Raw genomic sequence first — 59,496 nt, 5'->3', positions numbered from 1 at the left:
TTTTATAGGACTCTGAAACTGAAGTCTTCTCTAGATCATCGAGAGGTGGAGTTGATGAACCTGAGAGACGCTAAGAAAAGCGGGGATTAAACTACAACACCTGACTTGAATGAACCTAACAAATAAATTGGAGCTAAAGCGGTTTCATTAAAGGTAATTGAAGTTCACGCAATCCGACTAATTTGTTCCAGGTTTATCTAGTCTGGATAATTGCGTGTGCATGCTTTTCTTAAACCTACACTCAAAAAAATGATGTGTTGGCTTTATTTAACTTTTTGATGTAAACAGGTTCCACTGGTTCCACATAACTGGGTTTCGTTAAATAAACATAATTTGTCCATGTAACTTCAACATCATGGAAGTTTTAAGCGATCCAATTAAACTCTGAGCTGAGTGTTAAATGAACACTGAAGCAGTGTTAAAGTTAATGAGATAATTAAGTGAATAATTGAGTGATGATTGACCGTTATTGAAGATACCTGATGTTAACAAGCAGAATTACTGAAGGAGAAAACCGGAATTTCAGGTCACCATTATGGAGATGAGTGTTTGTTTTAGTTGGGCGCTTGACCCCCATATTATTAGCTTTAGATAATGTTTGGGTGCTGTACATGAGTTATAACAGCCAGATGATCACATAGAAAATGTGATCTGATGATCATGGTTGTGTTTTAAACATAATCATTGTATCACAATCAATTGACCTGAATTACTGAACTCATATAGAACTCAATTCTGAGTTAAGTTTACCTCATGGATTATAGCAGCACTGCCGTTGTAGAGCATACCATTTTTAGCCTTTTCAATGGAATACAAATGATCAAATCAATAAAAAAAGGAACTTTAAAAAAAAAATAGTTTATTTAGGCACACACAGATATCACGAATAAGCCTGTGAATCTCAACAATGGTGACAATTATAAAGCATGTTGCAGTGCATTCGGGGTGCCACCAATCAAAACTCATTCATGGCTCCCATCATGCATTGCTACATGAATAAATAATGAGCTTATGTTCAGAGGTGATCTGTTTGTCACCATTGCTGAGATTCATACGCTAAATAAGTCAGTGTGTGCCTGCATGCAAAAGTTTTTTTGAAGAAGTTTTTTTTTTTATTTGATCTGATCATTTGGATTTCTTTGAAAAGGCTAAAAAAATTGTATGCTCTACAACGGCAGTGCTGCTATAATCCATAAGGTAAACTTAACTCAGAATTTGGCTTCTGTATGAGTTCAGTGATTCAGGTCAAATGATTGTGATATAATGATTATGTTAAAATACAACCAACATCTACAGATCACATGTTCTATTTGATCTGGCTGTTATAACTCATGTACAGCAGCCAGACAAAATATAAATTTAATAATGTGGGGGTCAAGAGCCCAACTAAAACAAACACTAATCACCATAATGGTGACCTGAAATTCCGGTTTTCTCCTTCAGTGATTCTGCTTGTTAACATCAGGTGTCTTCAATAATGCTCAATCATCACTCAATTGTTCACTTAATTATCTCATTAACTTTAACACTGCTTCAGTCTTCATTTAACCCTTAGCTCAGAGTTTAATTGGATTGCTTAAAATGACTTCCATGATGTTGAAGTTACATGAACAAATTATGTTTGTTTAACGAAACCCAGTTATGTGGAACCAGTGGAACCTGTTTACATAAAAAAGTTAAGTGAAGCCAACACATCATTTTTTTGAGTGAGAGGTTTATGAATCAATTCGATCCACCACAGAAACACCATTTATTTTATGCGTTTTAGGTGTTTTTCTCACTGCAAAACTTACATTTCACAGGTATATAGCTTACTCCATCTGTAAATGCTAGAAAGTCGTGCAAATATTTCCATTTCGGTACTAAACTTGAACGAGAGCTGCTGCCACATGCGAGCGCAAATAAGAGCGCGATAATTCTTGGAAAATTTGGAAAAACTTGGAAAATTTATATGCGATATTTTACATAAGAAAATGTATCATCTTCAACCTACAAGCATTTATCTTCAGGATGTTGGATAAGTTGCGGTGAACTTAAAGCTAATTACACTCATATTTTTATAGGTAGGCTAACGGAAGTAATTCAGGAAAGAATTTAAGAAACCAAATATAATAAAGATACAAATTTGGGTATAGGACCTGTCCTACTTAATAAAGATGAGTTATACTTATTTAGAACACTGAGAATTGCAGCTTTTAAAGCAATGCAACATTTTGGAGAAAGCAAGAATCACCTGTTTTAAATAATTGGTTAGATTTAGTTTATAAAGTAGGCCACACTATGGAGAGGATAACATGAAATGAAGAGCAAAAGCATAGGTTACGTTTTGAAAAGATATGGGCAACTCTAAAATCATAGAATATTCTGTAAAATAAAGGAATACTTATTAGGCTACATTAAAGGAACACTCCACCATTTTTTGAAATGGGGCTTATTCCCCGTCTCCCCCTACATTAAGATATGTGGGCAAAAGCATTTTTGTCTCAGTGCATGCATTGTCTTAGTTTGGCAGCCCAGACGCTAGCTTAGCTTAGCATAATGAATGGAATCCTATGTTGTCAGGTAGCATGTCATGAGTTAAAGCGAGAAATTTATAAATAAATAAATAAAAACAAATTACTTCTTGTGGCCTGCGTATTCGCAACGAGTACAACTAGCAATGCAGATTAAGACTAGGTGATTTCCTAGGCAGATATTGACTTGGGACTATATTGGGGGGAAGCACAGGCGAAGCATGCTACTTGGGCGCAGAGATATCACCCAACACCTGAAATCAGTCAACATACCGGCGTGACCTGCACAGAGTATCTTCGCTTTTGGATTGTGTGGAAATTTGAGAAGTTACAGCTACAGTTACAGCAAGCATGGTAATTGCCTGCATAGCAAAAGGTTGTGAGAACAAGCAAAGGACATACACTCACACCACCAGTTCATGTTGGCTCTCATCCTCACATCCTCTTGTCTGTTGAGCGATCGCAACCTCCTCCTGTCGTTCTATATCCAAAGCATGCAGCTCCTCTTCTGAAATTCTCGTAAGGGTATGGTTCTTGATCTTGACTGTCTGAGAAGTCACCCTTTTCATCTCTCGCAAAATCCGCCATGTTCATCGCCATTCACTATGTCTACTGTAGGAAAAATAGCTAGCTACTATTCACGCCGGTATGTTGACGGAAGTTGGGGGATTTCCATAGGGAATTTCAGTATGAATTCTGAAAATATAATGTCAGTGTCCCTACAATAACAGACCAGCGTGCATCTATAAATTATTCATTCAAGAGCGTTGTGCAAGTTTACTGCAACAATGGAGCCGCGAACTTCACAGACTTTTGAAAATCCAGCGTTCTTTGTCACAGTTGTAAACACGGCTTTCTTCTTCCACGAGGTGTTTTGGCGTCCGTCATTTATTTCCAGGCGGACTGTTAAAAAACACGACACGCATGTCTCCAGGACATCCTGTAGAATTTAACCAATCAGATCACGACTTCGAAACTCCTGAAGTGTTTCCAGAAAAGTGTGCCAAATGCATCAGATGTTCAGCCAACGGTGGGCGTTACGTCTGAGGCACAGACTATACAACGGGTAACGCCTCCGTCCGGTTGCCTAGCGAGTTGTTTGTGACGGAGAAGTTATTGTTAGAGTTAGAGTTATTGTTCTAGCGTCGCTTGTCATCCAGGGGTAAATCGAACCATGTTTTTAATCAAGCACCGATTCTGCTGGCAATCTATGGCTCTTGACATTCTGAGTTTTGTTTTGCCCTGCTCTGTTTGTGCGAGTTGTAAGACTTCCAACCGACCTCCAGTATCTTTAACATAAATGCCATTAAATAAAATAAAATTTAAATCCAAGCTTTGGGTGCGTTTTTGATTACCCGTCTATGGGCCTGTTAACATATATCGTCTTTAACGCACTCAAGTTCGTTATTTCAAATGTAGGCGCGCGGTATGCGCGCTCATAATGGAAGGGAGGCGGTCGCGGTGCGACGCACTCGTTTTTTCCAAGCGCGTCCGCGCCGCATCGAGATAAAAACATCTCAACTTTTCAGAATGCCACAAGCATGTCATAAGTAGGTCACGGGACAAGAACGGTTTGCTGTAACGGAGAGCGCAGCTGATGGTTGCTTAGCAACGACAGACTCCTCCAGAGCGCAACCGCCCTAGCGTTTTGGAAAAAGGAGAATGCGACGCGCCTAGCGTTTTTAGGCCCTATATGTGAATGGCGCCATATCACGGTCATCTCCCTCCGCCTCAGCCATCTTTATTGTTGTTATTATGCCCCCGGAAGTAATTGAAACTTCAAAACTTTATGGTCCAAGGCCGGAAAATAAACAGTGACATAATCGATTATGGCACTTTGCCATAATCGATGCTGAATCGTACATTTTTAATTACATTTTAATTATAAAGGGTTATGAGATCGTTCACTGGAACTCTGGATTGTCCTATCAGCATCCAGGACCACAACTATCAGTTTCATAATAGTGAGCATTTGTGCTGTTTGATATCAAATGACCAGGACAAAACCTTATTTGTAACCATGATTTATTAATTATTTGGAACTGAAGCAAAGTATTACAATATTTTAATCATAGTTGTAGCCTAAATCAGTCTGTTATTGTTGATTTTATTATAAAAGTTTCAGTAAGTAAGAATGACAACTAGTGTTCGAAATAGGTACTGCTGTATAATTCAAAATATCAGAGATCGTGGTTTCTCCCGCCTCCTGCTCCTCAGACTGGACGGCGCCAACTCGGGTTGCTAGTTGGACAATGGACATTGAAAACTGGCAAATTGGCAACGTGCAGTACCACAGACCAAAACAACAAAAAAAGCATTCCTGTCTGGAAACACACATTTCAAAGTAAAATAACTGGCTGTAGAAGTGTTTTTCAGAGAAACAAGTATGTGAACTCAGCATGTTTCCCAAATATCTGCAAACATATTATGGTATTTTTATGCTTTAGTAGCGGAAAAAGTTACACACAGCACCTTAAATGATCAGCTGTTTATATGTACAGACTGAAACATGCAAAAACTATTTAACATTAAACAGAAAAAAAAAAACATATAATGATTGGCCTATTGCTCCGTCCACGTGTTTTCATGCACATTTCACATGCATCAAAAGTGTCAACATTAAGTGTAACTGGAATTTATATTAAACCAAACAGTGAGGACTTTGCCGCCTTGTTTCAGAACGCTGCACACCACTGATATTTATCATTCATTATTTGTGCATTTTTATCGCCTGACGAATCTCCTCCAGCAGATTGTCTTTGTTGTTTGTGATGTTTTTTCCAGCGACCTCCATAAGATCAGTGATCATCTCAGCGCTGTAAGGACCTTGAAAAGTGGTATATTTTTTCCTCCATTCCTCAATTTTATCTGATGAAACATTAACACACTTAAATCAGAACACAGTTGATATTTCAGTTTTATTCAGAACTATTGTAAGATCATAACTTGCCTCCACAGTTGCCCACATTAAAGAGAGGGATGTGTATCACGGTTGGAGTGTTTTTGCCTTTGAACACATAGAAGTCCTTCGGTTTCTTTACGTCCTCATCAGGAATGTTGACCTCAGGGAAAGGGATGTTTCGTGTCTTGCACGTCTCAGCAGCGTCCCTCACTGTCTGTGGTAGAAAAGCAGCACATTATTGTTTAATTAAAAGGGTTAGACAGACATTTCAAGTTTAAATTTAAAGTATTCACCAAAATCTTCAGGATGAGGAACCGCTGAGATAAATGAGAATGCTAACAGACAGCACTCTCTAGGTATTATTAATAAATTAGATGAAAACCCATGCTTTTATTTTTAAATGGTTTTCTTTCTTGTTTTTTGAAATACAGCATTTGAAATTATCTGTTAATGTGTTTATTTTAGATCAGTCTGAACTCTGTCACTATGAATGCCATGAGGAAAAAAGCAGCAAGATTATTTTTTAAAAATCTCTTGTTGTTCTAGGGAAGAAACAAGTCACGGGTTTAAAACGACATGAGAGGGAGTTAATGATGATTTCTAGGGGATTTATTCTCCTTTAGAATGAACTTATATGAGTGAATTCTCTGTGAATATAATACCATGAAAGGATCACCATCACTGAAATCCAGTGAAATGATGAGGTCGATGTTTCTCTCTTCTCTCAGCACTGAGAAATAGGGCGAGTTCAGCAACAGTCCAGCGTCTATATAGTCTCTCGTCGCGTGCACTGCTTTATCTGATGGATCACAACATTATTATATTATTCACAATGAATTTCCAGTTCATCTGTCTGAGTTTCTGTTCTCACCTTTCATGTTGTAAAGAAAGTCATATTTCCTGCCCCAGATCCAGTCACCCATGCAATCAAAAATACTCTTCAAAAGATCTGTAAAACAAATACAGTGGTTCTGAAATTCAGTAAATATTCTGATATTGTTTTATATTATGTTTTAGTTGACTATATGGTTCTTTGGAGACATGTTTCATGATAGATTCTTCAGCTTTAAAGTACATAATTGGATGTCTAAAGGTTTTGCTGTGGCATCATCTGTTAAAACCATTTTTGTTGCCCAAGTTAAAAAAAAACCTGTACCAAAATATATTTAAAATACATATTTAAAATACATTTATTTCATACTAAGGATACTTTAAATCCATTAACATGTTCATTGACACATCTTATGTATAAAGTATAACTTAATACTTAATGGTATAAAATATAATTCAACTTTATTTGGAGTATTTCTTTATTTCTCACTGCACATTTCTTAATATTATGCCTAAAATGTGTTTTAATATCATTATTAATATGGATTTTATGATTGCTGTATAATATCAGTTTTTAAATGCATGACATTTAAAGTGTACTTAAAGTATACTTGCAATTGTTCCACTTTAGCAAATATAAAAATAAAATATTTAAGTATATCTTCAGCTGGACCTCAGCACGATTTCCTCACAATTAAAGTGTATTAAGTACGAAATTAGTTGTTCCAGTTTAGCAGACTTTATATACCAGTTTAATACTCCAAAAGTACAATTGCAGCGTATCTTTATTAAGCAAATAAATATATGAATGTATTTGTAGTATACTTATGGAATCTTAGAGTAAAGCACATTTCGGTTTATGCATTAATCTGGCTAGAAAATCAAAAATGAAGTACATTATACAAATCAACACATTGTAAAGACAGTTCAACCTACCAACATGCCCGAAACTGCGACCACTCCACTTTTTAAACACATCCACGGTGTATTGTTTCATGTACTGTTTTGCATTATCTATCATAGGGAGTTGCCCCAGAGGTACGCCTCCAGACATCTCTGTGAAAAGAGGAGAACATGATTGAGTTATTTTAATCTATTTTAATCTGTATCTTGTGTTAATTAGAGTTTTTGTTGGCAAGAACTGATATTTTTGCATATTACTGTTTCATCAATAAGTTTGTAGTTTATTTTACTGTTGATGAGGTCAATGTTTCTCTCTTCTCTCAGCACTGAGGAATAGGATGAGTTGATAAGCAGTCCAGCATCTTCATAGTCTCTCATCTCCCTTTTCAGAAGACCAGCGGGCACTGCTTTCTCTGAGGGATGCAGCATTATTATATTATTCACAATGAATTGTTGCTGAATGTTGCTGTAAATGTTGCTGAAAGGCCATTAAAGATACATTTTCTAGCACACTTTAGTGTATTCTTACCGGTCATCTCTGTTCTGATGCATTTACCTTGATCGGGCGGATCCTTGCCTTTCAAAGCCGAGAGATTCATGTCCACGAGATCCATGAGATCCTGGTAACATTTGTCTATAGGAGGGGAGTCTGAATCTCCTGAAGAAAAAACACACCTTGAACAAACATGAACACAGGGCAAATTGTCTTGAATATCAAGTGCTTTCGATCCCCAAATTTATGACAGATCGCTGTACAAGAAGATACCAAAAACACAGCGTTAAGCATTAGCATCACATAGTACATTTACATCTACAATACAGTAATAAAACAGCAGAAAACACTAAACAGAGGAGGGTTGGAAATACTGTAAGAAAAGATAGGTCTTTAGTTGAGTGTATAGTAGAAGTGTAACAGAGTTAGAGGAAGACAATTCCAGAGTTTCGGAACCACAGCCCTGAATGATCTAGCACACACAAAAGATAAATCAACTTGTCAATAAATAAAAGCTGTAATAAATGCTTTACCTCCACGGAGGCCCGAACACATCACCATTCCTGTTTGTAGTTTAAATTTAGGTTTTAAATGGTATAAGACCTCTGGGGGGGAAATCAAATAGAATTAAGGTTCACATGATAATGAAATGACTCTCAGCTTTAGAAGGAATTAATCTTCAGAACAAATGAAGTTGCACCTTTTATTTTTTCCCAGAGGAATTTACGGATCTCTTCTTCATCGGCTAAAGCGCTGCCACACAGAGCTGCAGAAAACACATTTAAATTTAAAAGTGTTCACAATAAACAAAAACGTATCATTTTTAAAATAAAATGTGTAATACAAACAGTCTGATTTAAACTCTTATTGTTGAGCAAAATTGATCTTTCCTTTAAATCACTGTGTACTGAGAAGGGTTATGTTGAAAAACAGCACCTCAGTGTGTTGGTGAAATTGCCTTTTTAATGATTTTTCAGCAATTCAATGTACTTAAATATAAAAGCTTAAAATATATATAGTTATACTTAAAAACTTAAGTATAAAAGCAAGTTATTAAAGCTAAGAACGTCTCGGTTACGTATGTAACCCTAGTTCCCTGATAGGGAACGAGACGCTGCGTCAAACGCTGTGGAAACGCCCCTGCGTTGTGCGTCATGAAGCACGTATGGAATCAGCCCAATGGAGAGATGGAACGTCATAGGCGGGTGACGTCATCGACCAGGAAACTATAAAGCACCCCATAAACACAAGCGCAACAGCTTCTGATAGGCCTGAAGGAAGCGCTAGCGGGAATGCCGGGAGTATGGTGGAATGACGCAGCGTTTCGTTCCCTATCAGAGAACTAGGGTTACATACGTAACCGAGACGTTCCCTTTCAAGGGAACTCGAGCTGCGTCAAACGCTGTGGGAACGCTAATACCCACATTGCCATAGGACCAAGTGACCGCCATGTGAGAACTAGCGCACAGAGGACGAGAGCAGCTGTGCCCCAGGGGTAGAACTTAAGTCTGGGTCGTAGAACTTAATGAAAGTATGCGGTGAAGACCATCCAGCCGCATCACAAACGTCACTGAGGGAAACTCCTGACAGTAAGGCTTTAGAAGCTGCCATACTCCTGGTAGAGTGGGCTCGTACAGCCAAAGGTGAAGGCTGACCAGCCGACTCATAGGCAAGTGAGATAGCCTCGACCACCCACTTGCTCATTCTCTGTTTAGACGCGGGACACCCCTTCTTGGGTGGCCCAAAGCACACAAATAGTTGTTCTGACTTCCTCCACAGGGCAGTTCTGTGGACATAGGCGTCAAACGCCCTAACAGGGCAGAGTAAATTAAGTTTCTCCTGGTCAGACGACAGAAATGGAGGAGGACTAAAGGCCTGCAGAACTGTAGGTCTAACAACATTAGTAGGGACCTTGGGAACGTAACCTGGTCTAGGATGCAGAAAAGCCTTAACCATGCCAGGCGAAAATTCCAGGCACGAGGGTGAAACAGACAGAGCCTGCAAATCTCCGATTCTCTTTAGTGAGGAGATAGCAAGAAGAAAGATAGTCTTAAACATGAGAAACTTCTCAGGAACTTCTTCGATAGGTTCAAGAGGAGCTAGGGAACGACCTTCTAATACGATGGCCAGATCCCAGGCCGGCACCCTCGTACGAACTGCTGGCCTCAGCCTCAGTGTGCCACCAAGGAAACGAGTTATAAGCGGGTGTCTCCCAAGAGAAACTCCACTGAAAGGGACGTGGTAAGCAGCCAGTGCCGCCACATACACCTTTAGTGTGGAGGGGGATAGCCCTGTGGAGAAGCGCTCCTGCAGGAATTCCAGCACTGCACCCTCTGGGCAGTTAACTGGGTCCTGCAGGTGCTCTCCACACCAAGAAGTGAAGAGTTTCCACTTCAAGGCATAAAGCTTCCTCGTGGATGGAGCTCTGGAGTGAAGAATGGTCTCAACAACCTCGGTTGAGAGACCAGAGTTCATGAGCTGGGCCCCCTCAGAGGCCAAGCCCACAATACTGGGCGGGGGTGAAATATCATGCTGCCCGCCTGAGAGAGTAGATCCCTCCTGACCAAGGGAGAGCCGTCCAGGAGAGAAATCAGGTCCGCAAACCATACTCGGGCCGGCCAGAACGGGGCTACTAATAGTAGGCTGACCCCGTCCCGGCGAACCCTCTCCAGAACTCCAGGTAGCAGAGCAATCGGGGGAAAGGCGAACAGAGGGGCTGGATGGCTGATGGAAAACCACAGATGACAATGCGTGGTCTCGTTGGAAGCGAATAGGTCCAGCTCGGTGCGACCGAAACTCAACCAAAGGAGCTCCACCACCTCGGGATGGAAACTCCAATCCCCCGGCCTCGGCCCCTGTCTCGACAGGGAGTCTGCTACCACATTCAAATACCCAGGAAGATACATTTCTCTCAGAAATAGTAACCTCCCTTGGGACCACAGGAGGATCTGACGGGCCAACTTGTAAAGCCGGCGAAACCGCAGGCCCCCCTGATGATTTATATAAGAGACCACCGACGTGTTGTCTGACTGAACTAACACATGATGACCTCTCAGGTCTGCTAGGAAGTGTTTCAGAGCCTGGAACACCACCAATATCTCTAGACAATTTATAAGCCGTGATAGATGATGGTCCTGCGACAGCCCTTGGGCTGGACGACCACTCGTGACCGCCCCCCACCCTGTGAGGGAAGCATCCGTCGTTAGCGTTACGTGACGACAAAGAGCCCCCAACACAGGCCCTTTGAATAGGAACCAAGTTTCTTTCCACATGACTAGAGCATGAAGGCAGCGCCGCGTGACTTTGACCGTGCGGCGCGGATTTCCCCTCGGGGAGAATCCCTTGGTCCTGAGCCACCACTGTAGCGATCTCATGTACAACAGGCCGCAAGGTATAACGTCGGACGCTGCTGCCATCACACCCGACAGTCTCTAAAACTGTTTTACAGTAAGTAGCTGGCCTAGCTTTAATTGTTTCACAGCTGAGAGAATCGAAACGATGCGGGTCGGAGCGAGTCGCGCCTGCATCGAAACCCAAACGACACCCAGAAAAGTGGTCTTCTGAGGAGATAATACACTTTTCTTTGCGTTCAGCCTCAACCCCAACTTCCTGATATGAACGAGAACGACATCTCAATGTCGAACCGCAATCTGCTCTGTCTGAGCTAAAATCAACCAATCGTTGATGTAATTGAGGACACAAACACCCTGAAGCCTCAGGGGCACTAGTGCTGCGTCCAAGCATTTCGTGAAAGTGCGGGGAGATAAAGCTAGGCCAAATGGAAGAACCCTGTGCTGGTACACGCCCCCGAAGGCGAACCTCAGGAACTTCCTGTGTTGTGGAAGGATGGAAATGTGGAAGTACGCGTCCCTTAGATCTATCGTGACAGACCAGTGCTTGATAGTGAGCATCTTGAATTTTGGTTTCCCTACCGAGCGATTCAATAGGCGCAGGTCTAAAATTGGACGCAACCCCCCATCCCATTTTGGAACGATGAAATATCGGCCTGACTCCACACTGGGAGGAGGAACCCGTTCTATAGCTTCCTTTTGAAGGAGTGCTTTCACCTCTTGTTCCATAACCAGAGCCTGCTCGTGGCCCACCACTGTAGGCAGAACCCCTTTGAATCTTGGTGGACGACACCTGAATTGGATAGCATAATCCCTTTCTATTGTCTGCAGGACCCAATGAGATATTTTTGGAAGGCTTTCTCACTCTGCCAGAAATTCTACTAAGGGTACCAGTCTCTCGAGACTGGCCTCTGGTGTAACTTGAGCAGCAAACGCAGCGCCCTGTAACGGCACACCGGCAGGGAACAACTGGTCTAACCGCTCTGAAACCCTCCTCAGAGGGAGCGAGCATCCCTCGGGAAATCGCTCGCTGGGACCGTCTGCGCCCCGGCATGAAGGCGGGGTTGGCAGAACGGGCCCCTGAGGGCACAGAGGAAGAATGGGCACCGTAGAAAGAGGTGAACACCTTTCCGCCTCGGTGGGGACCACCCTCAGTGTCCTGCGCGCCGTGGCGCCAGGACTTCTTCTTAGCCGAAGCCTTCTTAGCTAATATAACTGTCTTCAGATCAGTTCTATTACTGGGAGATTTCGGCTGAGAGTGCCGCAGCTGAGCCCACTGTCCAGCAGGGGGAGCACGAGACGCGACACTCTGCTTCAGCGCCCTATATGATGAGCTCGCAGACGGCCGGGGCTGCTCCCGCCCAGCAGCCCCAGGGACATGAATTTTTAAAGGGAGAAATTTCTTAAAAGCTGTTGTTTGCTTTTCCTTCTCCTGGAATTTATCGATGACAGAATTTACAGCATCGGCAAATAAACTCAGGGGAGGGGGGGGGGGGGGGGAGAGGAGTGTCTAAAAGGAAAGCTTTTTCTTTTTCTTTTATATTTGTCTGATTTAACCACAGATGTCTTTCTGCGGCCACCAGAGCTGCCATAGATCGACCCTCTAGCTTGGCCGACTCTCTGGTTGCGCGCAGGGATAAATCAGAAATTCGCGAACCACGTCAGCACTGACCTCCTCACTCTCACTCACGTCCCTCAGCAGGTCAGCCTAGTATGCCTGCATAATAGACATAGTATGCAGACATGACGCAGCCTGACCCGCCGCCGAATACGCTTTACCCACAAAAACCGAAATATTTCTAAGAGGCTTGGTGGGTAATGCCGGTGCCTTAACAGATGACGCAGCCTCGAGGGAGAGAAAACTTGCAAGCGTCTCTTCCACGCTAGGCATAGCCGAATAACCATATGATTATGCCCCCACAATATTAGAATATGTTGAAGTCTGGGGACTAAACACTCTATATGACACCGTTTTTTTCCACGATTTCGACACCTCAGTGTGGAGATCGGGAAAAAACGGCAAGGTTGCACTCGTGACGGCAAAAATCTCTGATCTTATTTTGATTTAGAAACAGACTCCTGTCTACTCACTGGCCATACAATGCTGAGTTTTTCTACAGCTCTTGTTAATACCTCCACTAGCTCATCACTTTCGGGAGTGTAAGGTGGCGAATCCTCCACATCTCCCTCATTTATAACTGGTGCCTCAGCCCGAGTGGAAGAAACCACAGCGCGTGCTTCCGAACACGGGACTGAGGCACTGGATCTCACAGGTGAAGGGAGAGATAAGGCAGAGCCCGTCTCTAACCCCGCTGAGAGATCCCTCTGCGATCCCCACGATACGCGTCGTCGCTCTGCCTCGGCAAGAGCGGGACCCGAACCGCGGGGAGCGCGCACCGAACCGCTCTCCTCGAAGAGCGCCCGGCGGGAGCGGAGCGTCCTTAATGGCAGACGCTCGCAATACTCACAATCAGCTCCCTCGAGAGCTGACTGGGCATGTTGCACTCCCAAACAAACAACACAAAGAACGTGTGTATCCCCACTCGTAAAATAACGCGAGCAGGGAGGGACACACTTCCTAAACTGCTGTTCGTTCGCCATATCTCTCTTAATATATATATATATATATATATATATATATATATAAATTGTTTGTGTGGTGCAGAGTATGTAAAGACAGACAATATTCACACAGGGACAGATTCACATATAGCGCGACTGAAGGCACAGAAAACTGTTGCGCTTGTCTTTATGGGGTGCTTTATAGTTTCCTGGTCGATGACGTCACCCGCCTATGACGTTCCATCTCTCCATTGGGCTGATTCCATACGTGCTTCATGACTCACAACGCAGGGGCGTTCCCACAGCGTTTGACGCAGCTCGAGTTCCCTTGAAAGGGAATCACTCTTACTCCCCCAGTTATTTAAGACAGCTCGAGAGGTCTCTCCAGTGGTTAGGAGTTGTCAGTAGGGGCTTGTGATGCACTGAGACAGAGACGTGCTGAAATCTTTCAGGAGAGGAAAAATGTTTTTGAAATGATTGACGACGAGCAGTTCATCAAACCGTATCGTTTGGACAGAGCAGGAATCATCTTTGTCAGCGCTGGTTAATGTTGGGCTAAACTTGCCTTTTATAACATGTTTCTGCTCTTCAACTAATTCAGCAAGCGATGCACTTCTTCCTCCCAATTCGGTTTTCTTTTGGAATCAACGGTGGCTGATTATATCATAAAATCTAGGCTATATCGGTTAACAGCACACCAGTTTAAAATGTGTATTAAGACATGGTGGAAAACGTGTTTATCTTTCATTTCCAATGTGTATATCATAATGTATTCTCTTGAAAATGATTTGTTGTCAAATCTGTGTTGAATGTAAACTTTCACCATTCAATGTAAATTTATCTGAGAATATTCTTAAATAAGGAAATCTATTCAGTGATTGGTCCATAACTGTCGTCATCCAAAATCCTGTTTGTTGCACAGCAAAGTGCTGTGAATCATCTCAAAGACTGACACTTAAGATTTAGGCCTACACTTCACTTATGTAATGACGACTGAGATGCTTGATAACTAACTTTTAAAAGCAGCTCTGAGCCAAGAATTGTTTTACTCTTAAGTCAATTCTTAGCAATGTTCTTGTAATTCTCAGAGGCTTAATAAATGAGACCCCTGATCTCCAGATCAATCCCAAATACTATTGATCTATTACACTATTCTCTATTTCAGGTCAATGTACAATGGAGAATCAAGAGAATGTAGGTTGATATTATAAATATGAATAAACTCTCCTGTCACAGAGTGTATTACCTTGCAGGTACAGCATGTCAATCTCGGGCTGGTTCTCGATCTTACGGCCATTTTCAAACTTGCTGCCAAAGTCGGATGTTTCCACAAACGCTCCAGTGAGGGAATAACCGGCTTCATATGGAGTGAACTCAAACCAGGGGTCTGCAGACAGAAACACGTCCATATAACAGCTGACACAAACACATTAACTCTCTGTCTCACACACACACACACACACACACACACACACACACACACACACACACACACACACACACAAACACAAACACACACACACCTCCATCTTCGCTCTGTTTCCAGTGCTTGTCGATCGCTGTGTAGATGGGAAACGGGTCTTTGTGTCGGTCCCGCTGTTCTGAGAGTTTGTGTTCGTCTATCTGAAGAGGAATATGTCTGCAGCTGTTATTTATCATGTTGGTGATGGAGAGAACTGGGACAATTTATTCAGTCACAATCAAGCTCAAGTGAAGTATACCTTGTAATAAGTATCTATTTAAAAGGTACTAGTACCTAATGACATAGTAGTATCTATTGAATAAATACTAGTATCTAGTAATAGGTACTAGTATCTAAAAAATAAGTACTAGTATCTAATATATATATATATATATATACTAGTCACATTTGGAATACATACCAGTCAGAACTGAATAGTTGATATCTGAATGACAGATCCCCATAGAAGTCAATGGAAAAAAATGAAATTTGTTACTAGTAACAAAAGAATAGTTACTAGTCACTATCGAAATAAGTACTAGTATCTAATGAATAAGTATAGTATCTATTTAATAGGTACTACTAGTGTTACGATGCAGCAAGGATGAAGCAGAGAGTGAATCCAAATGCAAGAAATTTAATAATCCAGCAAACAGGTAATCCAAAGAAACTCAGAACAAGGCACACAGGACAAGGAACTGGGAACATCTAACATAAAACAACAACCGACAGCCAACAACTGAAACACAGGGGTTTAAATACACAGACAAACAAGCTAAACAAGATAACAAGGGGGCGTGGTTAATAAGAAACACCTGGGGAGACTAATAAACATGGACGAGGAACACCTGTGGACACTGAGCAACAACAACAAAAGACAAGACACATGGCAGGGTCACATGACAAACAAGGAATCACGTGATATACATGACACAGCAAAACCCACACGTAACATAGCCCCCCCCCCCCCCCCCCCCCCCATGGGCGGCTCCCGACACCCCTTGAAACAAAACCACTAAAGTTCAGGAGGGTGGTGAAGCGGAGGTGGTCTTGGGGGAGGGTAGGAGGGCCAAGTCCTAGCAGGGGAACGGGACCAGGGCAGAGAAGGTTGCGCAGGGGACCAGGGCAGAGATGAGCCCTCGGACGGCCACGGCGGAGAAGACAGTCCATCGGGCGGCCAGGGCGAAGAAGACAGTCCATCCGCGGCCAGGGCGAAGGAGACAGTCCATCGGGCGGCCAGGGCGAAGAAGACAGTCCATCGGGCGGCCAGGGCAGAGAAGACAGTCCATCGGCGGCCAGGGCAGAGAAGACAGTCCATCGGGCGGCCAGGGCGGAGAAGACAGTCCTTCGGGCGGCCAGGGCGGCGAAGACCCTTGGGGTGGCCAGGGCGGCGAAGACCCTTCGGCGGCCAGGGCGGCGAAGACCCTTCGGGCGGCCAGGGCGGCGAAGACCCCTCGGGCAGCCAGGGCGGCGCAGACACCGGCTCAGGAACAGCAGACAACACACACACTGACTCTGGCTCGGGAACAGACAACCCATACACTGGCTCGGGAACGGAAAACACACAAACTGGCTCGGGAACAGACAACACACTCACTGGTTCGGGAACAGACAACACACACACTGGCTCGGGAACAGACAACACACACACTGGCTCGGGAACAGACAACACACACACTGGCTCGGGAACAGATAACACACTCACTGGCTCGGGAACAGACAACACACACACTGGCTCGGGCTCGGGAACGGACAACACACACACTGGCTCGGGAACGGACAACACACACACTGGCTCGGGAACGGACAACACACACACTGGCTCGGGAACGGACAACACACACACTGGCTCGGGAACGGACAACACACACACTGGCTCGGGAACGGACAACACACACACTGGCTCGGGAACGGACAACACACACACTGGCTCGGGAACGGACAACACACACACTGGCTCTGGCTCGGGAACGGACAACACACACACTGGCTCTGGCTCGGGAACAGACAACACACACACTGGCTCGGGAACAGACAACACACACACTGGCTCGGGACCAGACAACACACACACTGACTCGGGAACAGACAACACACACACTGGCTCGGGAACAAACAACACACACACTGGCTCGGGAACAGACAACACACACACTGGCTCGGGAACAAACAACACACACACTGGCTCGGGAACAAACAACACACTCACTGGCTCGGGAACAGACAACACACACACTGGCTCGGGAACAGACAACACACTCACTGGCTCTGGAACAGACAACACACACACTGGCTCGGGCTCGGGAACGGACAACACACACACTGGCTCGAGAACGGACAACACACATACTGGCTCGGGAACGGACAACACACACACTGGCTCGGGAACGGACAACACACACACTGGCTCGGGAACGGACAACACACACACTGGCTCGGGAACGGACAACACACACACTGGCTCTGGCTCGGGAACAGACAACACACACACTGGCTCGGGAACAGACAACACACATACTGGCTCGGGAACAGACAACACACACACCGGCTCGGGAACAGACAACACACTCGCTGGCTCGGGAACAGACAACACACTCGCTGGCTCGGGAACAGACAACACAGACTCTGGCTCGGGAACAGGAACAGACTCTGACTCGGAGGCGGCCATCTTGTCCGTAGACACTGGCTCGGAGGCGGCCATCTTGTCCGTAGACACTGGCTCGGAGGAAGTGACATGAACAGTCTCTGGATCGGTAGACGTGACTTGATCAGTCTCTGGATCGGTAGACGTGACTTGATCAGTCTCTGGATCGGCAGACGTGACTTGATCAGTCTCTGGATCGGCAGACGTGACTTGATCAGTCTCTGCATCGGCAAACGTGACATGATCAGTCTCTGGATCGGCAGACGTGACTTGATCAGTCTCTGGATCGGCAGACGTGACTTGATCAGTCTCTGGATCGGCAGACGTGACTTGATCAGTCTCTGGATCGGCAGACGTGACTTGATCAGTCTCTGGATCGGCAGACGTGACTTGAACAGTCTCTGGATCGGCAGACGTGACTTGAACAGTCTCTGGATCGGCAGACGTGACTTGAACCGTCTCTGGATCGGCAGACGTGACTTGAACCGTCTCTGGATCGGCAGACGTGACTTGAACCGTCTCTGGATCGGCAGACGTGACTTGAACCGTCTCTGGATCGGCAGACGTGGCTTGAACCGTCTCTGGATCGGCAGACGTGACTTGAACCGTCTCTGGATCGGCAGACGTGACTTGAACAGTCTCTGGATCGGACGGGACCAGCGGCGAGGACTCTGGGCTGACAGGAAGTACAGGGAGGACTTCCAGGCATTGCGGGACGCGGGAAGTCCTCTTCCTCCTTGGTCTCCGAGAGCGAGAGGGCGCTGGGCTGGACGGAACCAGCGGTGAGGGCGCTGTGCTGGACGGGACCAGCGGTGAGGGCGCTGTGCTGGACGGGACCAGCGGTGAGGGCGCTGTGCTGGACGGGACCAGCGGTGAGGGCGCTGTGCTGGACGGGACCAGCGGTGAGGGCGCTGTGCTGGACGGGACCAGCGGTGAGGGCGCTGTGCTGGACGGGACCAGTGGTGAAGGCTCTGTGCTGGATGGGACCAGCGGTGAAAGCTCTGTGCTGGACGGGACCAGCGGTGAAGGCTCTGTGCTGGACGGGACCAGCGGTGAAGGCTCTGTGCTGGACGGGACCAGCGGTGAAGGATCTGTGCTGGACGGGACCAGCGGTGAAGGCTCTGGCTGGACGTGGCTGACGTGAAGCTCTGGCTGGACGTGGCTGACGTGAAGCTCTGGCTGGACGTGGCTGACGTGAAGCTCTGGCTGGACGTGGCTGACGTGAAGCTCTGGCTGGACGTGGCTGACGTGAAGCTCTGGCTGGACGTGGCTGACGTGAAGCTCTGGCGGGACGGTATCTGGCGGGACGGTCTCTGGCGGGATGGTCTCTGGCGGGACGGTCTCTGGTGGGACGGTCTCTGGCGGGACGGTCTCTGGCGGGACGGTCTCTGGCTCGGCAGAAGTGATGGCTCGTGGAGTGGCGCCAGCGGACAAGTCTTTGAGGAGGCCTTTCTCCTCCTCCTCCGGGCCACCGGACTCGGGATCACGGGAGAGTGCCTCTCTCCAGTCCAGACTGGAGATATTGGGAAGCTCCCTCAGGTTGACCTCCTTAGCCCCCAGCCGGTAACACAGCTTAATTGCCTCGTCTCCGAGGGAGCAGGAAGCAGCGAGAGGAATAAACTCCCACGTGAATTGGAACAGATCGGGGCTATCCAGGGCCAAGGCCGCGATCTGACCCGCGAATTCCTGGCTCATGCTGGGGAGATCAGGCGAGATCCGTGCTGCTGGATTCATTTTAGGTCGGTTGTTCTGTTACGATGCAGCAAGGATGAAGCAGAGAGTGAATCCAAATGCAAGCACTTTAATAATACAGCAAACAGGTAATCCAAAGAAACTCAGAACAAGGCACACAGGACAAAGAACTGGGAACATCTAACATAAAACAACAACCGACAGCCAACAACTGAAACACAGGGGTTTAAATACACAGACAAACAAGCTAAACAAGATAATAAGGGGGCGTGGTTAATAAGAAACACCCGGGGAGACTAATAAACATCGACGAGGAACACCTGTGGACACTGAGCAACAACAACAAAAGACAAGACACATGGCAGGGTCACATGACAAACAAGGAATCACGTGATATACAAGACACAGCAAAACCCACACGTAACAACTAGTATCTAATGAATAAGTACTAGTATCTAATAATAAGTATTAGTAACTAATGAATAAATACTAGTACCAATTTAATAGGCACTAGATTCTAATGAATAAGAACTAGTATCTAATAAATAATACTAGTATCTTTTAAAAGGTACTAGTACCTAAAGAATAAGCACTGGTAACTAATGAATAAGCACTAGTATCTTATAAATAAGGACTAGTATCTAATGAATAATACTAGTATCTTTAAAAAGGTGCTGCATTAAGAATAAGCACTATCTAAAGAAAAGGCACTATTACCTAAAGAATAAGCACTAGTAGCTAATGAATAAGTACTAGTACTTAATGGAATAGATACTAGTATCTAAAAAATAAGTACTAGTAGCATGAAAATAGAGACTAGTAGGTTTAAATGATTAAATGTTAAAACAGCTTGCCATAACCGCAGTCTCTGTTACTATTGAGATCAGGGGAGTGAGGTTTACACACACGGCTCTCACTGGCCTACGACAGTTAGGAATCGTTTATAAATCTCAGATTTTCAATATGGTCTCTGGCTTTAGACTTCACTTCAATATATTTTTTTCCTACTATGGAAGTCAATGGGGTCCATCAACTGCCTGGTTACAGACATTCTACAAAATATCTTCTTTTGTGTTCAGCAGATTAAAGAAATTCATACAGGTTTGAAACAACTTGAGGGAGAGTAAATAGGGGCTTTCGCACCGGGTTGTTCTAGGAACTCGCCACCAGGGTGATTCCCCGAGAATTAATGGTTCCTCTAGGAACGTTTCTCTTGTTGCGTACGCACCGCCAGTAGGAACTCTGAAGTGACGTAAGACACACTTGTTGTTTATTTTAACGGCGCAGCGGACCTTTATTTCGACGACGCTGAGAACACCAGTCAGAGCCACACAGCGCTCGCATTCTCCATGGTCATTAGTCTAAAATCTGAGGAAACTATGAAAAGGTTCCTCTGGTGCAAAAGCCCCTTATGATGACAGAATTTAATTTTTAAGTGAACTGTTCCTTTAAGATCATACATCATTGAGGGTTGTGTTATGAATTGTTACAGACCTCTTTCACACATGTTGTAATGAACATCACTGCCCAGAAGTCGGTCAAGCTGAATAGTTTTGTGTGTTTTTCTTGATGATATTTCTTCAGTTTGGCAAGAGCATCTCTCCAGCTGACTGCAGGACCGCTGAGTCTCTGGACGATCTTGTCTTTCACAGTCTCTAGTTTGGTGGACCAGTCCGACTCCTGATATAAGGAGGCCATGCACCTTCAGAGGAACAACAGATGCTCTCACCACACGTGAGTTTATGTGTGCGTATGTGTGTGTGTGTGCGTGTGTGTGTGCGTGTGTGTGTGCGTGTGTGTGTGTGTGTGTGTGTGTGTGTGTGTGTGTGTGTGTGTGTGTGTGTGTATGTGTGTGTGCGTGTGTGTGTGTGCGTGCGTGCGTGCAGAGCCCCCCCCCCCCCCCCCAGCTGCCCCCGTAACTTTGATGATCCAAAAACTGTACTTGTAAAAACAACCCGCCACTATGTCCACAAGCTTCTCAAAACAGTGAACTAAACAATACATTTACCAAGAGTGAACAATTTAATTTTTAATTTTAAATGTATTATTAGCCCCTCCCCCTGCCCCTCAAATACTTAGCTCCGTCCCTGATTCAAACGTGCAGAGCGGCGTTCACTTAGTCTGGCTGACTGCTCACACACACAGCGAGTCTGCCGCGGTGCGGTGGCCCTGCAAACCGAGTGGAGAGACTGAGCTGCCCCAGAGCCTCTGAAGGTGAAGTGAGTTTGAATGGGGTGTAATGAATGGGGTGGTGATGGCGCAGTGGATAAGACACATGCCTTTGGTGAAAGACTCGGGTTCGAATCCACTGTAAGACACCAATGTGTTCCTGAGCAAGACACTTAACCCCTAGTTACTCTAGAGGCGTGCGACCTCTGAAATATAGCAATTGTAAGTTGCTTTGGATAAAAGCGTCACATAAATGTAAATGTAAATGAATGTATTGTATGCTAAAGACGATTCAGCATCAGCAAAAACAGCGAGTCTATTACGTTAGACAAAATCAGCAGTCAAACCGCTCCCTCGTGATTTGTAAGAGCACTCTTCCCTTTGATTAGCCTAATTTTAATTTTAGTAAAGACAAGAACAGCTTAATAAAAAATATAAAATATTGTCTGTATCCATAACGTTTACTGATGGTCGCCGTTACGCCGACGTTACGTTACAACACACAATACAGTGCCAGTTACGAGATCGATCATTTGATTAGCTAATCAGTCCTATAAATCCAATTCCTCAGATATCACATCAATGAAACCAGGTTACAACTGTGGAAATAACAAATACAATAGGATTAAGTAGTCTAAACATAACTGGTGTGTGCATGTGATAAATCCTTCTGATTTTATATTTGTTATATAGGCTACTTATTAACTACATGGCCCTACAGTGTAATGTAATACAAGGATAACCAGAGGTTTTCACATATTGACTTTTGCAGGCAAGAGTAGTTGAAGAAAGTAGCTGGAGCCTAACCATGAAAAGGAAGGCTAAAAATGGGGATATTGCCAGCTTTTTTGCTAAAAGAATTCAAAGAGGTACACAGGAGGAAGAGCATGAGGGAAATGAAGGAGAAGGCAGTAAAATGGAGAGACCAGGAGGGTCAGAGCAGGAGAAGACAGAAGGAGACAAGGAAATAAGTGACGGAGTAGAGGAAATAAGTGAAGGAGACAAGGAAATAAGTGAATAGCTCTAGCGAATATCAGATTGTAGGGATTTAGTGTGTGAGATTGGTATGCTAGTGAGCGAGTTGAATCTGACGAATTGGAATTCGTTGAGGGAGGGGCGAGCTAACTTTGTTTGTTTGGGATCTCGCTTCAAACACAAACAGAAGTGTACCCACAATCGCTGATACAACCTTTAAATACACCAATTTTGGTGTCACTAACTCATTGCCTCTAGCGCCACCACCTGTCCAAATTTTAAAAACTTTTGAACCGTAAGGCCTATCAACAAAGTTATTTTTTCTTCTGATTCCTGAGCTCAGGACGATTCGATTGCACCCTATGACGTAATTTTCCGTTATAAAAATATGGCCACCATTTTGAATATATATATATATATTATATTGAGAGACAATGGCGAGCGAACAACAATTTAAGAAGTGTGTTCCTCCCTGCTCGCGCTATTTAACGAGCGGGGATACACACAGCTTATGTATTGTTTGTTTGGGAGTGCAGCATGCCCATTCAGCTCTCGAGGGGGCTGATTGTGAGCATTGCGAGCGTTTGCCTCTTAGAACGCTCCGCTCCCGCCGATCACTCTTTGTTCGGTTCGCGATCCCCGCGGATCTCCACACAGAGGTTTCGAGATCGTGGAAAAAGCCGGTCTCTTATCGTGTTTTTAGCCCTCAAACTTCCACTTATTCAAACATTGTGGGGGCTAAATCTCATGCTTATGGGGCGATGCCCAAAGCAGAAGAGGCGCTTGCTAGTCATCTTTCTGCTGAAGCTGCATCTTCTTTTAAAGCTCCACTTTTACCCTCTAAGCCTCTTAGAAGTACGTCAGCTTTAGTGGGTAAGGCGTATTCGGCGGCCGGCCGCCCACTGGCGTCAGGATGCTGAGGGTGGTCCCTGCCGTGGGAGAGAGGTGTTCACCGCATTACACGGTGCCCGCTCTTCTTCGGTGCCCTCAGGGGCCCGTTCTGCCAACCCCGCCTTCGTGCCGGGGCACAGACGGTCCCAGCGAGCGCTTTCCCGAGGGACGCTCGCCCCCTCTGAGGAGGGTCTCAGAGCAGCTAAGCCAGTCGTTCCCTGCCGGTGCGCCGTTACAGGGCGCTGTGTTTGCTGCTCAAGTTACACCAGAGGCCAGTCTCGAGAGACTGGTACCCTTAGTAGCATTTCTGGCAGAGTGGAAAAGCCTTCCAAAAATATCTCAGTGGGTTCTGCACACAGTAAAAAAGGGTTATACTATCCAATACAGGTGTCGTCCACCAAAATTCAGAGTGGTTCTGCCCACAGTGGTGGGCCCCGAGCAGGCTCTGGTAATGGAATAAGAGGTGAAAGCGCTCCTTCAAAAGGGGGCTATAGAAGGGGTTCCTCCTCCCAGGTTGGAGTCAGGTTTTTACAGCCGATATTTCATCGTTCCAAAGAAGGATGGGGGGTTGCGTCCAATTTTAGATCTGCGCCTGTTGAATCGCTCGGTAGGGAAGCTAAAATTCAAGATGCTCACTATCAAGCAGATCGTGTCACAAATCAGATCCGAGGACTGGTTTGTCACGATAGATCTGAAGGACGCGTACTTCAATATTTCCATCCTTCCACAACACAGGAAGTTCCTGAGGTTCGCTTTCGGGGGCGAGGCGTACCAGTACAAGGTTCTTCCATTTGGGCTAGCTTTATCTCCCCGCACTTTCACGAAATGCATGGATGCAGCTTTAGCGCCCCTGAGGTTTCAGGGCATTCGTATCCTCAATTACATCGACGAGTGGTTGATTTTAGCTCAGACAGAGCAGATGGCGGTTCAGCATCGAGATGTTGTTCTCGCTCATATGAGAAAGTTGTGGTTAAGGCTGAACGCAAAGAAAAGTGTATTATCTCCTTCTCAGAAGACCACTTTTCTGGGTGTCGTTTGGGATTCGATCTCGATGCGGGCGCGACTTTCTCCGACCCGCATTGCTTCGATTCTTTCAGCTATGAAACAAGTAAAGCTAGGCCAGCTACTCACTGTAAAACAGTTTCAGAGACTGTTGGGTCTGATGGCAGCAGCGTCCAACGTTATACCTTGCGGCCTGTTGTACATGAGACCACTGCAGTGGTGGCTCCGGTCCAAGGGATTCTCCCCGAGGGGAAATCCCCTCCGCACGATCAAAGTCACGCGGCGCTGCCTTCATGCTCTAGTCATGTGGAAAGAAACCTGGTTCGTATCCAAAGGGCCTGTGTTGGGGGCTCTTTGTTGTTCGCGTAACGCTAACGACGGATGCTTCCCTCACAGGGTGGGGGGGCGGTCATGAGTGGTCGTCCAGTCCAAGGTCTGTAGCAGGACCATCATCTATCATGGCATATAAATTGTCTAGAGATGTTGGCGGTGTTCCCAGCTTTGAAACACTTCCTAGCAGACCTCAGAGGCCATCATGTGTTAGTTCAGTCAGACAACTTGCCGGTGGTCTCGTATATAAATCATCAGGGGGCCTGCGGTCGCGTCCACTTTACAAGTTGGCCCGACAGATCCTCCTGTGGTCCCAGGGGAAGTTACGGTCTCTGAGAGCTATGTATCTTCCTGCTTATTTGAATGTGGTAGCAGACTCCCTGTCGAGGCAGGGGCCGAGGCCGGGGGAATGGAGGCTCCACCCCGAGGTGGTGGAGCTCCTTTGGTTGAGTTTCGGTCGCGCCGAGGTGGACCTATTCGCTTCCAAGGAGACAACGCACTGTCATCTGTGGTTCTCCATCAGTCAGCCAGCCCCTCTGGGGTTGGACGCTCTGGTACAGCCATGGCCGAGGTCACGTCTGTATGCTTTTCCCCCGGTTGCTCTGCTACCAGGAGTGATGGAGAGGGTTCGCCGGGACGGGGTCAGCCTACTTCTAGTAGCCCCTTCTGGCCGGCCTTAGTATGGTTCGCGGACCTAATATCTCTTCTGGACGGCTCTCCCTTGGAGATTCCGATCAGGAGGGATCTACTCTCTCAGGAGGGCGGTACGATATTTCACCCCCGCCCAGAGTTGTGGAAACTGTGGGCTTGGCCTCTGAGGGGGCCCAGCTCATAGAATCTGGTCTCTCAACTGAGGTTGTTGAGAACCTCCTTCACTCCAGAGCTCCGTCCATGAGGAAGTTATATGCCCTGAAGTGGAAACTTTTCACTTCTTGGTGTGCAGAACACCGGCAGGACCCAGTTAACGGCCCAGTGGGTACAGTGCTGGAGTTTCTGCAGGAGTGTTTCTCAGCAGGGTTATCCCCCTCTAAAGGTGTATGTAGCGGCACTAGCTGCTTTCCATGTCCCTTTCAGTGGAGTTTCTCTTGGGAGACACCCACTTATAACTCGCTTCCTTCATGGCACTTTGAGGCTGAGGCCTGCAGTTCGTACGAGGGTGCCGACTTGGGATCTGGCCATTGTATTAGAGGGCCTTTCTTTGGCCCCCTTTGAACCTATTGAGGAAGTTTCTGAGAAATTTCTCACGTATAAAACGTCCCGGGTTACGTATGTAACCCTAGTTCCCCGAAGGGACGGACGCTGCGTGAAATCGCAGTGGGAACGCCCTCAGCGTGACGCGTCTGAAGCATGAATGAAATCAGTCAATGGAGAGAATGAGCGTACGGCGAGTGACGTCATCGACCAGGAAGCTATAAATATCCCCTGAGTACACAACACGGCAGCTTAAAAGTTACTGAAGCAGCGACCCAAGGGGATGCCGAGAGTATGGCAGGACACGCAGCGTACGTCCCTTCGGGGAACTAGGGTTACATACGTAACCCGGGACGTTCCCCTTCAGGGACTACCGCTGCGTGAAATCGCAGTGGGAACGCAATACCCACATCCCCATACGACCAAATCCCCGTCGTGTGTCATTAGGAGACACAAACCGACGAGAGAACCTGAGCCCCGGGAGTGGAGCTAAGATCGAGGGAATAAAATCTAACGAAAGTGTGCGGTGAGGACCAGCCTGCCGCATCACAAACGTCCTGAAGAGAAGCTCCTGAAAGAAGAGCTGTAGAAGCAGCCATACTCCGGGTGGAATGAGCCCTTACAGCCAAAGTGAAGGCTGATGGGCCGAACCATAAGCAAGTGGGATGGCCTCGACCACCCACTTGCTCATCCTTTTTCTAGATGCAGGACACCCTTTCTTAGGTGACCCAAACAGACGAACATTTGTTCCGATCTCCTCCACAGGGCAGCTCTGTGGACGTAAGCATCAAAACCCAAACTGGGCACAGCAAATTAATTTTCTGGTCTGACGTCAGAAAAGGCGGAGGACAGAAAACCTGCAGAACTATAGGTCTAACTGAAACAGTTGGAACCTTAGGAACATAACCTGGTCTCGGAAAGAGAAAGGCCTTAACCAACCAGGAGCAAATTCCAGGCACGAGGGAGCCACCGAAAGTGCTTGAATATCTCCAATTCTTTTTAGAGATGAGATAGCGAGAAGAAGGATAGTCTTTAGAGTAAGAAACTTTTCCGAAACTTCCTCGATGGGCTCGAAAGGAGCAAGGGAGAGACCTTCTAAGATGACGGCCAGATCCCAAGCTGGTACCCTTGTGCGAACTGCAGGCCTCAGCCTCAAGGTGACACGAAGGAAGCGAGACATAAGCGGGTGTTTCCCGAGGGAACCTCCACTTGAAGGGGTGTGGTAAGCAGCTAAGGCACACCTTCAGTGTGGAGTGGGATAACCCTGTGGAGAGACGGTCCTGCAGGAAATCCAGGACTGTACCAACCGGGCAGTTAACTGGGTCCTGCTGGCGCTCTCCACACCAAGAGGTGAAAAGTTTCCACCTCGCGGCATATAACTTCCTCGTGGAGGGAGCTCTGGATCGGAGGATGGTCTCAACGACCTCAGCCGAGAGACCAGAATCTATGAGCTGGGCCCCCTCAGAGGCCAAGCCCACAGCCTCCATAGCTCTAGACGGGGGTGAAGGATCGACCCACTCGCCTGAGAGAGCAGATCTCTCCTGATCGGTATCTCTAGGGGAGAGCCGTTGAGGAGAGACACTAGGTCCGCAAACCATACCCGGGCCGACCAGAACGGGGCTATTAGCAGGAGACTGAGCCCGTCCCGGCGAACCCTCTCCAGAACTCCTGGGAGCAGAGCGATCGGGGGAAAAGCGTACAAGCGTGACCTCGGCCACGGATGTACCATCGCATCCAACCCCAGCGGGGCTGGATGGCTGAGAGAGAACCACAGCGGGCAGTGTGATGTTTCTCGAGAAGCAAATAGGTCTACCTCGGCAAGACCGAAATGTTTCCATAGGAGTTCCACCACCTCGGGGTGAAGACTCCATTCCCCGGGCCTCGGCCCCTGTCTTAACAGGATGTCTGCCCCCTGATTTAAATACCCCGGGAGATAAAAGCTCTCAGAGAAAGAATTTTCCCCTGGGACCATAGAAGGATCTGACGTGCCAGTTTGTAAAGTGGGCGAGAACGCAAACCCCCCTGATGGTTGATATAAGAAACCACCGATGTGTTGTCTGTCTGGACAAGAACATGGTGGCCCCTTAGGTCTGGGAGGAAGTGTTTCAGAGCCTGAAACACCGCCAACATCTCTAGGCAGTTTAAGTGCAACAGACGATGATGGTCCTCCCACAGACCCTGAGCCCACCCGTGAGAGAGGCATCTGTCATTAGCATAACGCGACGACAAGGAGCTCCTAACACAGGGCCTTGGGACAGAAACCAAGGATCTTTCCACATGATCAGGGCGTGATGACACCGTCGCAAACTCACGATCATGCGAAGCGGATTTCCCCTCGGGGAGAATCCCTTGGTCCTGAGCCACCACTGTAACAGTCTCATGTGCAAGAGGCCAAGAGGTATCACGTTGGACGCAGCTGCCATGAGACCTAGCAGTCTCTGGAACTGTTTTACAGTGGATGACTGGCCTAGCTTGACCTGATCTACTGCAGCGAGAATCAAAGCAATTCGAGCAGGTGACAATCGTGCCTGCATCGTCGTTGAATCCCACACTACACCTAGAAAAGTGCTTCTCTGTAATGGAGAAAGAACACTCTTTTTGGCGTTGAGCCTCAGCCCCAGTCACTTGATATGAGCAAGAACGACATCTCGGTGCCGAACCGCCTGTTGTTCCGATTGAGCTAGAATCAAGCAATCGTCTATATAGTACAGAAAGCGGATGCCCTGTAACCTCAGCGGGGCTATAGCAGCATCCGTACACTTCGTGAATGTTCGGGGTGACAGTGCTAGGCCGAACGGAAGAACCCGATATTGGTACGCTTCGCCCCCGAAAGCGAACCTCAGGAACTTCCTGTGTTGAGGGAGGATAGATACATGGAAGTAAACGTCCTTTAGATCTATCATGACAAACCAGTCCTCGGATCTGATTTGAACATCCCCAGTGACAGACACAGCGCCCTGTAACGTACTGGCAGGGAACAGCTGGTCTGGGCACTCCACAACCCTCCTCGGAGGGGGCGAGCGTCCCTCGGGAAATCGCTCGCCGAGTCTCTCTACGCCCTGTGAAGGCAGGGTTAGTAGAGCAGACCACTGAGGGCATCGGAAAAGACAGGGCACCGTGTTCTTGTGCAGTGAACTCAGGTCTTTCACGATAGGGACCACCCTCAGAACCCTGACGTTCAGCACGTCAGGATTTTTTTTTTTTTCGATGAAGTAGTATCCTAACTCCCTGCTGGGTGGGGGACCCATTCCGCCAGGAACTCTACTAAGGGAACCAGCCTCTCGAGGCTGGCCTCCGGATGAACATCCCGAGTGACAGACACAGCGCCCTGTAACATACTGGCAGGAAACAGCTGGTCTGAGCACTCCACAACCCTCCTTGGAGGGGGCGAGCGTCCCTCGGGAAATCGCTCGCCGAGTCTCTCTACGCCCTGTATAGGCAGGGTTAGTAGAACAGACCCCTGAGGGCATCGAGAAAGACAGGGCACCGTGTTTTTGTGCGGTGAACTCAAGTTTTTCCCGATGGGGACCACCCTCAGAGTCCTGACGTTCAGCCCGTCAGGACTTTTTCGACGCGGCCTTTCTGGCGACAATGACTGTCCTCAGATCAGTCCTGCCCCGAGAAGGCCGCGCCGGAGAGCACCCCGCCTCGTCCCTCCAGTTTCTCTGCAGGGGGGCACGAGACGTGACACTCCGCTTCTGCTGTGCTCTTTTTGAAGACGAACTCGACGAAAGACTTTGCTCTGGTTGAACATTCTGCGTGACAGACACAGTGCCCTGTAACGGCGCACCGGCAGGGAACGACTGGTCTGAACACACTAGAACCCTCCTTAGAGGCGGCGAGCGTCCCTCGGGAAAGCACTCGCCAGACCCTTCTACGCCCTGTTTCGGCAGAGTTAGTAGGACGGGCCCCTGAGGGCGCCGGGAGAGACAGGGCACCCTTAAGGGAAGTGAACGCAAGTCTCTCTCGGCGGGGACCCCCCTCAGATTTCCTTTGAGCAGGTCGGCCTGAAAAGCCTGCATAAAAGTCATCGTATGCAAACATGCAGCCGCCTGCCGAGCCACCGAGTAAGCCTTCCCCACCAGCACAGAGGTATATATATTTATTTATTTATTTATTTTTTGGTGGAAGAGCCGGTGCTTTAAGTGAAGACGATGAAGCAGGAGAGAGATAGCTCGCAAGCGTCTCCTCCGCCTACAGTATCGTCACATAACCAGCAGATTTAGCACCAACAATGTTACCATAAGCATTGGACTGATTTGTGTAAATTCTGCTTGAAACCGGTCTAACCCAGGTCTTTGAAACCTCAGCATGAAGATCTGGGAAGAACGGTAAGCACCGGCTAGAAGGTTTAGGTCGTGCAGACAGAAATCTATCATCTAGAATGCTTTTAATTCTAGAAACCTGTCTATCAGCTGGCCACTCGATACTGTTATTTTTTTTTATTTTTTTTAGCTTTTCAACAGCCCGAGATAATACATCCATCAAACCTTCTTCATTTGTAGTATAATGTGATAAACTAGTTTTCTCTGATAATAAACTTTCGACATCCAGCTCCTCAGAACTGGAAAATCACAATTCAACATCATCATGTGCCTCCACCCGGGCAGAAGTAACCGCCGCAGCGCGTGCTTCCAGAGCCGGGTGAGAGGCACTAGATCTCGTCGGAGATAGCTGAGATAGGGCGGAGCCCGTCTCAACGTCGCCAGCGACATCCATCTGCGAGCCCCAAGACAAGCGCCGCCGCTCTGCCTCAACAGAAGCGGGACCCGAGCCTCGGGGAGCTCGCAGCAAATCACTCTCCTCGAAGAGCGATCGCCGCGAGCGCAGAGTTCTCAAGGGAAAACGCTCGCAATGCTGACAATCGACTCCCTCGAGAGCCGACTGGGCATTGCTGCACTCCCAAACAAGCCACACTTAGCTCGTGTGAATCCCCACCCGTGATGTGCCGAGTACAGGGGGGGAACACACTTCTTATACTGCTCGCTCATATTGTTTTTTTTATATAAAATATATATAGTGAAAACTCCTGACAAAACAGACAAACACAATCGACAGATTCAGACACACACAGAGCTGCTGAAGTAACTAAAAGCTGGCGTGTTGTGTACTCAGGGGATATTTATAGCTTCCTGGTCGATGACGTCACTCGCCGTACGCTCATTCTCTCCATTGACTGATTTCATTCATGCTTCAGACGCGTCACGCTGAGGGCGTTCCCACTGCGATTTCACGCAGCGGTAGTCCCTGAAGGGGAACTCTTTTTCTGCTTGCAATCTCCTCACTTAAGAGAATTGGAGATTTGCAGGCCCTGTCGGTTGCACCCTCGTGCCTGGAGTTTTCGCCTGGTATGGTTAAGGCTTTTCTATACCCTAGACCAGCTTATGTACCTAAGGTCCCTACTAATGCTGTTAGACCTACAGTGCTGCAGGCTTTCTATCCTCCTCCTTTTGTGTCATCAGATCAGGAGAAACTTAACCTTCTCTGCCCGGTTAGGGCGTTAGACGTTTACGTCCACAGAGCTGCCCTGTGGAGGAAATCAGAACAGTTATTTGTGTGCTTTGGGCCACCCAGGAAAGGGTGTCCCGCGTCTAAACAGAGAATGAGCAAGTGGGTGGTTGAGGCCATCTCACTTGCTTATGAGTCGGCTGGTCAGCCTTCACCTTTGGCTGTACGAGCCAACTCTACTAGAAGTATGGCTGCTTCTAAAGCATTGTTGTCAGGAGTATCGCTAAGTGATGTTTGTGATGCGGCTGGGTAGTCCTCACCGTATACATTTGTTAAGTTCTATGAATTGGACTTAAGTTCCACTCCTGGGGCGCAGGTGCTCTCGTCCTCTGTGCGCTAGTTCCCACATGACGGTCATTTGCTCCTATGGCGACGTGGGTATTGGCGTTCCCACAGCTTGACGCAGCTCGAGTTCCCTTGAAAGGGAACGTCTCGGTTACGTATGTAACCCTAGTTCCCTGATAGGGAACGAGACGCTGCGTCGTTGTGCCATACTCCCAGCATGCCCGTTAGCGCTTCCTTCAGGCCTATCAGAAGCTGTCGCGCTTGTGTTTTGGGGGTGCTTTATAGTTTCCTGGTCGATGACGTCACCCGCCTATGAAGTTCCGTCTCTCCATTGGACTGATTCCGTACGTGCTTCATGACGCACACACGCAGAGGCGTTCCCACAGCTTGACACAGCGTCTTGTTCCCTATCAGGGAACTAGGGTTACATACGTAACCGAGACGTTCACCAAAATCGAATCATATCATCTCCAGACCATGCCGACTAAAAGTTATGGATTTCGTGACGATAGACTAAACCGTTTTCGTATATCGCAGCAGCAAAGTTGAGGCATGCTGCCAAAATGACTATTAATCTCTGCGATGCCTTCAGATTTTGACACCAAACTTTGTATGTGTCATTGTCACCTCACTCTTACCACATCAAATTGATTTCGTAACTGCGCCACCTATTTGTCGAAAGTGATAAACCATTAAATCATCTTAAAAGTTACTGTATAAATAATTTTTCAGCCATTTTGCCAAAATTCTTTTAAAATGTCTTTAATTGCTCCTTGCTTCAGTTGGTCTGCCACTCCCACCCATGATGGCATCTGTTGCCGCTTCTTGCGCTTGGGCCCGGTAATGGTTTTTACGATTATTGTACTTTTTTTTTTATTTTAATTTTGCTTTTTATACTTTTACTTTTTAAAACATGCACAGTTTTGTTTTGTTTGAACATACTGCACTGGTGTTATACCTGTTGTGAATTAAAAACCTTTGTAGTGTGTAAGGGCATGATTAAACAATAACTACTGTAGTTTAAAAGTGTTTTTGTGTTTGTTTTGTTAAAGCAATTCACATATAGGGATTTCCATGTACTGTCTACCCCTGCCACCCTGCCAAGACCTCTTGGCACCTCTTCGACCCCCCCTACCCCAATTTTCTAGATACGCCACTGCATGTGTGTGTGTGTGTGGTGTGTGTGTGTGTGTGTGTGTGTGTGTGTGTGTGTGTGTGTGTGTGTGTGTGTGTGTGTGTGTGTGTGTGTGTGTGTGTGTGTGTGTGTGTGTGTGTGTGTGTGTGTGTGTGTGTGTGTGTGTGTGTGTGTGTGTGTGTGTGTGTACCAGGTGGATCCAGAGACTCCGCTGAGATAAAGCACACAGTCCAGAAGACCTGTTTTCTGGAGTTGATCCAGGGATCCCAGCAAACCCACCATGGCTCTTTCTCCTCCTCCAGATCCCAGTAATGCAATGTTTGGCACTTTCCTCTGAAATACAGATTGATTTAGCAAACAATTGATGTTCATAAGCTACAACACCATTTATAAATATCCAAGCAGATAATTGAAGTTTATTACCTCACTGCAGGTTATATTAAGTTTCTTCAGGCTTTGTAGAACATCTTTTCTTCTTCTGGCTACAAACTCCTTCTCTTTCTTATTCAGAGAGTGTTCAATTCTCACTTCACTGCAGCGACACACAGACCAGCACTGAATTTATACAGCAGTTTCATTCATTTTAGAAAAGTTATTGTTAGAATTATCCAGTTTGTAGACATTAATTGTGATGCAATACAGTACATATATATATAATGAAGTGCACAGATTTAATCATACGAGTCTGAGCAGAATTACCTTTTCTGGGGTTTTGATGCTGACATCTATAAAACAACAGAGACAAACATTAAAGTTAAAATCTATCATTCAAAAACTAATAGGGAACATCTTTTGAAAATCTTGACAGTTCTTTTGATAAAAATTAGTCATTAGATTATTATGCAAAGTTTTTTTTAAATGCAAGTTGGTAACTTTAAACTTAAAAAAAAACTTTAAAACATATACTCACTGTTCTTGTATAGTCTTGTAAAATTGTAAAGATTCAGCAATATCAGCACAGCAGCCTCTCGACTCTCAGATCCGACAGAAGAGGCTCTTTTATAGGACTCTGAAGGTCTAGAAAGCATTGTGAGAGGTGGAGCTGATAAACATAAACTCCAGAAAACGTCTCAGGTTACGTATGTAACCCTGGTTTCCTGAGAGGGAACGAGACACTGCGTCGAGACGTGGTGGGAACGCCCCTGCATGATTGGGGTGTGAAGCACGTTTATAATCAGTCCAAGGGAATTTTTACTTTACAAATTGCAGACATGGCCAATTCGCGTGGGATTAAGATCTCAGACAACCTCCTCAATTATTAAAAATGACTAGAGGTCACCAGGTAATACTTATCCCGTGCGAATAGATCTTATGTGAGTCTTACTAGCCGCGTTTGCATTACAGATTTGCGCAAAACTTTTGCGATTTTTTTCTAAATGACGACAAAAAACTATTGCAAAATGACGGCGTTTCCATTTACCAATGTTATGCGACTAAATTGTCATTTTATCCTCTCGCGATAAGTCATTCCAGAAATCATGGCGACGGATGTTGGTAGTTATTAATCATTATAATAAACCATTATTATTAATGGAAGGAGACGTATGTGTGTTATCCAGCATTAATGGCAAGGAAAGACACTTATACTCTAGAGCGAGTTTCTGGGTGTTTCTCACTCATTTCTGCTTCGAGGTCTTGATTGTGGCATTTCTTTGAGGTTAAGAATCCAGTATTCCTGTAATTCTTGTGTCTTTTATTAATTTAATAAAGAACTCTGCCTCGTATTCTGTTCAAACACACCGCGTCATCTACGTCAGGTGGCTGTAAATGCGCAAAAACAGTTTCCATTGCAGTTTTGCGAAATATTCATTTTTCAAAGTGCCTGAAAAACCACCTCATGCGAGCGGAAAAACTTTTTTGCGATAAATTGGAGTTTTTGCTAAATTGACATGTTTCCATTGGCCGTATTTTTAATTGCGCAATTTGAAGGGTAATGAAAACGCGGCTACTGTTATCTATAAGCTAGTGTGCTCCAAAACAATGACAAAAAAAGCATTTAGAAGATATTTGAAAACTTAGTCTCTGGATCAATGATATTGATGACTTCACTCTGCACTTCAGCTTCTCATCAGATTTTCTGTCCAATCAAATGCTCTCTAGAATCTGAAGCTCCGCTCCCTATATTTTAAATAGAACCCGAAGCTGCAGCTAAAATCGGTCACTTGTTCACACTTTTACTGTTTTCTGCATGGTGAATGGCACATAGTGCACTATATAGGGAATAGGGAACGATTCAGACAGTATAAATATGCTTTCCATTGAGTTGAATGAAGTCTGGTTTCACTAGTGTCACGGTCCAGAGACATGACAGCACAGAGCAGAATTTTTTTTCGCAATTAATCTTTATATTTATTTTATATACATCTACGCATTTTTATCCTTATGCAATGTGCACTGAAAAAAAATGGTGTAGAAACAATTTTCACTCAGTAATTCTCACAAATAATTACAAAAAAACAGCTAGTAACACTGAATTAAGTAGAAAAACAGTATTTTTATACAATAATCCGTTACACTTTATTTTAAGGTGTTATTGTTAGAGTGTAATTATATAATTAAGTACTGAGTAACATTAAGCAACTACATGTACTTACTATAGGGTTATTGTAGGATTAGGATTTGGTTGAGGGTTAGTTGCATGTAATTATGCATCATTTACTGTTATTACTATGGTAATTACACGTAACATGTGTAACAAGAACACTGTAAAATAAAGTGTTACCCAATAATCTTTATTTATCATTTTTGCAGCGTGACTAACAATGCATTAAATGTATACGCATTATATTTATTAGTTCATGCATTGCCTCCATTGACCTTGACTTTGCACTACTATTTGAACTATTTCGTGTGCAGAAATGCATATAAGCTTTTAAAAGTGACTTGTTAAAATCTGCTGATTTAACTGAGTGTTTGTGTGTGTGTGTGTGTGTGTGTGTGTGTGTGTGTGTGTGTGTGTGTGTGTGTGTGTGTGTGTGTGTGTGTGTGTGTGTGTGTGTGTGTGTGTGTGTGTGTGTGTGTGTGTGTGTGTGTGTGTGTGTGTCATCATGTGAATCAGTTTTGACCTGTGAGCTGTGGCTCATGGTTTTCTCCTGCTTATTGTGTAACATGCAGATTCTGTGTTGTTGTGTCTTCATAAATCTACACAACCTCCTGCTTTTGTTTACGGTCAGGGAACTGTATCCGTGTTTGGATTAAACACACTCTCTTTTAAATTCAACTTTCAAATCATGTCCATTTATCTTTTTGTAAAAAAGCTGTAAAGTGAGTCAGTCACCATCTCCTTAATGAATTTAACTATAAACTGTAAATAGTTGATATTCCTGTCAACATATAATTTTATTTTTCTGTAACCACTTCCCAAAATGAGTTCAGATCCTATAAGGTCATTCGGACGACTCTGGCTTGAAAAGCATGATTGAAAATGAGGGCAATGTTTGTCAGACCATGTAAGGATAGACACGCAAGAGTTGAGTCTGCGAGACATTATTGCAGAGCCACACAAATAATCAGAAGATAAAGTGGATCAGTGGACCTGAAAGAAATCCAAACAAAAAATCTCTTCGGCTACAAGTTTCTCACACGGGAAAGTCCATGTTTCTCACTAGGGCTGAAATATTATTACAAAATAGAAGTTAGTTTATATCACTCTAACAGCATATGCAATAAAGCTATTTTTGAGTAAATTAAAAGTTATAGAAGTTTAAGTGTACTTTAAAGGAAATGCACTGAACAAATTTTTATTTTACCCAAAATTTATATTGTGCAAAATAATTTGGACTCTAAAAATTGAAGCCATGTGTTTAACCAAGTTGTGTTCCAAATTTGAAGTTGATATCACAAAAATTGAGCACTGTTTCCAATTTTTAATATGTTTTTCTGTTGTTCCAAACCGGTTTAAGCTTTCCTATGATACATAATTTATGATTATCAACTGCTTGATTGTTTATATCGGCGCAAAATGTACCTATATTATCACCCAGCTCTTAATATAAAGTTGGATATACAAGTATGTACAACTTTATCCACATACATGCAGTACATTCACATAAAATTATACATATTATACAGCAAATTTCAACTGCTTGATTGCTAGTATCGTCGCAAAATGTAAACAATAGTATCGCCCTAAATGTACTGCGTATCTTGCCGTGCATACAACAGCGCTGGTTCGCTTCAGCGATGAAAACCAGTTTGTATCAGCCTGTCGAGTGTATTTATAGGCCAAGGCCACGCCTATTCTGGCGGGACGTGACGAAATGGGCGCGAAGCGCCCCCATTGGGTATCATGTCCCGCAGGGCCTCTCTCGATAGGCTGCTACTGTTGCCGCAGGGCAGCCAATAGGCACGCGAGCCGTCTTGCCAATGTCTGCATGCTGCTGCACAGCGTTTTGCATTAAATCAAAATTAAGGATAATTTTTGGCTTCAATATCTCGTGGAAAAGAGGTTTTCCCCATAGCGTAAGATATTACGCACTACGAGAGATACTCTCGTAAGAGAACTAACTTTCTGTACGTTCACACCGCCGCCGACTTGAGTGGCAAAGAAGCTGTGGCCGCCCTGTCAAGGACGCTTGTCAAAAAGTACGGGTATAGTTTGTTGACGCTTTGGCGACTCTGACGTAGCAGGGAGAAGAGAAGTGTCACTATTTTTTTACAGTCTATGGTCACAACATGAAATGTAATAAACAGAACAAACAAGCAATACATTGAAGAAACCCATTTGGTCACATTTGGTCTGGAAAAAAAGAATAAGTAGCTATTTTTATTATTATTTGCAATCGGTGTTACCGTGAGCAAATTAATTGCATTCCCGCATAAAACAAGTGTTTGTAAATAATTAAAATAAAAGTTGCGCTCATTCTCAAATGTGTATCACTGGATCATTATGGATAATCGCGAAGTTGTTGTGTTTGGTGCTGCATTATTGTATTTGCGGAGAAGACGTCGGAAGACGTTTTGCTAGGAACGAAAGTTTACATCGTATGTTTCTCCGGAATCAGCCAGCGCGAAGGACGTATATATTCCGATTGGTTGCTGCCGTTTTGACGCTGCTTGCCGCTGAACCGCGTCATAGCTCATTACCATAAAGTTGAGCTACTTTCAACTTTCTGATTGACGCTCAAAACGCCCGAAACGCGACGCCGATGGATTTGACGCTCCTTGCAGCGGAGAGAAGCCAGCTTCCATTGAAAATGAGTGACTTCCGGTAACTTTGGAAGCTCAAGTCGGCGGCAATGTGAACGTATAGTAAGTGTAAAATCTAATATGTTTTTTGAACTATATAGAGCAGATCGTTTACAAACCCAATGAAATCAGAAACGTAAAAAAATGAATTAAAAATTAAATACCTAAGAAAAAAGCCCTTTTTTGTCTGGTTTTGCTGTGTTGTGGAGACATTATCTCTGCATCTAAATGTGAAAAGTGTGTTTTATAGTTTTCTTCAATCGATTTGACACACTTCTCAACTCGGATGACTGCTCTCAAAGCAATCTACACGGTTATCTGAACATTTGTAATTTTCATTAAGTTCATACAAATGACAAATCATATGCATAATTTTCTCAAAGCATTGCGTACAAAATTCTCAAAAGTGTTCACACAGACAAACAAAATTTGTACTGTATATATGGGGCAGGGGCGTGTCTAGAAGGGGGGCACGGGGTGGCACTGGCCCCCCCTGGAATATGATTGGCCCCCCCTGGTGCCCCCCCCCCCCCCCCCCCCAACATCATTGGGCTAGATTTACTGTCAACCTGACAATGCCTAACGCTATTGGATCAGAGCGCTGTCAATCACTGCTTGATTTGCGATTCGCAAAGCGGAATCACAGGTCTGCGTTTTTCAAACAGTAGGAGAGAGAGACACCTCGACACGTCAATGTTTATGGTATACACACTCAATTACAGTATATAATTTGAAATATCGCACCATATGTTAGTCTGATTACTTTCATTTGTGACTGATCAAGCCAGTAACGTTAGATTAGCTAACGTAACTTCGGCAGATGACTTGTCAGTGTTATTCCGCGGCAGCGCGTCTATATAAATATAAAATAGATACATGGGTCATTCCTGTTATATCATAAATGGCTTAAATTATAGATTTAAGTATTCTTTACCAATTAAACAGAGATAATAGACATTAAAATACTATTTTTTATTTGACACAATTTTAATTGATGTATGCATTCAATTATATCATTTCCTCAGTGCACAGTAATCAACTTCTGCAAGAAATATAAACCATGAAATGACAAAAACCTCAAAATATTTTTTAATTATGTTATAGACTAGGCTAAATTGCCTCTAATCATATATATAAATTATGTGGAAATATAGGTCTTTTTCTTAAAATTTTCTTCAATTACTGCATCCCTGAAGTCATCTTCCACCCTGTTAGGATGTACTTTTTTGCCTTTCAAATCCAACTGTAATTTCATTGAGACCATTTTCAAGAAGTGACTTCATTTCTTTTACCTGCTGGAATTCAACGGTACAAACTGAGGTAAGCTTCAACTCTCACTCCTAACTTTTTTTTTAGTTTTTGAAATGTTATCCTGCTTGTCCCACCCTTAAGTTCCACCCTGTTAGGCTATGTTATGGAGAATGTTTGTCCTATCAAAAAAATTTAACAACAAATCTGACATAGTTATAAAAGTTCCGTTCATCTGTAGAAGGTCAGCTAGCTAAATGTTGATCACTCAAAGAGCTATGGCTAACTTAGCTCAGAATTTTCCACCCTGTTAGATCTATAAACCTAACAGGGTGGAATGTGAAACATATTCTATTCATCAAAAATTGTTTTGCTTGTTTCAAGAAGAAAAAAAAATCTAAGATGGCATAAGGGACATATACTATTCAAGAAAAGCTTATTATTTAAGCTTTAAGCCAAGTTATTGTTTAACATTTACATTATTAACATGTTGTGATAACTATGTATATATTTTTATGGACAGTGTCTGAACAATCTACCAATAATTATTATTATAGAGTCCCTGAGCTTGACCTATATGTATTCCTTATAGTTAAACATGTCACTATTTTGATAGAATGCTAAAAACATGAAAATCATGTCCTTTTTTTCCCAACACTTATGAAGCCAAAATGTCACCGCATACCAGGAATGACCCACATATTACTTTATCTTTTGTTTTAAAGACTAAAGGCACAATAATCTTTTTCCAAAAAAAGCAGAGCCGTGGTAAACATTAAAATGTGAGAACTTTACATGCAACTCTGTGTAATTTATACTGAATGGGTTTTTGCTTATTTTTACACCGCAAATGGACATCCAAGGTTTCTTTAAGAAGAAACCATTTCAGAGACAGATTTCATGCAGATAACGTTCGCCGACACACAAACACACACACATTCAATGTTTGTGTTGAGAATAAACCATGTTAAATGACTAATTAATGCCTAGGTAATGTTTTTTTTATTTATTAGAACAAAACTGTGTGGTCCAATCCATGTAAAATACAAAATGATTTTCAGGCTCTTGTTCGGTGCCACATTTAATACCATCTATATTAGGTAATTGAGCATTGCAAAGATTTTTTTAAATCGTGCGTAATATTTTCTAAACAAGTATTTATTTCCATTTGAATTTTCTGATTTCCCATGGGGGGGGGGGGGGGGGGGGGGGTCCGCTTTTTTTATTGATTTTACAAAAATCCTTCCCATCTGGGATCTTGGAGTCTTTAGGTGCATCATTACAAATGACTGATTATGCAAGTAATTAAAAGCAAGAGATAAGAAAAAAATAAAACCTGTCAATTAGACAAAGGTAAAAAAAAACCAGAAGGTTATGTGTTGTGTTAATTGTTTTGACAGCGTTGACCTGAGTTTGGAGAAATGTGAAATCGATTGAGAATAACATTAAGACAAGAGAGTTTATTTTTTTAATAATCCAAATGTTCAAACCTGCTCAAATAGATGAAGAAACACATTCACATAGCCTCAAAAAATAGTGCTTAATAATGTGATGCCACTGCCCCCTTCAGTTATGGTTAGAATTATCTTTAAATGGGAGTATTTTTAAAAGAATTAAAGTCTGGAAATAACAGGATTCAAAACATCTTACCAGTGTTGTTATAGTGTACTATAACTATTGTTCTCCCATTTAAAGAGAATTCTAACTGTAACTGAAGAAAGGAGTACCATTACATTATTGTGCGGGCCTAGGCCTGAAAATACTTCTCTGCGGGGGCATAATTTCCTATGGGGACAGGCACTGCTCCAGTTTGAAAAAGGCTGCTGAGGCGAGACCGTAAAAGCATAACCAGCGTACCGAGAAAGGGGCCCTACTAAGGGGGATGCAGAGATGTTACTGCGTCTTTATATTAACATTCCTGATTGTTTGCATGATAAGCCCTCGGGGACCCCCTTAAAATGCGGGGTCCCAGGCAATGAAGCAGGATCAAATCTGTTGATGGGTGGCCCATTTAAGTCCAGGAACAACAATGCAGAAAAGGCTCATGGCATGCAGTCTGTTTCTGGTCTGACAGTGTCATTGCATGCAGAAAATCCTCTCTCACACTCTGCAGAGGTCGGGAGAACAGTGTTGCTTGCCACAATAAGTATTTTCAATGTATTTCCCTGATCTCCTTCCAATTTCCAGTCTCTGAACTCACTGACTTCTTCAGCGAACTCTCTTGCTAGGTCACTGTAGGGGAGACGCTTGATGAGATTGTCTACGATTGCCTGGTAAAACTGGGTCTTTTTTATTTTGGGCTGCGCTTCGGTGAGAACTAGTGGTGGTAACAGCGGTAGAGTCGTCTTCAGTCCCAGTGCTGTGCACCATGCTAGCAGGTGAATTTAGACTGTCCTCTGATTTTTTTTTTTTTTAAATAAACCCGAATATTGCCAAAGTTGTACCTGATGTTAGCACTATTTTTATTTTTGGTGGCATGCAGGGGCAATTCTAGGATTTGCATTTTAGGGGGGGCTCAGCCCCCAATGAGGGTATGACTTTTTTTTTTAAAGTAACACTTTAGTTTAGAGTCTAATGCTCACTATTAACTAGTTTCATTAACATGCATATGACATGGTAGTCCCGAATGTGAGGTAGGCTAGATAGGGGGGTTCGGGGAAAAAAATGTATTTCTCTGATCTACATATGTGCATTTTAAGATGTTAGAAAGCCAAAAAATTTGATAACAATAGCTTTAAAACCATGTCAGTGGGCACACTGTAAAATCCAACATCCATCAGTACCACATACTATTCCTGTTTCACTTTAGGCTACTTGTTTTTTTTAAGGCAATCGGTTTGCATGCTTTTTTTAAGTAAGTCCAACTAATTAGATTTTACAGTGCAGCTGATTATTTTTTTCTCTTTGTTTTATCTTGCCAAAAGTTTATTAGTTTGCCTGATTATTTTTGTCATTCGTTTAACATTTATGACCTAAAAAAACGGTAAAATATGAAATGTTTAGTTTAGCTACTTACATCTTGTCTCGCACTTGACCGTTAACTGAAGCGTCAGTCGCTCTGCTAAAATTCGCGCTCAGCAGCGTCTGTGAACATAAAGCCCGCCTACTTTGATTTGATTGGTCATCTCAAATATTCTGACATTGACGAGCAGTGACAGACCAATGAGGCTCAGATGAACACACACACGCACATAGTGACGCACATAGTGACGCCTATGGTGGCATGGTTGCTGGTTCTAAACTTTACACAATTCATTTTTATTTTAGCCATGAAACAAATGTTTACCAGTTCTTCTTCTAAAAGGGTTAAAGCCCATCTTTCAAGTTGAAGATCCATATGAATGAACGTGTAGGTAAATAGTGAAGGAACTCGATTTGCGTGAAGAAATTAATAATAAATGTGCATTAATAAAAGTTTTTTTAAAGAAATTGTGAGTAAAATTACTTCCGCTGTCAAAAACGCCCTGATCGAACGTGACGCAACGGCCGGTAAATCTCATCTCTTCGTAATGGAGTAAGACAGTGAAGAGGTTGTAGTAGGGGTTAATGTCAACTCTTACGATGGACCATTGCCGTATAATTATGAGCCGCCTAGGCGAGAGAGGGGTCAGGCAGAGTTAAGGGGAAGGGTAAATGGACAGAGGAGAGAGATAGAGTTGTGGTGTGAGGAGAATCGGTGGAGAATTGGGCAGGTGTCTTGGTGAGTGACCACAGGCTATAGCTAGTTGTGGCTAACGTTGTCTGTTAATAAATCATATTTAGCAATATTGCTGTCGACTTTGTTGTTTTTCAAGCATCCATGCAGATTGTCACTATCTATGCCAGCAACACGTGTCTTAAAATGTTTAATTTAGATCCCAGACGGACATTATGTAAATGAGCTTGCATGTACTGCGGAGTACGTGTGTGAAAGCAGTTAGTGTTCCGGTTAGGACGGGAATATGCTGTTCATGTAAATATAGTCATTGTTACAAGGATCTTTTATTGTCATGTGGAGGGATACTGGGTGTAAGGCATGCAGATAAATGCGTGAGTTTATCTTAGCACATTTTGTTTAACAGGTGCTTGTGTGGTAGATGTGAGGCTATGCCATCAGCAGTGGAGAGTGTGTGCTGTAGGGAGGCCGACGCCTATTGGTCCCTTGTCCAAAACCTAGATCCCCCAGAAGACATTACCTGCCTCACACTCCATCCAGGGTTTGAAGCATCCTGTATGAATCCTTTTGTGCTGCAGATAGCATACATGAACTTCAGACAGGAGCATGGCCCTCTCCAAGCCAGCAGACCAGAGTATGTTTTGAGCAAAAATTATTTCACACTGCAATTTAAAGAACCAGCTTTTCTACACCAAAATAGTAAATCCTGTTGCGCAGGTTTTTAAACTCAATGGTTTCCATATGCTTACTATAAAAACAACTTTGGTGTTGTGTAGTACAGTAGAATATCAGCCAACAGGACATGCAATATCTACCATTGGAATTGTTTACTACGAAAACATGGTATGATCAAAATGTAATTAGGTCCCAATCTCCACCACAGGCAGTTCCGATACACAGCATACAGGCAGGTTGTCCGCTGGGCGTACGGAATACTAGGCAGGGACATTAGGAAAGCCATACCTTCATGTGTTGTGCCAGCAATAAGGAGGCAGTTTGCAGACGAGGGACAAACATACAAAGGTTTCCAGTGGCCCCGCTTGGAAGACGATTAATAAATTCATAGTGAAACAAACTTTACTGGTAAAATTGATCTTTTATTACACGTTAAAACGCGAGTGTCGTGCGAGATGGAGGCTGACTGCCTCATCCTTGGCAACCTTCTGGAGGGAAGTGGTGAGGGGGGGGCGGGGCAGCAGAGGACAAGACAGCACTGCTTTCTTGTAGGGCCTGTGGTGACTTGGCGTGCCACACCCTCACTGGTTCGAGCTACATCTCTGTTGCCATTACTATTGAAATGTAGGGCCGCCAAGAGAAGTCTGTAGGAGATAAGTAGATTTAACAATAGGTCTCCAAAGCTAACCGAATGCAGTGAAATGCAACAGAAATACATGACATTAATGTTTTCAGTTCAAATGGGTATAAGACAATGACTCAACTTTGCAATTATTTTTTTGCAAACAATATGTAATGCTGTTATCAATCAATAACATTTTGGTCTGCTATACAAGACTGCATTAGTTTTTAGCCACATTCATTCTGTCATCATTTACCTGCTACAAAAGTATTGCAATATCCTGAAATTTAAAAAAAAATCCTAATTTTATTAGTATCGATACTTTTAAGTGATAACACTACCTGCTGTACATCCCAAGAAAAGAAAAGCCAGTGTGTTTGGGAGCAAAGTGCAGAATGAGGGAATGGTAGGCCTCAAGGGAGAATGTCTGATGCTGTGGCGACAATTGTCGAATAATTGTCGTTAACCAGTGCTTTCCTGGCAGCTACACTCTCCAGTTTAGTGGCTGCTGGTGATCCTGAATAAACATATTCTCTCATATAGTCTGTCGCATTTCATAACATAGGTAATTATTAGTACACATGGGGTTACGTATTGATAAAACCAAACTAAACTTAACAAGCACTGGAAAAAGTTTAGCCACAAAACATTTGACATCTTTTAACATAGGCTACTATGTTGTACCTGGTTCCAGCCACTCCTTGTTTCTTGCCTCTCCTTCCAACGGTGGATGTGCGTAGCTGGTAAATGCAGGAGTGCTGTGTTCATGTATGTCCTGTACATGATTTATCATACTCTGCCATTTTGCCTGCATCTCATCTGGATCTCCTGTAGGGGTGGAAGCTGCGGTCCAGTAGAGATGGTTGATAATGGCTGGCCTCCACAGCTTCAGATCCTCACAGTCCCTCTCTTTTGCAGCAGCATCCAGTGCTTTCTGTACACCTGTTCCAGAGCAGACAAACAAAGCAGAGCAAACTAATTATTAGGAAAGTGAACTTAACTACAAAAAACAAGTCTGTTATATAGAACTACCAACATCACAATACATACTTTTCCCAATATGCCAGACGTCAAAGAAATGCCTTGTTCCTTCTGAACACATTTTCTCACGTACCCACTTGGCCACCTAAAACAAAGAACACACAAATTGATTTTATAGAATTTAGAATTTATTTTGAGTGATACTGTGCATGGCAATACTGTTCAGCTTTAGATCTCCCCTAGCATCATTTCCTGCCGATTTCTGTCTGTTAACAGAGCAGACACTTGCATGTCTTGGTCCATCAGGAACTGCTTACTCTGCTTTAGACCCTCTAGCTCACACCAAGAGCTGCTTGGGACTTCTGAGCTCTGTAAAACCAACTGATTATTACTGAACAGTAACAATAATATCAGTAACTAAATCAGACACAAGATTTCTGTGTGACATCAACTTACTTGGACAAGTTGAACATCCAAAACTTTGTTAATTCGATCCTCAATCAAGGAGTAGCTACCATATTTGGCACAGTGTCCAGGAGAATCTGATCTAAGAACGTCAAAAACAGTTACATTTAGAGGTTAATGCAAAAACACACTGACCTGTTCTACATCAGTGACGTGAGCTGGACCATTCTACCTGCAGTCACCAGACAGGATCAATCCACCCCCAGTCTCCTTCAACTCCCTGATGATCCCCTTCTGCTCATTCCTCCAGGCCTGCACGATGGTAGGGATAGTTTAATAGTGCTGATGGCGGAAAAAAGTGCCGGGACTTATGCACTGCAGTCCAAACAGCTTCAGCATCCTGATGGTCTGAGTAGCCATGCAACCTGAGAAGTGGATGGCACCGCTGAGTAAAAGGTTGCAGGCAGGCATGTTTCGATGCACCTTCTCTTGGTTTTGCCAGTAACGCTCATAACCACAAGTTCCGCAGGCCTGAAAGATGAGAGAAGATTCAAGACTCAAGCAGCTTTAAGATGAGGCAGTGAAACACCTGTATAGTTAAGACACAAATAATTAATATACATACTGTACATTCACAGACTATAATTCAGCTCCTCAGACAGTTGACAATTAAGACATTACCTGCTTGACTTTTATGAAGGTTTCTTCCAGGTGCATTATGTGTCCCTGGGTTTCCCCACAGCATGCAGGGCAAACCGTGAACAAGGACAGCAACTGCCTCTGGCAAACAATGAACTTGTCAACAGCACTGAAAACAAGAAAAGGAAAAAACACATTAATTCTGACTATGACATTTTTGGATACACAATCAGAAACAGTTTCCATTAATAAAAAGGTTGTTACTTTGGGTCACTGAGAGATTCCAGCTCTTCTGGTTCCTCCTCAGAGGACTCGCTCAACATCTCCTCCCCTGGACTCCATGACATATCACCAGAATGGTTGATGATATCAGAAAATGACCATTCATCATTACTTTGTTCAGGACTGGCCAGTGGAGTTGATCTGCGATGCCCACATCCACCATCCGAGGCTTTACCTGAACAGCTTAGATGAAAGAGATTCATCTTAATAATTGTTCACCACTGTAAATTCATTGGTAACAACACATGCACTATCTAATGCAACACAGTACAAAATATCTTTTTCTAGCATTATGAAGTTCATAATTTTTAATGTTTACTGTCTGAAAAGTGTAAATTACAAAATAGTAACCATGGAGATCATGACATTTATTTTACATGTAATCCTTATTTTTGATTGTATATGGCAATTATGGTGAATGCTAGATATAAGCTAACTACCTAATGAACGATGTAAACATCTTATGTTGCGCTGTGATCCACAATGGACCACTACTGGCTCAGGGTCCATTGTAAAGATGTCTCCATCTCCATCATCTTCAGGATCTGAAGCGGCAGTTGCACCCGCCCCGTTTTGTTGCACCTGGCAGCACTCTCTCCCAAAATCTGAAAACAGACCAAAATCACAACTTTGAACTTTAAAAAATTTAGTCATTTCATGCAAATCCCCCATTCATGCATTATTTAAAAGACTGCTAATCTTTTCAAAATCTTTTCAAAGTAGTCCCGAGCTGCATTCCCTCTAGAGCTTAGATTCTCTGCCCGAGCCCGAACTTGACCAGGCCAATTTTTCCCGACACTATCCTCCATTTGACGTGCACTTCCAACGCAATAGGTAATAAGTCATATGATAATGGCTCCAACATGAAGGGGAAAAATAAAGGAGTGCAGGCCAGGCTGCTTGAAAGAAATGCTTGTGCTCTTAATGTTCCATGTGGAACACACACCCTTAATCTAATGGTTGCAGATTCGGTATATGCCATCAGCTTCTTTGGCATAGTCCAGATGCTTTACAACTTGTTCTCTGCTGCTCCTCAGAGGTGGGCCATTCTTAAGAAGCATGTCCAGATCATGAAGTCAAGCATGAAGCATGAAGTCATGGAGTGAGTCAAGATGGGAGAGTATAGCCAACAGCATTGAGCCTTTACGGTACCAAACTGACAAAGTCAGAGAGGCCTTGACTGAAGTCAGAGACCAAACAAATGATGCTGCTGCAAGAATTGAGGCCCAGTCATTGGCAGAAGAAATAGGATCATTCAGATTTCAAATCTGTACAGTGGTCTGGTTTGATATCCTATCCAAAATCAACATTACCAGTAAACTCCTGCAATCTGCCAACATGCAGCTTGATGTTGCTGTCAATCTTATTGACAAAACAAAACAATCTCTGTTGAACTACAGGGACACCGGTTTCTCTGATGCCCTGTCAAAGGCGAGAGAATCATGTGAGAACATGAATGTTGAGGCAGTGCTGGCACAGAAGAGGATTCGAAGCTCAAAAAGGCAGTTTAGCTACGAGGCAGCAGATAAGACTGTGAATGATGCAGTAAAAAGAATGGAGGTAACATTCTTTGATGTTGTTGTTGACACTGCCATCCAGTCACTAGAAGATCGCTTCAAGTCACTAATGAATGTAAGAGATAAATTCAGTGTTTTGGTCAGTTTCACTGACATGGATGACGAGGCACTCAGAGAGCACTGTGAGCTACTTGGCAACACACTGACTGACGGGGAGGAGACTGACCTTGACTGGCAAGAACTGACCGCAGAAATCCAAAGTCTTCCAGTTCCAAAATTAACAAAGGCAATGACAGCATTTGAACTTCTTAATTTTCTCCACCAAAAGGGCTGACTGGGCTTTATCCAAACCTTTGGGTTGCACTGAGAATAGCCTGCACACTACCAGTGACAGTAGCCCCTGCAGAAAGGAGTTTCTCAAACCTGAAGCTTATAAAAACTTACCTAAGGTCCTCCATGGCACAAGAGCGCCTCAGTGGTCTGTCAATCATTTGTGTCAACCACCAAGTTGGAAGCAAGATGTCCTATGATGACATTATAGAGGACTTTGCATCTCAAAAAGCAAGAAGACACACATTCTGAGAGAAGAAGTCATTAGAAGGAACAGGGAAGAAAAAGGAGATGGGGTGAAGTGAAAGTTTGCGTTTTTTGGGGGGGTTTAGACTTATTTTCTTCCTTTTTTTCTTATTTATATTATTTGCTTATTTATTTGATTAATTTATGTATCATTCATTGCATTTTAAATGCTGTTAATAGTTTTGTTGTTTACTGTTTTGGAGTTTGAATGTGTACTGCATAATTTACTGTTATTACTATAGTAACTACATGTAACGTGTAACAATGACACTGTAAAATGTTATTTTTTTACTGTAAAATGTAAAAATTGTTACCTAGAGTTTTTATTAGATTTATGTATATATTTTATATGCACATTTGGCTAATGATTGTTCGCTGAAATAGTGTTTTTGTATTTGGAATATATAAAAAATAAATACCAACTCAAACTAGAATCTTTTGTAGAATTTTTAATCTCTTTGATACATCAATAGAAGAATATGTTTAAATCACTTTAGAAGGAAGCTAGGAAATTACTGGTCCAACTTCTCCCTCTTTTTAAAGTGTGGAAAAGGGAAAAGAAGTTCAAAGATCGAGACTCCAGCAACACCTGTAGTATATGCAACAGCTTTATAGAAGATTTGTTAGATTGGGGTTAGATTGTATACAGTTGCTGGTTTGTGGTGGCAATACTCCATTATTCACTGCAAGGCAAGGCCCCAAAATTATCCTGCTTAGGGCCCCCAGATTTACAGAGCCGGCCCTGAGTAGTGTATAATAGAATAGGCAGCAACATCTCCTCATCACTGACCCTTAACACTGGAGCCCCACAGGGCTGTGTTCTCAGCCCACTCTTGTACTCCTTGTACACATATGACTGCGTGGCAACTCACAGCTCTAATTCCATCATCAAGTTTGCTGATGATACTACGGTCGTAGGTCTGATCACCGACAACGATGAAACGGCCTACAGAGAGGAGGTGCTCACTCTGACGCACTGGTGTCAGAAGAACAACCTCTCCCTCAACATCAGCAAAACCAAGGAGCTAGTGGTCGACTTCAGGAAGAATGACAGAGAACACAGCCCCATCACCATCAATGGAGCACCGGTGGAGAGAGTCAGCAGCTTCAAGTTCCTCGGTGTCCACATCACAGAGGAACTCACATGGTCCGTCCACACTGAGGCCGTCGTGAAGAAGGCTCATCAGCGCCTCTTCTTCCTGAGACGGCTGAGGAAGTTTGGAATGAACCGCCACATCCTCACACAGTTCTACACCAGCACCGTCGAGAGCATCCTGACTGGCTGCATCACTGCCTGGTATGGCAATACTACCAGCCGTAACCGCAAAGCCTTGCGAAGGGTGGTGCGCACTGCCAGCCGTATCATCGGAGGTGAGCTTCCCTCCCTCCAGGATATTTATGCCAGGCGGTGTGTGAAGAAAGCTCGGAGGATCATCAGAGACTCTAGCCACCCGAGCCATGGGCTGCTCTCACTGCTACCATCAGGCCGGCGGTACCGCAGCATCAGGACACACACCAGCCGACTCCATGACAGCTTCTTCCCACAAGCAATTAGATTTCTAAACTCTTGATCCCTCATGATCAATAACCATAATCATTCTAACTGTCAACACAGCACAACATAACCTACTGCATTTACATAATATATCTATATATATATATATATATATATATATATATATATATATTTGCACCTTACGTTTATCTATTCTATGTATAATTACCTCTTTTTGTATTTTTGTATATTGTTGTATATTGTAAATTGTTGTATATTGTATATTGTTGTATATTGTAAATTGTTGTATATTGTACATTGTATATCATTTATTGTTCTGTTAGTGTATATGGTACTGTGAGTAATTGTGCGCACATTAGATGTGTAATCTATGTAAATCTGATGTTTGCTGTAATTGTTTTCGTCACATCGTGTCATACTGCTATGTTGCTCGGAACTGCACCTAAGAATTTCACCCACTGTTGCACTTGTGTATATGGTTGTGTGACAATAAAAGGATTTGATTTGATTTGATTTTATATAATACTTCTGTGATGTTATGTAATACGTCTATAGTACTTCTATTCCTATAGGATTACTATAATATTTTGTCCTAAAATACTACAAGATTCCTATAGTTGTTTTTCATAAGGGATGTGTCATTCACATTAGCATTAACAGCTGAAGGCTCGCTTGATAGGCCAATCACTACGTAATGACGCGAGCCGTGAACCTATGGAGTAGTTTGAGGTCTACACTCAATACAGACTACAGTCTGTGAGTTAGGGATAACTGTCAGCACAGTCCCTCAGCAACTTCGTACTACTGATCACCATTTTGAAAAAGGATTAATAATTTGGAGTGAAGCATACATACAATTGACCTAAGGCTAAGCCACGCCCCCTCCACTCACTCGGACAAACAGTCAACATTTGGTGACAGGCGCTATATTTAGTTATGTTGAAGAGGAGTGAAAAGGCTACATCTTTTGCTAAAAAAAAACCCCCACAAAGTTCCCCAGTTGTTTTGGTAGAAAGTTGTCTAAAATGTTGTGCTTTAATATGTAATTAATGGTTCATGATCAAATTAAATATGGACAGGTCTAAGTTGCATACGTTTCCAGGACAAGCCTTTTTACCATCTTTACCAAGAGTACCTCTCTGTTAGTTTGGTGCTACAGTATTTACATGAATCATTCAGCACAACATTGCGGAAATTTGTTATCTCGGTTATTTACAGATACGTTAATGAAGCTAAGTGACATGATGTACAACGCAGCTAGAAACTAATGTTAACGTTTTCTAATGTTAGGCTAACGTTAGCCATAACGTTACGTTAGAGATGTAAAAAATAACGTTCAAATACGTTGTTGACTTAACGTTACCTTAGAACAGATGTAGACATCCTTGTTTAATTTATCCACGTTTAGTTGGTGTTGTGGTCTACCGCATAACTTAATCCAGAGCAGACACTTATCTCAGTTGAGATGTGGCTTGGGAAAGGGTAAAAAATACACACCGTCGCCCAGCCTCTCGGGATACCTAGTGTCGGAGTTGCATGTACTCCATGCACACCGTTTGACCATTTTAAATTTAAAATGACAAAAAAAATTAAAACTGACTAACTGCAATGTATTTCAATGGACATGGAAGCAGAGAATGTCCGAGTGTATTGGGAGCTATGCGCACTGTGATTGGCTCATCGCGTTTGGGGGCGTGGCTTAGCCATGGGTCAATTGGTAAGTAACAAGGTTTTATGGAGTTATAGAAAGCAACATATACGAACGTTGATTCAGTTATAGGCTAATGTTACCGCTATAGCTACCGCAATGTCTTACCTGGAGATTCAACCAGATAACAAAATATGTCTGGAAACGACTCCTCCGGTTGGGTCATTGACACAGTTTTTAATTAAATAAGGGCAATCATAACATATTGCAGTTAATTTTGCAATGTACATGTGCATTTTTGTCATTCAAATACACAGGACGTTCGCGGTGTTTTCCCCCACGCCGACCACGCCCCCAACTATGACTAGTGGCCGACTGTATGTATTTCGTGAAACATGGCGCCGCCCATCGTGCATACAGCTCTCAACTAACGCAATCCTTATAAAGGTGTTTAAACAACAAAACACATCCACTTGCACATATTTGACAATCTGAATATCAGTGTTTCATGCTATAGCTAATACATTTGTGAATATTTTTAATAAAAAAATTACATAAAAGGAGATCATCATTCATTCAGCGCTGTGTTGTTGTGTCAAGTGACAAGCAATGACGCGTCACCATGGAAACATTAAAGTCACAGGTTCTAAATAACGGTCGCCTTGAAAAACTCACGCTGGGGGGTGAGTTAGAATATTTTAAGCTTACATGTGAAAGGGTTAACATAAATATGCCTCGATATATTGAAGTAAAAAGTGCTTTATTTGTAATTTAAAATAATGGTGCTGATGATTTTTAGAGACCCCCACCGGTGTATTTACTGCTTTCATGGGAGCTCATCCTCTCTCAATGGGAGCTTAGCTCCCACTGGCTCCCACATAATTCGAACCATGCTCATGTCCCACCACATTCAGGACGAGCTGCTTGAGGCTGCCGCTTCACTTCTACTCAGGAAGATAAAAACTGAGATGCAAGAACAGCCTAGGCCCACATATTTTGCCATACTTGCAGATGAGTTTAAAGATGTTTCGAAACGCTAGCTAGTTGCTGTCTGTGTTCGATTTATCCATAGTGGGACAATCAAAGAACGAGCGCTGGGCTTTGTCAAAACAGCTGACCTGTCTGCTCAAGGAATATCACAGAGGATCCTTGAAATCCTAGAACCACTTGGACTGGACCCTTCTCTCTGTGTCGGGTTCATGTCTGGGCACAGAGAATATTTAGAATAACATCTAGAATATTTAGATAACCTCGCGGTAACTAAAGAGCCTATCCTTTAGTCGTGTCCTCAAGAGTTAGGTGATCAGTCCATACAAATTCGTAAAATTAATAATAGATCTCCCCTTTGTATTATAAGTCTACCTTTCGTGGTACTCTTCAACCGTGTTTGCACTATAACATCCTGTCATATCCTGCCTCTTTGGCTAGGCTATTTGATAAATCAAATCTTACAGTGATTATTCTTATCTCAAAAGAATGCTCACCCTTTGATGTCGTTTTCTCCAGAAAGGATCCTCCTGATCCAGGTGCAAGAATGTGACTCGTACTCAATGACCCAAGATTCAGTCAGATGATTATAATAAATGTTTTAACAAAATTTATTAAAAGAATCAAATGAAAGAAATACTTGTTACAGGTTATATATGAGTACTAACTAACAGATAGCTAGCTAGGCTTTAATGCTTCTTGCGGCCAATAACTGCTGGAGTATTGACTTGTTGATTGCAAGGAAGTGCAAAGAGTCTTTCCAGGTCTCCTCCTTTATAGTCTTTTCTCAGGCCCTGCCTTTGCATGTTTCATAAACATGAGTAAACAATAGGCCTATGGTTTAATAAGACACATTAGGGTTTAGCAAGCACTCCATAAGGATTGGTCAGCAACATGGTTTAATAAGACAGCACAAGCTGGTGGCTTCCTACACCTAATTTAATATATAAATAGCAGTTTGCAAGATCTGTAGTATCTGGTTTCATATATGCGGGCGTATGATTTCACATACCCTGTGGCTTCACATGCCTCATTATATTAATAGCCCTTGGGCTGCACAGCCCTTCGCTTAAGAGGGGGGTCTTGGATAACTATGTCCTTTATGAACCCAGACAGTTCCTTAACACTGGCTGTAACTTGTCGAGCTGTGGCTCTCTTATTGTGACCCTTTCTTTTTTGGCGGAGAGTTGAGGAAGATGAAGAAGTAGGGGAAATGCCATCCTCAGATGGGTCTCCCTTTACACCCCTTCTTGGCATTGACTGAACTTTAATGTCTCCGACCTTAGTCAATTTATCTCTTGATTACCTTGGTCTTGCTATAGTGTGGGTGGATTTCCTGCAGGGGTTCAGACTGTAAGACTGCCGAATGACTAAAGAAACGTTATCAGAAAGATGGTAGAAAACTGTACATTTCTTGTCTATTACCACCCACTGCTACTTATACCAACAATGGAAATAAGCGCAGTTACAATAGCTTAATATGTGGGAGAGCGTTGCTATAGAGAGTGACAATATTGTATTGCAATAGGTAGCACTTCAAAGTCAATACCAAATCAAAACTAGATAGCACATTATTTGTAATTGAAAAGGTTTAATGACAAAATATGGTTATGGTTAAACTTAAAATAGTTACAAAATAGATGTATGAGATGATAATACATATATCAATAATTGTACCCAGCATATATGTAAAATGTTACCTGAGAGATAGATAAAGAGAGAGAGAGAGGAAGAGACCCAGAGCATAAAAAAGAGCAGAGCATAAAAAGAGACAGAGCAACAGTTACAATGTTCTTTTATCCTTTCCCTGACCGTTCTTTTTTCCCCCAGGGCCTGACCATGTGACTAAAACCCAAATGTGAGACATTCAAACTGACCAATCAGATAGTTAAAACTTCCCCCATTGTACTAAAGGTGTGACAAATCATAGACCCCCGGAGTCTTATGGGGATTTGCGAAAGGATAAAGCTTGTGCTGATTCTGAACATGCATTGTGAGCGAATTCTCCGCATGTCTGCCGGATTTTCCTCTTTGTTTACTTCCGGGAGTTCTGTCGGAATTTTCCCGCACGTTAATTCTGGCCAATCTAAGTGCAGTTGTGGAAATATGTTCAAGACACATCTGACCAACGAGTGATGTGGATGTTGTCACGTGACTGCATTTTGGTTCGTTTCATCAATTGATTCGAACCAGAGCAATCAGTGTGGTGTGAAAAGGAACCGAAACGCCTGAAAATTATACAAAGTTTAATTTTTCACCATTAGTCCAGATCAAATGATCCGAACTACAGGTGTAAAAGCACCCTTAGATAGGAGCCTGGTCTTGTTAGTCTAAAATAGCTGCCCGGAGGCGTTGCCAAGATGGCGGCCGAGTGGCATGACTTGCCTAAAAGGACTTTGTTAACACTCAGCTAAGTTCATCATTCAACTCTGATTCTCTGCATTGTACTCACCAGTCTCCATTGCTGTCCCACTATCTGCTTCCCTCTGTATCTTGACACTTTGTTAACATTAGTTAATAAAACTGTTTAGTTCAGGTGCATTAAATAATATTAACAGATGCAACTTTTGGTTTTAGTAATGTATTGGTAAATGTTGAGATTAACAGGAAGAAACGTAAAGTCCCCATAGCATCAGCTACTTAAAAAGAAAAAAAATCTTTCCTTTTGTCACGACACACACGGGAGATAGACAGCAGATCCAAGTGCAGTAAGGATGTTTTAATGGGTAATCCATAAAGCGTAAATCCAGTCCAGGCAAAGGTCAAATACCGTGTAAACAATCCAAATACAAAAATAACAAAACACAAGGAACAATCAGGAACAGACCAAGAAGTGTCAGACATAACAACGACTCCGTAACACATACTGACACAGACATGGAATATATACACACAGATCTAACAAGACTAACAATGAACAGCTGGGACAATGATTACAGAGAACAGCTGAGTGTAATGAACAGTGATAAGTGACAGACAGAATGCTGGGAATTGTAGTCAATGTGAAGGACACTTGTGACACCCGGGGAAACACAAACCAGACACTGTGACATAACCCCCCCCTCTACGGAGCGGCTACCAGACGCTCCACGACAACAAAACACAAGGGTTCAGGAGGGAGGTGGAGTGGTGGAGGATCAGGGGGAGGGGATGGTGGGCCAGGTCCATGGAAGGGAACCGAAACAGGGGGTGATGGTTTAACCGGGGACCAGGGCAAAACAGAGAGTCTATCGGGCGGCCAGGGCGAAGCAGACGACCCCTCGGGCGGCCAGGGCGAAGGTGAAGACCCCTCGGGCGGCCAGGGCGAAGGTGAAGACCCCTCGGGCGGCCAGGGCGGTGAAGACCCCTCGGGCGGCTAGGGCGGCCAGGGCGGTGACGACCACTCAGGCGACACCGGCTCCGGCTCTGGAACAGTAGACACCGGCTCTGGAACAGTAGACACCGGCTCCGGCTCTGGAACAGTAGACACCGGCTCCGGCTCTGGAACAGTAGACACCGGCACTGGCTCAGGAACAGACACCGGCTCAGGAACAGACACCGGCTCAGGAACAGACACCAAAACTGAAACAGCCACAAGAACAGACACAAACACAGAAACAAACATTGGCTCCGGCTCAGGAACAGCAGACACTGGCTCCGGCTCTGGAACAGCAACCACGGGCTCCGGCCCTTGAACAGCAGACAGCAGCAGGATCCGAGCCAGACGCTCCAGATAGTCCAGGTCCAGGAAGGCAGACAGAACGTGAACAGTCTCTGACTGGACAGACGGAACGTGAACAGTCTCTGACTGGGCAGACGGAACGTGAACAGTCTCTGACTGGGCAGACGGGAGGTGAAGAGTCTCTGACTGGGCAGACGGAACGTGAACGGTCTCTGGGATAACAGCGGACTGCACTAGGACGGCCTCTGACACCACCACATGCTGTACAGGGACGGCCTCCGAAATGACTGCGTGTTGCACAGGGACGGCCTCCAAAACGCCCGCGCACTGCACAGGGATGACCTCCGAAACGGCCGCATGCTGTACAGGGACGGCCTCTGAAATGACCGCATGCTGCACAAGGACGGCCTCCAAAACGATCGCAAGCTGCACAGGAACGGCCTCTGAAATGACCGCATGCTGTGCAGAGACGACCACCGGGGCGTTGGGGAGATAAGAGGCCCTTCTCCTCCTCCTCCTTCCTTGATGGCGAGGTGCAGCCTCAGTACCAGACGAGACCAGTGGTGAGGACTCCAGACCGGATGAAACCAGCGACGACGATCTTGTGCTGGGCGGAACCAGCTGCGAAGATCTAGTACAGGGCGGAATCAGCGGCGAGGATCTCGTGCTGGGCCAGTCCGGCGGCTCCGGACCAGAAAAATTGTTAGGCGGAGGACGGTGTCGTGGAACTTGTCGACCACCTCCTCCCCTGCAACCTCCCCGAGTTCCGGAAAACCTCGCCAGCCGTGTCCCCAGAAACGACTCACCGTTTCTGCTGGAAGACTTCGCTGAAGTTTTAGCTGCTGCTGCTTCCTCAGTTAGCTGGGCCCATAAGGCAAAACATTGGTGAATATTTAGTCGGGGCGCTTCCTCCCCAACCTGCAACCCTCCTTTCTGCGGTCCCCTTCCTTCCTACGGGAGAAGGATTACAGAAACCCGAACTGCTGGATCTGTTCATAAAGACGGAGTCGTTCTGTCACGACACACACGGGAGATAGACAGCAGATCCAAGTGCAGTAAGGATGTTTTAATGGGTAATCCGTAAAGCGTAAATCAAGTCCAGGCAAAGGTCAAATACCGTGTAAACAATCCAAATACAAAAATAACAAAACACAAGAAACAATCAGGAACAGACCAAGAAGTGTCAGACATAACAACGACTCCGTAACACATACTGACACAGACATGGAATATATACACACAGATCTAACAAGACTAACAATGAACAGCTGGGACAATGATTACAGAGAACAGCTGAGTGTAATGAACAGTGATAAGTGACAGACAGAATGCTGGGAATTGTAGTCAATGTGAAGGACACCGTGAAAACGAGGATCTCTAGTGACACCCGGGGAAACACAAACCAGACACTGTGACACCTTTTCCTTTAAATCCTCCCTCGTCTGGCTTATGCTACTCTGAGCAATGCCTGAACTTTGTATTTTGAGCACTTCTTGTGTTGTGTTTGCCTCTTCACAATGACTTCACAATGACTTCACAAAGTCGCTTTGGATAAAAGCTTCTGCTAAATGACTAAATGTAAATGTACTTACAAAGCTTCTCGTTCCCTTCTCAGGGATGGACTATTCGTAACCCAAATATGTTTTTAAATATGATGGGTTCACTATAAAGATGGTGATTATCTCTAAGGTGGACACGTAATAAATGATATTGACCATTGTAATCATATCACATCAACATCTGTGAAAGTCAGTCAGCTACTGTATTCACATACATCATTGAGCATTGTGCTTTTTACCCCAAATACTTTACTTTTACACATTTTTTAGTTATTGGAAACTGTTGATTTAATTGCTTTGCAGTGAGAATCATTAACAAGACGTTTGCTAAAAAAAAAAAAAAAAACAGCTAAACCAGCTCAATTCCATTTAGCCATAATCTTATACTTCTGAAATCTTGATTTATTTAAATATTACAAATTTGTTAACGATGTTGTAAGCATATTGCACTGTGCTTGGAGTAGATTGTTTTATTTGTGATAACATAATGAAACATGACAAATTGTGTGGACATGATTCAAATTCAAATACTGCCATTCCAAGCAGAGAAGGTTGGACTTTGGTGCCATCATGTTGCCATCAAATGCTTTGTCCATTTGTCTTCGTGTTTTGTCCTTTATATACATTAAATGAAATATGCTTTCATCCCAGCATCATTTATCTACAGCTCATGTTGTCATTTTGTACTTCTCAGACGTCAAATTCAAATTATGGTTCTTTCTCTGATTCAGATTCCAGATGGTTAGTTTATTTTTATTTTATTCTGCAATCTTCCTATGTCCGAATTTTGTCAAATATTTTTCCCCCATATTTTTTTATGAACGTCTGACTGAGACATGAAATCATTGATTCAGCCAATGGCGTGAGTTTGGGGCGGGGGTTCCCGTTAAATCAACTAATGGCTGAAACTTACTAAACTTCAAATAAAGTTATCAGATCTGATACTGAGACCAAATACTGTATGTCCAAAAATACTAGAAAAAAAGGAACAAATTCCAAATGGTTATGAGGTTGTACAATAGAGCACTGGATTGTCCAATCAGCATCCAGGACCACAACTATGAGCATTATAATAATGAGCATTTGTGCTGTTTCATATCAAATGACCAGGACAAAACTTTATTTGTAAAGAAAGATTTATTAATTAATTTGAACAAGCTAATTTTCAAAATCAATATTTTAATCAGCAATCATAGTTGTAGCCTAAATCATTATGTTATGGTTGATTTGATTATTAAAGGAGCCGTATGTAAGATTGTAGCCAACTGGTACTGCAATCCCTTTAAAATTACTTTAGAGCGGTGTATCCCCTCCCCCTCCTCCCTGACTCGAGGTTGCCAGATAGGCTGCTACAAGAAGCTTCCAATGGCAAATGACGAGTCCTACACAGTAAGTTTTTTTCCTGTTTATTATGTTTATGCTTCAAATGAGAGATGTTTTGCAAAGTAATTACATATCGCAAAAATGTACTAATGGCGATTAGCCAGCTGTTAGTCTAAC

The 59,496-nt window shown here is 43.9% G+C and overlaps 2 protein-coding genes across 4 annotated transcripts; both read right to left on the bottom strand.

Moving 5' to 3' along the window:
• Nucleotides 1–4,521: 4,521 nt before the first annotated feature.
• On the bottom strand, nt 4,522–33,831 carry LOC143731947 (cytosolic phospholipase A2 gamma-like). 2 transcript variants are annotated; one of them, XM_077222569.1, is made up of 16 exons: nt 33,749–33,831; nt 33,538–33,563; nt 33,262–33,370; nt 33,029–33,171; nt 20,847–21,054; nt 15,078–15,177; nt 14,801–14,941; nt 8,343–8,408; nt 8,176–8,247; nt 7,706–7,807; nt 7,440–7,562; nt 7,183–7,302; nt 6,287–6,364; nt 6,078–6,214; nt 5,464–5,629; nt 4,522–5,381 (listed from the first exon to the last, which is right to left on the bottom strand). In XM_077222569.1, the coding sequence occupies exons 2-16, from the start codon at nt 33,561–33,563 to the stop codon at nt 5,224–5,226; spliced, it is 1,749 nt and encodes a 582-aa protein (XP_077078684.1). In that variant the 5' UTR covers nt 33,749–33,831; the 3' UTR covers nt 4,522–5,223. The 2 variants fall into 2 exon arrangements, with proteins under 2 accessions (XP_077078684.1, XP_077078679.1); XM_077222564.1 differs by having other exon boundaries at nt 7,679–7,807; nt 33,749–33,813.
• Nucleotides 33,832–44,909: 11,078 nt separating this feature from the next.
• Nucleotides 44,910–53,652, bottom strand: LOC143732288 (uncharacterized). Of its 2 annotated transcripts, XM_077223219.1 has the most exons (9): nt 53,274–53,652; nt 46,973–47,137; nt 46,515–46,715; nt 46,293–46,419; nt 45,844–46,142; nt 45,663–45,753; nt 45,524–45,575; nt 45,276–45,351; nt 44,910–45,167 (listed from the first exon to the last, which is right to left on the bottom strand). In XM_077223219.1, exons 2-5 carry the CDS (start codon nt 46,990–46,992, stop codon nt 45,945–45,947), a joined length of 546 nt encoding a protein of 181 aa, XP_077079334.1. In that variant the 5' UTR covers nt 46,993–47,137; nt 53,274–53,652; the 3' UTR covers nt 44,910–45,167; nt 45,276–45,351; nt 45,524–45,575; nt 45,663–45,753; nt 45,844–45,944. The 2 variants fall into 2 exon arrangements, 1 of the variants encoding a protein (XP_077079334.1); XR_013201088.1 differs by lacking the exons at nt 44,910–45,167; nt 45,276–45,351; nt 45,524–45,575; ... (1 more) ...; nt 46,973–47,137; nt 53,274–53,652 and having other exon boundaries at nt 46,082–46,142; nt 46,237–46,570.
• Nucleotides 53,653–59,496: the final 5,844 nt, after the last annotated feature.

Source organism: Siphateles boraxobius, unplaced genomic scaffold, assembly GCF_051911475.1.
Source record: "Siphateles boraxobius isolate OS27281-9 unplaced genomic scaffold, OSU_SipBor_1 120, whole genome shotgun sequence".
Taxonomy (NCBI): domain Eukaryota; kingdom Metazoa; phylum Chordata; class Actinopteri; order Cypriniformes; family Leuciscidae; genus Siphateles; species Siphateles boraxobius.
This window is presented reverse-complemented; position numbering and strand designations above follow the sequence as displayed.

Excerpts from the sequence above, each read along its gene's own strand:
- LOC143731947 (XM_077222564.1), bottom strand. The coding sequence starts at position 33,563 with ATGTCAGCATCAAAACCCCAGAAAAG. Across the intron at positions 14,942-15,077 it reads GAAACAGAGCGAAGATGGAG|ACCCCTGGTTTGAGTTCACT; the intron begins GTGTGTGTGTGT and ends TTCTGTCTGCAG. Across the intron at positions 5,630-6,077 it reads GTGATGGTGATCCTTTCATG|ACAGTGAGGGACGCTGCTGA; the intron begins GTATTATATTCA and ends TTTCTACCACAG.
- LOC143732288 (XM_077223219.1), bottom strand. The coding sequence starts at position 46,992 with ATGTTTACATCGTTCATTAG. Across the intron at positions 46,716-46,972 it reads ATGTTTACATCGTTCATTAG|CTGTTCAGGTAAAGCCTCGG; the intron begins GTAGTTAGCTTA and ends CTTTCATCTAAG. Across the intron at positions 46,143-46,292 it reads CCTTCATAAAAGTCAAGCAG|GCCTGCGGAACTTGTGGTTA; the intron begins GTAATGTCTTAA and ends CTCATCTTTCAG.